Genomic DNA, 72,089 nt, shown 5'->3' on the forward strand with positions numbered 1-72,089 from the left:
ATTACATACAATGTATATAATATTTGTTATGTAACGTTTAGAAAGCAGCATGTATAAAGTCTATTCAAACTCAGTAATTTGGTAAAAAATATTTTTCTGAAGATTTACTTCCTTTAGAAAGGCAAGTTTAAAATAATTATCTAAAATTTCTGGACAGAACTATGATTCTGTAGAAGAAAATAGATTTGTTGGACAGTCTAATCACGTATTAAAATTTTTGACAGAATTAACTCTCTTAAATTTCCTCAAAAACATTAAGAATAAGTACTGAGAATGAATAATGAAAAGAAAAGAGAGAAAAAAGTTAAAGAATGGCGAGGAATTCTTTACAAATATCAATACTTCCCATTAGGGAAAACTGGAAACACTGGGAGATAAACGAAAAAAGCTACATTATTGTTTGAAGAGGGAGTGTATGTTGACTCACCATTGAGGAAATGTTGAAAGGAAGACAGAACAGGGGAAAAGAAGATAGATGATGGCCACCCTCAAAGTACACCGACATAAAAATAGAATTATCGAGAAACATAGTAAAGTACCACGAATGAACTTACCAATAGAAAGAAAAGTGACTGTAATTTTTAGATAAAAGATCAAAAAATAAAATATGTTATCCAAAAATAAATCGCCCTTGTATTAAGTGCCGATCATGCTTGAATTTCATTCATCTTAATTTAGTCGATATCCGTAGGAAGTTGCGTCCTTTGTTCTTCAAGTAACAGCGAACATGTAGCTAATACATATCCTGTATTAGCTAAGTGAAGGTGAATAATTAAATAATCTTAACAACCAATAACGCCCAGGAGATAGAAGCGAGAAACTCATCGCATTAAAATTAAATTTTACTACGACCAGGCTTTCGACCTTCAACACGTAAAGCCAAGCGCTTAACGGCCGCTTTACCTCGGACTCGATTTTCCAAGTTGAAGTGATACAAGTTAGCCGTTAGTGACCGTTAGACAATGAAAGCAAACTCCTATCGTAGATAAATTGCCACATGTAAATCAAAGCGATGAACATCGGCTGAACGAGATTATATCTCTTTCACGCGTCTAGTCAATGTTATTTTTGTATCATTTATTAACCAATGTTTTCGGTATGAAATTTACAACCCCGCTTTCTTAAAGTAAACGTTTACCGAAACTAATCAAAAATCTTTTTCGTTTTACGTCATCCACTGTCCAACCTTAAAGTACTTCATCTTATTTGTTTTATCAATATATATTAGGCCTATAAGATAATTACTAAATTTTCTTCTTCGATTCCTTCATTACGTAACAGAAGAAACCCTGAATATTAAAACTTAAAATTAGTATAATAATTACTTCATACCAAGATAGGGATTTAAATTTTAAATTAAAGCAAAAAATTAACTAGGAAATGAAACTTTATTGTATTGTAAGAAGTAAGAGGGGATGTGTAACTAACTACACGTCTCGATATTCATCGAGGTCGACCTACATTTTCTAGCGTAAACGATCTTCTTATCAGATCTATTTTTAATTTCCTGCAATAATGAAGAAAATATTCGTAATTCTCCGTAGCGAAACGTAACATTCTATAAGTTGCACGTAAATTTGATGGATATTGCGTGAAAACTGTTACGACAAAACCGGTATAAATCAGAAGTAATAAAATATAGACGTGTAGATCTACCATTGTATTATATCTAATTATGAATTCATCTGGCCCCCTCCTTTAAACGAACCGTCACTTTCTCACGAATGTGAAATAATCTTTTATTCATTCAGTTCCATCTTATTGTATTTTAATATTATTTTAATTAACGATTTAAAGAAATTTTTAAATTAATCTCCTATTATTTGTATTTCTGTTATGTATTTCATAGGTTTTTTTTTTTTACGTTTCCTCAAAGATAACCTTATATCTTTATTAAGAAACAAATCTACATCAGAGATGCAATGGTTTATAATACTGTATTCGATATAGCACCGTGTATGGAATATAACGAGTAAACGGTATCTATACTGCTTCCAACGAAATATAGCCCTACATTCAGAATCGTGAACCTCGTCGATGCAAATCCGTAAAAATCTGATAAATAATATACTTCGGAAAACTACCGAAATAACTTCAATGAAAAGTACTATGCACTACTCGGTTTAAAAAAGGGCTTTAAAATAAATCTTGTATCAGATTTTTATTTATTTCTGCTGATGAGATAAGCGGTTGAAAACCACAATATCTGTCTATCGCCTTCATTTTTTGTTATATGCAATTTCAGAAAAAAGATAGAATTTTCTACCCGCAAACGTTTTATAGAGCTTATTCTTTTACTTATTCGTAAAAAGCATAAACTGAACACGCATTCATTTTTATCTGACTAAAATGAAGTGAATACTGTGTTTCGCCGAGATTACAAATACAGGAAACAAAGAATGGATCATCGATCAACGTTATCTACAGTTTTTCACAGGATGGTAGAGTGAACAGACTATTATGGTATTGATAAAGGATGCGACTCATAATTTGGGGACTGATTTAAAATTAAAACAAATTGCATACGCATCATGACACCTATCTACTTAGTTTTGTATATAGGTTTATTCATACCGTGTCGGAATTCGCTTGGAGATCCCTGCTTATCACGCCGTAAATTCCATGCTTATTTTTAATAAATGCACGTTGTATGCAAGCAAATACAATATTTTTTTTTTTTTGAGGGTCAGTTTTTTTTTAATCTGAGAAATATCAGGATGAAAAGATTTCATTTATCTCAGAATATTTCATATCCATTACCATCAGACATGAAGGATTCCTTCATAGGTTTTCCGAGTTGTTCACTAGAAAACCTGGAACCTAATCGCAGACTCGAATTAGGACGAAACCAAGAGAATATCACTGCAGTTTGGATTACAACATTTTTGTACCAATCGGTACAAAAAAGTCAATACTTTTACGAATTTGTCACAGATACAAAGAAGGGTGTGCATTGAACTCTCTATAAAACTAGGGCCCAATCAGGCTCATTCCTGCTAGACCGAAAGGCCTTTGGCGGACGGAATGAAGGGGAATTGCGTCGACGCAAATATTTTACTAATCTCCTAAGGAATAACCCCAGTAATGTATTGTCACACCTGCAATCTACAACGGATAGGAACGCATTCCAAATTCCAACCATCTTAAAAACAGATTAAAAAAATAATAAAACCGCCATTAAAACTAAATACCTGCCAGTTAAATAGAAAGACCCAGCAGCAGCGGCCTGATGTTCAGGTTCTGCAATAAATAGTGGAGATAAAACATTCACTGACACACTGCGTTCCTCGCTGACTTGTTTGAAAAGTATCGAAATATATTGATAAAGAACGATGGATTGAAGTCTTGAATTTTTTATTAGACATCACACTTCATATGGGATGCAGAGTTAACATTGGTCGGCGTGCTCTTTCAATTAATTACCCAAGCCTGCGATGGTTGTGTTTTTAGATTTTGATAATTGATTCTAATGTATTTTTTAGCGCTGAATCCGAAAATAACCTTCATTTTTTCCATCACTTTGATACATTATACAAAATTGAATACATTATAATAATTTATTTTTAAAAAACCGTTTTAGATCTGTTTTATGGTATCACATTTTCGCAATTTTTCAACGTTTTACAAATTTGGAAATTTACAACTTGCGAAAAATGGTTCTGCGCTAAAAAGTACATAGGAATCAATTATCAAAAGTTAAAAAACATTCCAACAACCAAATTTTGCAGGCTTGTGTTACCAACATCAGTTGATTTTGTTTTTCGAGAACGGTACTCGTAGAGCAGTTCCGATGATTTCAAATCGATATAAATGCCAAAAACCCTCTCATCGAGGACGATTTCAATACATCTGCTACACTGAGGTAATCGGTGACTTGAAGGATTCGGAAATTAATTTTTCTTAAGATTTCTTTTCGGAAAGATTTTTCAAAAAGAATAATGAAAATAAGTTTATCTGTAAACAATGCCGTCCTAGCTTAATTTTAATGAAATTATTATCCCCTGCTCAGTTAACGATAATACCGCGCCAAACTCCCGTCCATAAAAGTGATAAATATTTGACAACCGTAAACCCTTAAGCAAAAATTAATTGTTCTAGTATATTTTGTTTTAATCTAGAGTAATTCAAAGCTGATGCTTTCTTGAATGATTTTTAAGGCTTTTTTGTTTGTGGTATCCGGTTTAGAGGAATTTTATATACGATAGGACAACTTTGATTCCAAATTTTTTTTGTGTGAGAACGCTTCCTTAAAGGTTATTGTTTTTGTTTTGTGTATAGGCCAATTTAGAAAATTCGCAATTCTATCTACGCAATTGGAAGTAAAATATATGTATGTAAACACATACATATGTAAATACGTAGCTCATAGATGGGTAACACCGAGTTAAATATATTTTTATTCAAATTATTATCACATGTGCATTACCAACATTTTTCAATCGTTAGCCTCAGAATCTGAAGTTTGAACAACCTAGATATTTTATCGATCTAATCACTGCAGATCAAGAGCGCAAGCCTTTAAATTGCTATTTTTGTAGAATTCAAGAAGCTAGTCTTGAAAAGCAAAGCTTGTGCTCTTTTGATGAACGTCTATAATAGTAACAAATTAGAATAGACATAAATTTGTAACGAAGTCAGGCTTTTATTATTATGAAATTCAGTATAAAAATAATAAGGAAGTTTTATTTTCTCTCCTGGTTATTTATTTATTTTTAATGTGGCTTTAAAAGTAAAAATATTTACAACCTTTCAAGTTACTTCGAAAAACCCCCAACGTCTCAGAAGGCCAGCTGGTAATTTGTTAAAAATATCTTGTTACCAAGGTTTTGTTTTACACATCGCCTATTATTCAACAGATGGACACAACTTGTTTTTATCTTATGAAAATAAATTTGTTCCTGAGAAACATAATTACGAATTAATTTAACCGCCTAGCTACAAAACGATTTGTTAACTGGGTCTTTAGGTCGATTATACCCAAGTATAATCGACCTTTACAAGTCGACATCAGTTACAAATGACATTCGTACATCTCCCTGCGTAGCGTGTTTGTCATTTTGAACGCTTTGTTGTTTAGAGTTGGTAAATAAAGTTCTTTTAATTTAATGTTAAATCTTCGCTTATCGGTTGTATGTTGTGTATGCTTATGCAACTTTTATTTTATCAGCAATAATTGTCTAATATTTATTATACGGTGAAAGTGAATAATTCTGTTGATTGTGCAGGTGCTTATTTAAATTTTTTTATAAATTGAAATAATTGTTGAAAAAATATATTCAGGTTACTTATTATGCGTGAAGAATGGAGGGAAATGACATTTTGGATTGTGGTAAGGTTGATTTTGATTGTACTTGCTTCTTAATAATATAGCAAAAATGTTTAAGACAATAATATTTTATTTACTTATATTCAATTAGTATAATAGTTCTGCTAAAGTTTACAGTACATGTTAATGATATACTACTGCTAGTTGATAATCTACAAATGTTTTCCTGTTAAAGATTATTAAGGTTTATCCTGATTAATTGTTAACAATATGTTTTTAGCTTTTCATACTTGTATAACATTGTCTGCTGTTAATACATTGTATAAATTCACCAATGTTAAGTACTTACAAATTCTGTAATTTTGTGTGACTCATCTTTTTATAGTAAAGGACTTTATAATAATGTATTTGTACACTGCTCTTTTGCTTTCATAAGAGAATTCATTAATAATTATAATCACCATTAATATAAGTTGGTCAGTCAAGGATTGCTCTAAAATTTGGTACCTTGCTATTAACACTCTTTTCAGATTTAAACTCTCAGATGTGGTGTGCTGTTTATCCCCATGCTGCCCCTTTTCTTTCTAAATAAAACCATTCATAAATAAAAGGATACACTGCATTACTTCCCAATCTGGGAAGCATGTATTAGGGTATTTTATTCTGTATAAAAGAAATTGTTTTTCTACTGTACTAAATTATTTGATACCACTTTTTCTCACCTCGGCCTCGCCTTTACAATAAAGTTAGTCAAAAACCTTCCTTGGTACTGTTGCAGCAACATGGATTAGGTATAGGTGTGTTGTAAATATTCAAATCAGTGGGAATTAAAGATGTAAAATTAGCCATCTGCAGATGTAGTTATGTCAATTGATGTAATATATAGTGACGACAAAGTACCAGTTATATTATGGGTTAATGCTGATGACTGTTGGGGAAATCTAAATTCTGTTTTGAATTTGGTTTTTCTGGAAAACAGAATTATTTTAAGGTCATTTGAAATACCGTTTTTTATATGAAATCAAAAGTTTTGCATTTTTCTTGAATCTACTTTTTTTAAGAACATTCACTTGTAATGTGAAATAAAACAGCCAAGTTAGGTTAAATCAGTTAGTATTTTTTTGAAATTTATATTTAAAAACCAACTTATTACAGCTGTAATTAGACCATTGTTATTGGTTTAGAATTATGTAATTTCTTATTTCAAAATTATAATTTTCAAACATTAATGTATGTTGTTTTTTTTATCAAATAGATTTAGCCCCTGTAAAAATGAGAAAAATGAGATATGTAAAACAGCGGTACAGCTGGGATTGTGGAGTTACTTGTATTATGATGATTTTACCATTAAATCATTATTCTAATTTTCTAAAGAATTTTCATCAGATTTGTAAAGAAGAAAGTTTCAATAAAAGGTAAATATTGTGATTTATTTTCTTAAATTTAATGCTTATTAATTCGTATTTGTATATAATTTTGAATTATATACATAATAAATAATTATTTCTTAATTACATACTTTTTAACTCTTTTGCTGCATAGTACTAAGTGAATTATGAAGTATGTCTACCGTTGAGACTGCTAATCAACAAGTCATTCATTCATTTGTATAATCGATCAGCTGAATTATGTAAGTTGTTATTCAACTTAGTTACAGTACTTATTCGTTTTTTGAAATATCTAGCGTATTTATTGTCATAGAATAAAATCTCAATCGGCCATTAAATTGATGGTTTGTTTATGTTAAATCTAAAGTTTTTGATTCGCGTAGTTTTTTCTTGTTTCTCCATATTTTTTCACTTGGCATAATGCATGGTCTGAATAAAGTATGTACTTATTTTTCATTATTAGATAGACATTCATTATGTTTTTCAACTCGCTGACTTTCAGCAATATATATAATCTCTATTTCTTCAGTTCATATTATATTAGTCTGTTGTAAAACAAAAATTAGTGTTTGTGAAATTATCTGCTAGTGTATGTTAAGATCTACATCTCATTAAGTTGTACAACATTTGATACAATAAACTGTAGTGTATATATTTTATCAGTTATATTCAGTCAGAGTGGTTCATAGCCATAGCCGTAACGTAAGATTATAAAGCTATATATACTACTGCAATTTTGTTGAAAGTCTTAAATGCAAATCACTTATTATCAACAGATTTACTAAAATTAATCTCTGTGATATGTAAATTAAAAAGTAAACTGAAACTGTAGCCACAAGCAAGTGTAAAATCACTGTTGAATCACCAAGACTTTAAAGATTTTTTTTTTTAAAGGATTGTAAATATGAGAATGTGCGCCATACAACTACTGTAATGAATTTCTCATCCGAACAAAGTATGTGCAGCCAACTTTATTGTTACATAATTATAACTGAACAGCTACTGGAATTTTAAAAGAAACAATAAATGTGTAAAAATACAACTGAGAAATTCTATTGAATTATTTATTTTCATTGAGAAAAATAAAAGATTAAAATTAATTTTCTCCCATTTGTATTAAGAGTTCATGTTTTTATTTCAAATACAAAACTATAATTCAGTGATAAGAAATTATATTACTTAACATTTCGTGGAGTTTGACTAATTTTTTTATTTCCAAAACTGATGCATTCGTGCATGCGTAAATATACACACATAATTTGGTTTATCATGCCTGTGTATGTGTTTGTAAATGGAAATGCTTGTTATTATTTTTAGAGAATTCTTTGTTTTTATTGAAACTTTTAACTCATTACTGGTGTAAATATTTTTCAATATAATGAATGAATCTTCAAATGAAAGCCCTTGCAGTAATTTAGTTAATTTTTTCCCCAACAATACAAGTATATGAAATCTGTTCTAAAATTTTATTTTAATTGATGGTAAAGAAAAGAGTGGAAAAATTTTATACACATTACATATCTACATTACTTCTACTTATAATCAACACTCATAATATTATTACCCTAAACATAACACAATCCTTGATATGTCTGAGCTGCGCTACATTCTTCCACTTGCAAAATATTCCTAACATTCAGCAGGAGAGAGAGTGACAGACAAGTCCTTGTTTTATTGATTGCTTCTTTTTATCCACACCAAATAAAATGAATAGCAGTTATTCATGTAACTTACATATTACTGTAGATAATACACATGCGCCTTCTTGCTGTAGAAACCAGTCTATTTTCAATAGCTAATCAGATGTTGCTTTTGGAATAACCATCATATTTTTCATCCTAGAAAAAAGACCCACTTGGAGAGGTACATTCAGCTTGAACTGACTGCTCAGACTGTTAGAACCACTGCTGTAAATATCACAGCTTAATTATCTGTATAAATATTTATTTTATTTGTTTACAGCACATGGACTATAGATCTGTGCTATCTGCTTAGAAGATATGATGTGAAACATGTTTACTGCACTTTGACTATCGGCATTAATCCACATTATAAAGATCAGGCATTCTATACTAAAATTCTTAACAAAGTAAGTAGTGTAGACAGTTAGGGAGTGAATTTTTGCTCATATATTTCTTTTTACTTAAATTACAATTTTATACCTGTACTGAAGTGTCATTTCATACTTGCTTAACAGTTAGGCTGTTTAAAAAGCCCTGTTGCTGTTTTTTTTTTAACAAATTTAAGTGGTCTTTAATTAAAGAATAAGTTCAAGACAGAGTTTTACATAATTCTTGTTTTTTTTAAGATCTGATTCTAAACTTACAACTATTTATAGTGCTTCTTATTGGAGCGGGAAAGGAATTTTTTAATGAGGTAAAAATATTTTTTAATTAAAATTTCCTTCAGTGTTTTTTTATAAACTGTTTTGTTTTATCATAGATGTCATACAGTTGTATGTTATAATTTATAGAGAAATATAAAGTTTGGCAGCATGTTTATTGGAGCTATTGAGAGTATGATCCTGCATGCCTGTGGAATGCTACAAGGACTTTGAATCCTTTTCATGGGTTGCAAAACAAAAGGCCAAACTAGTAGTTAAGGTGTTTACTAGGTAAAGCAAACCTTGTAATCCATTTTTCTACCTAAGGTTCCAGATTTTCACAATTTTGTAGAACCACCTTCAAGGACTCCACCATCTACAAACTATGCACCTAACCTTAAAAGAAATTATCTAATTCTGCGCTTAGTTTTGTAAATAAACCAATAACATAGTTTAAAAAACAAAACGACACAATAACTAGTGTTTATTTTAAAGTATGTTAGTTGTGATCTATATAGGAGTATTGGTTAGAATGTGATTGTGCTGTTATACAAGTACCCTTAATGATTGATATTTTTTTGTCTTCAGTCATTTGACTGGTTTGATGCAGCTCTCCAAGTTTCCCTATGTACTGCCAATCATTTCATTTCGGTATACCCCCTACATCCTATATCCCTAACAATTTGTTTTACGTATTCCAAACATTGCCTGCCCGTACAATTTTTCCCATCTACCTGTCCCTCTAATATCAAAGCGACTATTCCAGGATGCCGTAATATGTGGCCTATAAGTCTGTCTCTTCTTTTAATTATATTTTTCCAAATGCTTCTTTCTTCATCATCTTGCTGCAACACCTTTCACTTGTCACTTTATCCATCCATTTGATTTTTAACATTCTCCTATAACACCACATTTCAAAAGCTTCTAATCTTTTCTTCTCAGGTACTCCAATTGTCCAAGTTTCACTTCCATATAAAGCTACACCCCAAACATATACTTTCAAAAATGTTTTCCTGACGTTTAAATTTATTTTTGATGTAAGCAAATTATATTTCTTACTGAAAACTTGTTTCGCTTGGGCTATTCAGCATTTTATATTGCTCCTGCTTCATTCAAATTTAGTAATTCTACTTTCCAAGTAACAGAATTCTTCTACCTCCATAATCCGTATTTTTATAATTAGTGGTCCATCTACATTATTTCTGCTACATTTCATTACTTTTGTTTTATTCGTGTTTATTTTCATGAGGTAGTTCTTGCATAGGACTTCATGCATGCCATTCACTGTTTCTTCAAATCTTTTTTACTCTCAACAAGAATTACTATATCATCAACATATCGTAGCATCATTATCTTTTCACCTTGCACTGTTACTCCGAATCTAAGTTGTTCTTTGTTTAACACATTATTATATTTTAATTTATGTACCCCAAAATTTTCCTTAACTTTCCAGTATGCTCTGTCTATTTTACCAGTGTTCATTTCTCTTTCCACTTCTGAACACTTTTCTTTAATCCACTCTTCTTTTGCTAGTTTGCACTTCCTGTTTATAGTATTTCTTAATCGTCGATAGTTCCTTTTACTTTTTTCATCACTAGCATTCTTATAACTTCTACGTTCATCCATCAGCTGCAATATATCGCATGAAATCCAAGGTTTTCTACCAGTTCTCTTTGTTCCACCTAAGTTCGCTTCTGCTGATTTAAGAATTTCCTTTTTAACATTCTCCCATTCTTCTTCTACATTTTTACCTTATCTTTTTTACCCAGACTTCTTGTGATGTCCTCTTCAAAATTTTTCTTTACCTCCTCTTCCTCAAACTTCTCTAAATTCAACCGATTCATCTGACACCTTTTCTTCAGGTTTTTAAACCCCCGATCTGCATTTCATTATCTCTAAATTATGGTTGCTATCAATGTCTGCTCCAGGATGTGCTTTACAGTCGAGGAATTGTTTCTAAATCTTTTTTTAACGATGATATAATCTATCTGATACCTTGCAGTGTCACCAGGCCTTTACCATGTGTATATTCTTCTATTATGATTTTTAGACTAGGTGTTGGCAATTAATAAATTACACTTTGTGCAATACTCAATAAGTCGGTCCCCTCTTTTATTCCTGTCCAGCCCATATTCACCCACAATATTTCCTTCCTTGCCTTTTTAAATGCTTGCATTCCAATCTCCAACTATTATTAAATTTTCATCCGCTTTTGTGTTTAATTGCTTCATCAATTTCTTTGTATACACACTCTACTTCATGATCATCATCATGATCATCATGAATACCTTTAGACAAATAGATGGTAACAATTGTTGTCAGCTAAGGTTTTGCTTTTATCCTTATTACAATGATTCTATCACTATGCTTTTTGAAATACTCTACTCTCTTCACTATCTTCTTGTTCATTACAAAACCTTCTCCTGCCTACCCTTTATTTGACACTGAGTTAATTATTCTAAAATCAAAAAGAGGAATAGTCGTTTTCCTCTTCTCACCAAACCTCGCTAATTCCTATTACATCTACATTTAACCTATCCATTTCCCTCTTTAGATTTTCTAACCTACCAGTCTTTTATAGACTTCTCACATTCCATGCTCCGACTCGTACAATGTTATTTTTTAATTTTCTGGTGACCCCTTCCTTAGTAGTTCCACCCGGAGATCTGATCAGGGGACAAGTTTACCTCAGGAATATTTAACCATGGAAGGTGTCTCCATCTTTGTTACATGAAAATGCAGAGAGCCACATTTTCTTGGAAAAAAAACAGCTGTAGTGTTCCATTGCTTTTAGCTGCACAGTACTCAGAAGATTGAGTGATATTGATATGGCCATTTAGGTCCTCCTGACCTACACTCTTTACTCCATTCCTTATCTGGCTCTCAACAGATACCTCTCTGATATGGTTTTTTATCATTAACCCTTCCACACCAGCTTCTATAACAAGAAGTGCCACCCACCTTATGGAAAATTATTAGAAGCAGTATAATAGGTTTAGATGAGATTGGATAAATATATGCCTCATGTGCAGTTTTCGTTCAAAAGATTTGGAAAATTTATTATTTTTCATATATACAAATTTGATGGTAATATTAAAAAATTTTACATTAGTAATCAAAATATTATTTATTACAAATTTTGTATTATATATTTTGTTTTTGCAATAAATCTTATAACATAAATGTTGTTTTTAATAGGTTTTTTTGTATGAGGATAAAGTAAGCATACCAACGAGTCAGTCATTTGATGTAATTTAAAATAAAATTCTAACAAATATTAGCAGTTATAAAAAATTGAATAATGTACATGATTGAACTTTTGCTTAAACAATATGCATATTTAGTGTTATAACATAGTAATACTATTATTTTTAGAAAATAAAAAATTAAGTTTATGTAAAGTAATGTAAACTAGGTTTATGTTATTGATTAGTAAATTGTTTTCACTGTGAAATCTCATAAGACTGCTATATAAATTGCATGAGAGAAATTGATGTATTTTACATCCTTTATGTATTTTTACATAATTCAGTTTTATCATTTTTTCAGTTTTGTTCAGGTTGTTTTTAAATAATATTAAAAAAATGTATTTATGTCTGTATAGCTGTAAATATGCCAAATACAAATTGTTATTTTATTTTTCACCATAATTCATAATAATTTCATAAAAATCTGTTTGTACTTGTATTCCTTTTACATATAGTGTTTAAAAACTGAATCCCATAAAACAATATCTTTAGAAATTTCAGAATAATTTTTGTGATAGGATATTTAATAAATTTGTTTCATTTTGTTACTTTTTCTTATCTTCTTTTTTATTTCAATGAAGGTTTGTGTATGTGTTTTAGTTACATTACATTCATAAAAAATAATTTAGTGTGTCATTATAGAATTGCATCATTTAAAATTTTTTTTTTTTTGCCAGATAAAACATATGAAATTCATGTATACAAAATTAATACTTATCTATATGTTCTCTAACATGAAATAAAAATTTACGTTTATTAACTGCTGGTCATCAGTACTAACAATATAAATTCTTATTAATGGATTTTTAAAAATAATTTAATCTATTCAAATTGATTTTGATAAAGTAAATTTTATATCATAATGTACTAATATATGATACATTAATTACTGTAATGTGTACTGATTATTTTTATTTTACTGCTAATTTCTGTATCACAAATTCAGTGACTCAAACTTAATTTAAAAGAATGACAAAATGTTAAAAGTAAAATAAATAAATGAAATTTTTTATTTCAAGTTTAATTTGTTTAATGTTTTTCCATCTGTTTCTACTTTTAGTTGTAGCAATATGTAAAGTGAGTTTATGTATTTCATTAAAATTATCAAATTTAATCAGAATTGAGTATTTGAACAAAAAACAAGAACAATAAACTGTCTTAATTACTGAACAAACTTCTAAGCAGATTTAACACAGACAAAGGAATGAAAGAGGGGACCTACTTAGAGTTTTGCACGAAGTATAATTTAGTAATTGCCAACACCCAGTTTAAAAATCATAATAGAAGAATATACACATGGAAAAAGCTAGGTGATACTGCAAGGTATCAGATAGATTATATCATTGTTAAAAAAAGATTTAGAAACGATTCCTCGACTGCAAAGCACATCCTGGAGCAGACATTGATAGCAACCATAATTTAGAGATAATGAAATGTAAATTGGGGTGTAAAAACCTGAAGAAAAGGTGTCAGATGAATCAGTTGAATTTAGAGAAGCTTGAGGAAGAGGAGGTAAAGAGGATTTTTGAGGAGGACATTGCAAGAGGTCTGAGTAAAAAAGATAAGGTAGAAAATGTAGAAGAAGAATGGAAGAATGTTAAAAAGGAAATTCTTAAATCAGCAGAAGCGAACTTAGGCGGAACAAAGAGAACTGGTAGAAAACCTTGGATATCATGCGATATATTGCAGCTGATGGATGAACGTAGAAATTATAAGAATCCCAGTGATGAAGAAAGTAAAAGGAACTATCGGCGATTAAGAAATACTATAAACAGGAAGTGAAAACTAGCGAAAGAAGAGTGGAATAGAGAAAAGTGTTCAGAAGTGGAAAGAGAAATGAACATTGGTAAAATAGACGGAGCATACAGTAAAGTTAAGAAACATTTTTGGGTACATAAATTAAAATCTAATAATGTGTTAAACAAAGATGGTACACCAATTTATAATATGAAAGGCAAAGTCGATAGGTGGGTGGAATATATTGAAGAGTTATATGGAGGAAATGAATTAGAAAATGGTGTTATGGAGAACATTGGATGAACTACTGCATGAAAATAAACAAGAACAAAACAAAAGTAATGAAATGTAGTAGAAATAATGAAGATGGACCACTGAATGTAAAAATAGGAAGAGAAAAGATTATGGAGGTAGAAAAATTTTGTTATTTGGGAAGTAGAATTACTATAGATGGATGAAGCAGAAGCAATATAAAATGCTGAATAGCACAGGCGAAACGAGCCTTCAGTCAGAAATATAATTTGTTTACATCAAAAATTAATTTAAATGTCAGGAAAAGATTTTTGAAAGTATATGTTTGGAGCATAGCTTTATATGGAAGTGAAACTTGGACGATCAGAGTACCTGAGAAGAAAAGATTTGAAGCTTTTGAAATGTGGTGCTATAGGAGAATGTTAAAAATCAGATGAGTAGATAAAGTGAGAAATGAAGAGGTGTTGCTGCAGCAAATCAATGAAGAAAGAAACATTTGGAAAAATATAGTTAAAAGAAGAGACAGACTTATAGGCCACATATTAAAGCATCCTGGAATAGTCGCTTTAATATTGGAGGGACAGGTAGAAGGAAAACATTGTGCAGGCAGGCAAAGTTTGGTATATGTAAGACAAATTGTTAGGGATGTAGGATGTAGGGGTATACCGAAATGAAATGACTAGCACTAGATAAGGAATCTTGGAGAGCTGCATCAAACCAGTCAAATGACTGAAGACAAAAAAAAACCAGATCCTTCCAAATAATATAGATGTGCAAAAATCAAAGGTCACAGGTGTTAACCACTAACCAAACAAAACTTTTAATTGTGAAAAATCACTAAGTACCAGTCTAATTGACTTTGCTATGCACTAATTTTGAAACCTTCCACTGCAGATTTTTCTTACAATGTAGATTATTTTAAGATCTCTTTTCATGTTTCCATTATGTTCTTGGCTGAAATTCATGATGACTAGATTAACCTCCTTTGTAACTATTGTAAGACATATATTTATTTATGTATTTTAAAGATCTTGAAATTTTCAAAAGATTAATTTTTCCTAATTTTTTCAGTGTCAATAATTGTGTGAAAGAAATCTATGTTTTTTGATTCATTACATTATGCTGCTTATTGAAAATTAAGTTTCATATTTAATGTTAATAAATGTTTCTGACTGTTTACATATTAGTCTATTTATGAGGACATTTTTTGAAAGGTTGTAAATAAAGGTTTCCTTGGTTGTTAAATATAAAAACTGGAATTGAGGGATAGTAGCTGTTTTCAAATTTTTTCCTTTATTATTATTTATAATGTATTGAATGTATTTCATTTTTTTTTTATTCACTGATGTTAAAAAAATGTATATTTATATATGTTATTGATATGATAATATCAACAACTTAAAATTTCATTGGGTGTTTATTTTACTAACATAATTATATCCTTGATTTACATAACTATTTCTTCAGACTATCACAAAACAAGTAAATGTAGGCCTTTATCTTAAAGGCTTGTTTATTATTTATCTGTTTTTTCTTTTATAAATTCTTGTTTGTTTCACTTTTACTTCCCTGGCACCATATCTCTAGAGCTGTGCTGCAAGAAGGAAAGTTTGGTAACAGTTAAAAAATGGGGTATGGGTTTTTTGCCATTTCTCAGTGTTTTGTGGTCCAGGGACCCCAATAAACAAAAGCAAAGTGTGGAATAAAGAGTGGACATATGTATTTACATGTGTTGGTGTATTTGAAGCTTAATAACTTTTGACAGGATAAACTGACTTTGATGAAATTTTGTACAGACTTGTGTATTTGGGATAAGTTGTTGGTAAAATTTTTGGGTCAATATCTCCAATGAGTGAGGTATCTTGGGATAATTTTTTTCAGAATTTGCAAACAGCCCCACTTTATATTTAGCTCAGTGTATGCTTGCATACTTACCATTTTTAAAAAAAAAATTGCCCCAAAATTCCTCCCTTGCCAAAAATTAAAAAAAGCTATCTTTTTATTTATTGCATATTTTTTCAACTGATTTTTTTTAAATTTCTTTCTAGGCATAGTAGTAGTTCAAGTGACTCAAAAAAATACATTGGGGGCAATATTGGAGAGCTTAAAAAGTTGGGGAAAAAAATCAATTTTTAGTATTTTTTAAAACTGTTTTTGGTTTATTTAAACTTATTTAACGTTTTTTCATGTATCATTATTTTTCCACTATATAAGAATAAATAACCAATGCCAAGAAAGTGTTACAACATTGTTGTCAACTTTTTATAAATTATACTCAGAAACTTTTTTTAATTTTATTTATAAGTTGTTTTAATTAGATTTTGTTAATAAAGCATTCTTACTGGTACAGAAATACATTTCCCAATGTGTCATAAATAAAATAACATAATAGTTAAAAATTCATTTGATCTCAAAACATAAGCTGCTACTATAAAATTTAATGTATAGTTGTATAAGATTTAAAATTGTAAACAATTGTAATTAATTATAAACAAGTTTTAAGATTATAAATACATCCATGATGACCTGTGAACAAATGTATTCTAATCCAAACTGGCATCCAACTAAGGAAAGTGAGCTCAGCCAGTTGTTTTAGATGGATTAAAAGAAAGGTAGGCTAAAGAGACAAGTGGCAAACTTTTTTCAGGAGGTAATTTAGTTTATAGCTTGGACTAACAACAAAACAGTATGGAAAAAATTTCTTGAAGCAGTAATATTGATCTGCATGTTTTCTGTTAGCGTCGTCACATCTTGAAGGTCCAGCATCTGAATTTGACGGACTTGACATTTTTTTATGCATATAAAAGTTTTATATCATATTCCCATCTCTAAACTTCAAGCATGTGTGGTTAATTAATCGTAACGTATGGTGTTCTTGATCCAGTATTTTCTTATTAGAGTACTGTATTTTGACTTAATTTTTTTTATCAGTTAAGCCTTTGTTTTTCATTTGATATCAAATATCTGACTTAACTGTGTATCTTTTCATTGTTTTTGCATAAGGATGAAGAACGTGTAACAAGAAGGTTTAGTGAGGCAGAAAACTGTGGAATTACTGTGATAAAGAAATCACTTCAAATCAGTGATCTTATAAATCATCTTCATTCTTATGGCCCAATTATTCTGCTTACAAATGCTAATCTGCTTCGGTAAGATCATATCTTAAATTCTTTGTGTTCTTTTCTATTTATGTCTTGAAAAATGTAAGGAATACAGCTCTAAAAATTTGTATTTCCTAAATATTGTAAAGATTTACCAGGAAATTTTGGTTGTTCTTGGTTGTATACCAGATTAATTCGGTCATTAACATAAAATTGGATGATATACTAAGATTTAAGACAGTCACTTTGTATGATTAAAACCTGTGAAAATGGAACTTCTTTTGGTCTCAACAAATTTCATATGTATCCATGTACAGTGTGTAAAAAAATTGCTGGAAATTTAAGTAACTTTTAAACAAACATAGATAAAAAATAAAAATTTTACACTTGTTTACTTGCATAAAAAACTAACTTAATTTTGACATACAAGGTAAATCTATCCCTTACCCCTAAATTTCCATGTAGAGCAACAGTTTAAAATTGTTTAATTTAAGTCATGATTGATTAATACCACATTCTAAAGATCTACCATGGTGACGGAAAAATGCAAAAATTAAAGGCTCAAATCATGCTCATACACAAATTGGAAACTAATCAAATTTTCAGAAAATCTAGTTTATCTTATTAGATACGAGGGTCATTCAAATATAAACCTGAATTTTGCTGTACAAACTGACAAAGAGCAATGAATATAATGGGGCGCTGCAGGTAGTTAGTTGGATATGTGTAGAGGGGAGCAACCAGACAGCCACATCCATAGGTCATGTTCCCTTGTCAATAGCAGAATGTCTGAACGGAGGTATCATTGTCCATTACACAATGAATTATAATTCGATTTCTCACCAATGAAGATCCTCTGAAATTTTGACTCAACTCCAAACAAAATTCGGAGATGCTACCATGTCAAAGACTCGAAGTGTTTGATTGGGCCAAAAAATTTTGAAGTGGTCATGATGTAGTGGAGAATGAAAGTCACAAACATCATCTGTGGACCAGCGTCAATGATAATATCAGGCCATTTGTATGACCTTGTGGAAGATGACTGCCATATAACCGTTGCTGAAATTGCATCAGAGGTGGGCATAACATTTTGCAGTGTGCATACAATGTTGTCAGACGCTCTTGAATACAGCAAAGTTTTGGGAAAGGTTGATTCCACATCTTCTCACTGACGCACAGAGAAATGTCCAGAAAAACATATGTCAGCGGCTTCTGAATCGCTTTAAGGAAGAAGGAGAGGCATTTTTGGACCGTATTGTGACCTGTGATGAAATGTAGATCCACCACTACACCCTGGAAAGCAAAAGAGCAAGTATGGAATGGTGGAAAAGTGGTGAGGGGGCCCCAATTAAAGCCAAGAAACACTAGTCAGCTGGAAAAGTTCTGGGACACAGAAGGTGTATTGCTGATTGATTTCCTGCACAAATGAAGGACAGTAAATGCAGCATATAACTGTCAGTTTTTGGTTGAGGCCAGGGCTGCTTATCGCAATAAACAATGCCAGCAACTGATTCACAATGTCCTCCTTCTCCATGACAACACATGGCCACATACAGCAGCTCAGACTTGCAATAAACTTGCTAAAATTCATCAGACACATCTTAAACACTCACCCTACAGTCCAGACTTGTCACAGTGTGATTTATACATGTTTAGTTTGCTGAAAGAAACTTTAGAAGGGAAAAGATTTAAAGATGATGCCGCAGTCAAGCATTATGTGTGTAATTGGTTTTTGGGGCGGCCATCTTGGTTTTTTATGATATCATAAAAAAAAGCTTTAGGAAGCTACCTGTCCAGTGGAGAAAATGTATTTCTGTTGAAGGAAACTATGTAGAAATATAAGGTAATTTATTTGTAATTTTATCTAATATCAATAGAGCTCATTAAATTCCAGTTTATATTTGAAAGACCCTCGTATTTTCCATGTAATTTATAATGTATACTTTTTTCTGTAAATTATCATTAAAAGGTTTTTATACAATTATGAAAAGATTTGATGAATAATCTGGATTGAAATTGATGTAAAATATCTGGTTGAATTTTTTGTAGATAGCATTACAGCATAGGCAGGATCACTGTAAAGGTACTTTCATAGAAAGTACCTAATAAAGTATGTTACACTTTTTGGAAATTTGACTGTATTAGTTTTAATTTTTCACACTTAAAATTAACTTATTTTGATTTTTTTTTTTATGAAAGATTATTTTTACAGTAATGATTAAGATAATGTGAATTAGGTATTTCAGAAAAATGAGTTGGATAGTGTTGCAAAAACAAAGTTTATTTGCATAAATGATTAATTATTTTTACCATTTGATGAAATGTAAGTGACCTTCAATAAAATTCTGAACCTAATATTCTTAATCTTAAACATTTGAACAGAATGGTTAAGGTAGTCTAAAACAGTTCAAATTTTTATTTGATCCGGCATGCAGTTGTATTAAGTCTAAACACAATCTTAACATAACCTTACAAATGACTGTGTAAAATAAAACAAGATATGTAGAGCATATTGCTTAGGTTCTGATAATTACGTACTGTTCAAACTAAAACAGTTAATTGTTTTGATTAAAATCTGTTTGGCAGTGAATAGAAATGTATTTGCTTGTTTAGTTTATTACTAAAACTTGCATGTGCACGTTGAACTTTATATATTACTTGTGCAGTTTTATTGCTTAAAATGATATATAAGTTAAATACTATTTACTAAATAAATAATTTTGTGTATATTTCAGTTGTGACACATGTAGAGTCAACAGATTTACATCAGGATTACAAACTTGTCTTCATTTGCCACTACCATATCATGGGCATTATATTTTAGTGTTTGGTTATAATTTACCTAATGAAAAAGTGTATTATCGCAACCCATCATACAGAGATAGTAAGTTTTTTCAATACATAATATTTGTATATAAATAAGCATAATACTCATGTATAAATTAACAAACTAGTATGTTAATAAATCAAATTGAAAAAAAATTTGATAAAATACTCTTACTAAAGAGCTAAAGAGTAATGTCTCACTGGCTAAAAGATTTCCAAGAGCTTATATCCGTAAATATAGCATATCTAAAAATGTAGATACTTCAAGCACTATAGCCCCTATGTCAGTATTTATTAATGAAACTAATATTGTTACACAGAAAGTAGATTTCTTTTGGTCAGGTCTATCTGTTTTTAAAAATATCTATTAAAGGAACAATTTGAAAATTTGTCCATTATGATAAAAAAAGCTGTAGATCCACTGAGTTAGAGCTTTGTATATTTATGTTTATATGTTAAAAGTTTTAGTTTTATATGTAAAATAAAGTATTTAAAAGAAAAGCACTGATACAAAGGCTTAAAACTGTCTTAATGTGATCATTTTCCAGATCTTGTTTGCTACAGTTATTATATATTTTGTGTATTATATATAATACTCTCTTTCTCTATGCTTATCTCTATCCTTTCACTTTAGCATCCTTTCAAAACGCATGCATTTGGTATCCATTAGAAAGAATGAAATGCATTAGTTTTTACAAGAGTATGTGTAAATTTTCAAGAACTGTGATCGATTTACCACTTCAGATTTTTGGATTTTTTCGTGAAACAAATAAGTCTTCTATTTACTATTTTTCCAAACTTCAATTAAATTTAAGTCATCAAGAATATTAGGTATAATTCAGTGGCCCTTACTTTACACTTTTGTATAAAACTTTGCTAAAGTTGCATCCCACAGCTTTTCTAGAATTATCAGTTTTATAATTTACTTCCTCACCATTTATTTAGAACTGCTGCTGCGTTTAATCTGCACTTGCACATAAAACTTTGTTATTATAAGTCCACCTTATACCAGTAAATAGCATAATCAAGTTCTGACACCAGTGTACTGAGTTTTCTACTATTACCTACTGCAAGTCGATATTTATGGCCTAAATAATTTTTATCACTGAACCAATATTTTTAAAAAGTGTTGCAATTATAGACATTTTTTAGTAAAAAAAAAAAAACAAAAAAAAAACTGCTCGATAAATGTAGTCTATTTGCTAAACAATATTCTACCTTACATTAGTACCTATGTATATAAATAAAAATACTCTATACAGTGTTATTTTAAGAAAGCCAATGTTGGTATCTTAAAAATGACAAGAACTACAACAAATTTTAAATGGGGAGCCATCCCTACTTTTAAAATATGTTGTCTATATGGTACATAAAATATGTACCATAAGTTTTTGTTGTCCCATCTATTTTTTCAATATGGAAGCAAACATAACTTGTTAATTATTGCCGCTTAGAATTTATCATTGTAGAAGTTTACTTTTTTTGCATTGACCAACAGATATTGTTTTCTTTTTTAAACATCCTGCAATTTGATTTCATCTCTCCAGATGAATTTGACACAAAATTGGGGTCATTTATAGTCTCTTCAGCTATCCAGCTGCAACTAAAGTCTTCTGTCTTAACTGCTATCATCTTGAGCATGAAGTAAACTAGGCTTGTGTGCATGGTCTTTGTTTATCTGGAGCACTTTTGCTACTATGCAGATTGAGATAGTAGACATTTGATTGACTTCTCTTATAGATGACTTTGAAATATGCTAATGTGTTAAGTTTCAGCTTGTTTTGTTTGAACTGTATTACTGTAAATTCTACAAAGTTGTTTTTATCAAACAACATGTAAACACCCAAATCATCAATTATGTTTTTTTAAAACCCTTTCAATTAGGTGTACGTTTATGGATATCTTTCTTTGTAAGTAGAAGCTGCTGAAGTACATTTTCTGTTACTGAGGAAATACATTTTTAACTATGCAGTTTTACAGTATTTAAAAAATTTACCATTGGAAAATTTTAACACATGTGCCACCACTGCTCAATATTAGGGGGTAGGTTTTCCCGCAGTTGTGGAAGAGAAAGCTTGTTTGTTTTGCCTTTAAAACGTCCTGAAAAGATCACTGCGATATCTTTATTCAGTAGAGAGTGGCATCCTGGTGAGTGAAGACGTGTTTTCAGTTCTGGGTAGATTATTGATTTTGCAAAATGGATGAAAAAATCATGAATCAGTTGAAGATGACCCCCAGTCTGACCGGCCTTCCACTTCAAAAACCAATGAAAACATTGCAAAAGTTTATGATTTATTACGCCCTGACCGTTGAGTTACAATTAAGGAGATGACAAACTAAATTTAAGTTTCTACATGGTTTAATCAATTTTAACTGAAGATACCAAGTGCTTATATCCGTAAATATAGCATATGTAAAAATTTAGATACTTCAAGCACTATAGCTCCTTGTCAATATTTATTAATGAAACTGATATTATTACACAGAAATTAGACATGTGCCAAGTGTCTGCGAAATTCTTTCCAAAATTATTGTCAGACCAGCAGAAACAACAGTGACTTGAAGTGTCCTAAGAACTAAACTAATCAGGCCGAAACTGACACAGATTAGTTACATTGGGTAATTGCAGGCAACAAACCATCTTGACTTTATTGGTATGACTTTACTAAGATTTAATTGATGTGACCCAGAAACAAAGGCACAATCATCGCAGTGGAAGACAATGTTGCTGGTTCTCTTCAATTCTACAGGTATTGTTCATATCAAATTAGCTCCTAGGAGCCAGACAGTCAACCAGGATTACTTTAAAAGTGTCCTTCAGCATTTGCACGAATACATGCAGAAGAAAAGACCTGCACTCTGGCAAGACAAGAATTGGGCCCTCCACCATGACAACATACTGGCTCATTGTGTGTTCTCAATCGATTTTTTTGCCCAAATTCCTGTGCTTCTGCAACCCCTCCTCTGATTTAGCCCCTGCCAACTTTTACCTGTTTCCTAAATTGAAATTTTCACTGAAAGGAAACTGATTTGACTCAATTGAAGATATCCAAGCAAATACAGAGAGGTTTCTTAACACCCTTAAGAAAGAAAATTTCCAGGAATACTTCCAAAAGAAACACCTCTGGAGTTGGTGTGTTCAGTCAGAAGGGGGTCTACTTTGAAGAAGATCCATCACAATAGCCTGTAAGTACTGCCATTTTGAAATTACAAGCCCGGTCTTAAAAATTTCCAATCACACCTTGTAAAAATAACAAATCTCCCGGTGGGAACACAATGACAATACCTTGAATTCTTAGAATATATTTTGCTGAAGTCTATTGAGGGTTGCCTTTAAACATGAAGATACAATCAAAATTTTCAGCCAGCAGCGCATAATATGCAGAAGTAACACAATTTTTAAATACTTCGCAGTCAAATAGATTGCCACAATGGAGTTACATGTATCCAGAAAATTCCCAGATTCATCATTCCTTGACTTCAGTGATATTTAAAAGACAATTTGTACCAAACTGGTTTACTTCAATAAAAAAATGATAGCTGGAATAATGTAAATATTGAAAAAATTCACCATTATACAATGAGTAAGGTCATGAATGATATTTACAGAACATATGCTTTTATTTAAAATAATGGTGATATTTTGAGAAATTTGTTGCGAGTCATATGAATCAAAAGAATTCTATCTTCTGATTCGATTTTGCTTTTGGTTTATTTTTTTATTTTATAGTACTTTGAATTTTTTTTTTTTTGTTACTAAAATAAATGTATGTACCAGCTCTGCCCAGGATGTGGTTTTTGTCCTAATTTTTACTTCGTGGAGCATTGTTATTTTTTCTTTATTTATTAATAAAATTTGTTATGACAATTTTGGATAAAACAGTATTTGGAAAAAGTATAATATTCCATGTTGTTTCATTGTAAAAATTGAGAAATTCAATATACTTTCCAAGTTTCAATTTATCAAGATCTCCTTGAAATGAATATTCTGTATAAACAAAACAAAGTTAAACTACATTTGCTGTTAAAACTATCTTAATAAGTAAACAATTTATTCCAGTTTCTTGATGAAATACAAAATGCTCATAAGTTTAAATTTTTTAGGAATATGAATGGTGTATATTTATATATATATATATATATATATAATTTATTTGTTATATGCATATGATTTTTATTTTCATATGCCTCCATAGAATTAAATGTTAAAACCTATCCATAATTGAATTTAGAAATTTATCAAAAAATAAATATTTTGGAAAAGCATCATAAAGTTTTGTAAGTTCCAAATAGGTTTTTTCAAAAGTGAAGGAATTTGTGTCAAATTCTCCAAAATATATTTGCTAATAAAACAATGTCTTAAGAGGTAATTTTATACATCAGAGGTTATTAAAAAATTAATTTTCTTCAAAAAAAAATTACTATGCCTTTTCTTACTCCTTTATGGCAGAAACGCTTATTAAAAATATGAAATTATTACTAGTTAGAATTTTAATCAGATAATTTCTTTTTGAGATATTATATCTTACTGATTAGTTGTACACTGCTGTGAAGTGTTGCTCTCTATTGATGGATTTATTTTAAAGCATTTAAGTTACTTCATGGATTGGCAGTAAACAAGTACATAAACGGAAAGAATACTCAGTTTAATCTCCTGAACTATTTAACATCAATTTATTTACAAGAACTCTTGTGGCAAGCCGTAACTATTCTTGAATTTTAATACAATTTTGATAATGAACAACTTTTAGGGTTGATGACCTGTGTAACAAATTTCTGTTCTGAATTCATGCCCTAAGAGCACTTTCCATTTATTTAAAATAATTAGCTTCTGACAGTGGTTCAAAACATGCATATGTGCATGTCATTTGTAAGATAAATAAATGAGGTATTTAGTTTCATGATAACTGACACCCTTCAGTTTTGTCAGGACATCTGCAGAAGGACAGACTGATTTTCAAATATCAGATTGCATGCTGCAATCTGATATTTCAAAAATATTTTCAATTCTCTACTTTCTTTAATTCTTTTTTTATGAAACCAGTCTACTGTTATCAGATACTGGCATGAAAAGAACAGCTTCATGTTATACTATGTTGGCAAAGGATGCACATTACATTAGCAATATTTCAACAAAAAAAAAAATATATATATATATATATATACACAGTAATCCCTCGCTATTCATGGGGTTCCATTCTACATTAATACCGTGAGTAACAAAACCAAACTTATATGGCAAAAAGGGGTTACATTCTTAACTAACCTGAATGTCAATTTTGTATACTACAGTGCTTATTAAAAAACTACATACTAACTACTACCATTTAATAATAACTACTATATGCTTACGAATGAGTGTAGCCATAAAAAATATGTTTACTTACATACTTGTACAGTATGGTATTTTTATTCATGTCATGTCATTTTGAACAATGAAAAACATATATACAGTATGTATAAAATCGTAAACACTAGAACAGAATGTTTCAACCACATAATGTAGGCCTATGTTAACTTTATTCTTTTAAAAAAAACTTGCAATTTTTTTTTTTTATTGCTTTTAGTTCTTTACATAATTTACTGTATTGCACTAATGCTGCTTCAAGCTATCGTTTAAAATTTATTGACCACTCTAGAAAAGGGTCAGTTTCAGAAGCCTTCATTATTAGCTGTCTGGCTAGACAAAAAAATTCATTTACAGATTTTAAGTTTAGTGATTCACTTGTAACTTCTTCATCTTCCAGAATAGGTAAAGGCTATGTTATCAGCTCTTCTTCCGTGAGCTCTTCCTTGTCACAGTACATCAGCTCCTGATGAACTGCTTCAATGACAGCTCCAATGAAGCGTCAGTTTCATTGAAACCTTCACCTTAAATTTTATGTGCTATTTGCACATTATTATAATTTTTCACAATTTTATCAGTTTTGTTTTCTTCATTTTTTTCTTAGCAATGTTGGGCCACAGATTCCGCCCACATGCATTGATTGCTGATGGTTTAATTTCATCAACTGGCTCCTTAATGTTTGCATTGAAATCTGCAGTGGTGTAATTTTCCGTCACTGACTCACAGTCAATGAATTATCCATGTCTGTTTCACTTAACAATCCACTGCAGATAATAGGCTTTGAAAGCAGCGATGATTCCTTGATTCAAAGGTTGAATCAGAACTGACATGTTTGGTGGCAGAAATGGCACTAGGATCCAAACATTTTACTTCTTCTGGATGTCCTGGAGCATTATCAATTAAAAGAAGAACTTTAAAGACTTAATCTACTAAATATAGCCTTTTGTTCATATGACATGAAGTTGTTCTGGAAATGAACGTGCTTCTTTGTGGTCAGCTGATGCTGCTTCTCTAGTTATGCTAACATTGTGTAGGGTAAACCATTTCTTGATATTATGAAACCAGTCTTTACTAACAGAAAATGTAAATGCACTGGTCTCACTTTCATTATGAGATTTAACAAAGTGGTCGTACAAACATCATGCTTTTTCTCATATAAGAAGTGAACTGAGAGGTACCCTTTTTTGCATTTGATCTTTGATCCATAAATTCAAGGTTTTTTCAGTTTTTTCAATGTTTGTGTCATGACATACAGATGTAATCTTAATCTTAGCTGATTGAGAAGAACCTACCATTACACTTGTTCTTTTCTTCATTTTTCTTTATGTAGTGAACAGTTGATTATCCTGCTATGCTGAAACCTCATTCCAAATATGGATGAAAATATTGTTTTAAATTATAAAAATAGTACAATAATAACAAAACATTTGTTAAGTACTGTACTAAATGTTAATTTTTTAAATTTATTTGCATTTATACTAGTAAAATTCGCTAGAAGATTGGATGAGGTAGCCGCAAATGCCAAACCCACAAATAGTGAGGGACTAATGTGTGTATACGTATATATGGAAGAATATACATAAATCAATAGTGGTGCAATTTTGCACCACTGTAAGATTAATTTTCCATGATGTGATCCTAGTGTCCACACAGGTTTAAATATTAGCTTCTGTAATGTTAATTATTTTTATGAAATCGTATTTGATCATTATTTAATCTCTTATTTACAAAAAATCAAGTGTATGTAATATTTAAGATTTGAAAATTGTCGTTTTTATAAGTGATTATAATTCAGCATCTGTATACTAGACACTGAATTATACCTGCTTGTGAGATGTAAATTGCATTGATTCAGATGTTCAAATGATAGCAATTTATGTGCATGTATTTTTGATATATATATATATATATATATATATATATATATATATATATATAACAAAATTGAAGTATAGTTATTTAATATGTAAGATTATTATGTTTTACCTCCAAAGTAAGTAAAGTTTTGTTAACGAAAATTTAGATAAGTGGTGTATTTCATTTGTAAACTTAGTTATTTTTATTATCAAAATTACTGCTAACTAGTCTACTTCTTCAGTTGCTTATTTAATCATTTATTCTTCTTTTGCTTAAATTAGCACTAAATCCCATGTTTCCAGTTTCTTGCTACCTATTTTTTTTTTCATTACTTTTTTATTTATTATCAAACTGCAAAATTTGTTAATACACTAAGATGTGACTTAGCATACATTTTTCTTTCAACTTATCTGTGTATTTTAAAAACTTCACAAAATTGAACATTTTTTAAAACTCAGATTGTTTTGTTTGTTAATGTTCAATTTATCTACCTGTCCATAAATGATTTGCAAAGCAATATTCTAGATTAAAATAGATTAGAAGTAATCGATAATAAATTTGAAGTAGTGTATGAAATCAGTCAAGTTTCTGATGGTAAAAAACTAGAAAATTCGTTAAGATTGCTTTCTAATAATAGTTTGGCAATCATTAATTTTTTCCTGTTATAATTGTTACAATTTTTTTCATTTTTTTTTTTTTTTTAGCTTATAATTTCTCAATATGATTTCTTTACAGGGGTCTGCACAATGTCATTCAATTCACTTGTTTCTGCCTGGAAAAGTGTAGGGACTGATCAAGATACAATTTTAATATATTATTACAGTTAGTAGTGGCATATAATATAATCTAGGTGCAGACACAGGTTCTAATTGCATTAAAATTATGAAATTATATTTCTGAAAATAACAAATATAACTTACATCAGGTAAAAACATAAGAGTTCACTTAAAATAACATCACCAGTTCTTTTGGTGTTGTCTTAGTTTGTTAATTATTTATTATTTCTGATTTTGAAATTTTATTACTTAATCTTTTTTTTTTTTATATTTAATCCAACATTTTCATATTTTTGATGCTGTAGAAAAAATAGAGACTGGGTAGTTGATATTCAGGTTAGTGTTTTTAATTTTTCAAGATTGTAATTTTAAGAATTTTTTGTCAGTTTTTAGTTTTATGAAAGATATTAAGTATATTATTTTAATCACACAAAATAGCAAATAGGCTAAGCATTATTAACTAGTGAGATTAAAAGAATGTAAATTATAATTGTTAAATGGTAGTTAGCAATGAGTGATTAATATGTGGCTCTGTTTTATTTACACACTTGACCTTTCAATACAAAAAACCATTTAAAATAATCAATTCCACTGTTAAATTAAGATGGAGTTTTTTAGGTTATTTATAATAAAAATTGTTTTAATATTTCATGAAGTAGTATTTTTATAATAATTATTTTATTATAGAGTCTTTAATTGAAAATTGCAGAGATTGTGGCATAGGCTTTATTGAAAGGAGATAGTATTTGAAGAGATTGATGACAGAATTGTAAGGGTTAATTTATTGTTGGTAAAGATATCAAAGTGCACCACAAACAGAAAATAAGGAAAAGAAAATTGGCAGATTTCTGGTGATTGAGATTATTGTAGAGAAGAAGCATATAACTACAATTGATGACTTAAGTGCACGAGTTGGGGAAAAAAGGAATGGAATAAAAGATATATTAGGGCCGCATGTATTTGAAAAAGAAAGTATTATAATTGTATAAACTGAGTGGATTGGTAGTTTACAGTTTAGCAAAATTTCAAGGTTTTCATCATAGCAGCAGAAGAAAGCAGAAATTTTGTAGGCTTTTTAGAAGTCTATGACATAAAAAATTGTTGCAGAATATGATAATGAAAGGTATTGTACCAATATTTCAAAAGAGAGAATGAACTGTAAAAATTATTAAGGATTACTACCTAATAAAGTACTGTTATATGAGTGAATATTAGAGAAAAAGTTTAGGGGAAAAGTAGAAAAGAAACTGGAAAAAAACAAATGTGATTCAGATGTTGAAGATTTGTAGTTGATGCTATTTTTTTCATTAAGGCAGGTGTCCCAAGAATAAATGAGAGCAAGCTAAAAAGCTGGTCAAGATATTCCTCTGTATAGTGACAGCATACATAGAAAAGTACGAAAGGAGATGAGGAAGAGATGTGTTGAAGAAGTTGTCAAAATAGTCAAGCAGTGTACGAGACATGCAAAAATTGTGCAAATTCAGAGTTACGTTGATATAAAAAATTGTATACACCAACTACAACTGCTTTTTATAATTACTCTGTATGGGATCTAGGAAAAGATGAAACAAAGAAGAAAGATGAGAAGGCATTAGTTTATTTTTGCAAATGATTAATTATCTTGGATGATAAGAGAATGATATATAGGAAATGGTTAACAAGTTTATAAAATTGGATTTCACAATGGAAAAGATAAGTTGTTAGTAATAAATAGAGAATGAATGATCTAAGAATATACCATTAAATGGAAAGATAGAGAAAATAAAATTTCAGCTACTTGGTGCAGTTTTCTTAGACAACATAAAACTTAGATAAAGAAATATAAATAAACAAGCCAAATAGATCTTACCAGAGATATGAAGTGATAAAAGAGTATTGTGTACTTACTTTAACATAAACTGTAGCACATGAGTGTTGGGACCTAGCAAAAGAAACAGAATTCAGTTTGAAAACTTTAAATTTAAAAGCAGTATCTTAATAAGAATGAAGAATGTTGCGATATGATAAGACTTGGAAATTTCCAAGTCTTACTCAAAGACTTCTTTCACTTAATTTGCAAGATAAATGGCCTGGAATATAAATATTCCAGCAATACTGTGCGACCTTTATAAAAACGTGTAACACTACCACCCGCATTACACTATCTCTGATGGTTAGCCATATGAATTAATTTTTTGAAAACAGATGCCCATTACACTGGAAGTGACAAACAAAAATTTATACAATTAACAATAAAACATTAATTTAACATAAAATTAAAAAAAAAAAAATTAGACTAGTTCTACATCCATAAAGTTCTACATGGACAATAAACTACAAGAAGCAAATCCTCTTTTTTAGAACACTTTATTATAATAAAAAAATTCTGTATGTGTGTGTTTGTGTATATATATATATATATATATATATATATATATATATATATATATATATCTCACGTACACAGCGTAATAAATTAACTTCCAGTTCCAGTATTAAGTGAAAGAAGTTACAAATTGACAGGCACTTTTCATCCTTCAGTCTTGATTTTTTTTCTTTATATTTTATTATATTTACTTTATTATACAATAAATAAATATCTTTAAATGTGAGTGCTACGCAATTTATATGAAAACATAAGTGATAAACATTTTAAAATTCAATATTACAAAAAAATAAGGAAAAAAGAAAAACCATACATCTCTATATTTCTAAACTGACACACATTTTGACATAAAGGTGTCAAAATTCATGTTTTATCTGAGCCATTCATAAAATTATTAGCTGTTAAATAATAATTAAAATAACTTCATCTTTGAACAGAACAAAGATAAAAATATTTCATTACATTTTAAATGAAGAAGCTAAGTCTCTAATTTATCTGGGATGTTGTAGCTTATGGTACTCTGCAGTATTGTACATTTGAATGTAGATGCTATGATGTTCAGAGAAAGCCCTTATTGAATGCACTAGTGCATAGTAACATATATCCTCTATATTATCTACATAGTTTTCTTAGGTAAAAATTTTGGAAAATTTTAACATCATTTTTTACATCTGAAATACTAATATAGCTAACACATTATAATAATTTGGACCTCTCTTTCCTGGTGTAAATTCTTTGTTTTCCAGGGCCTTGTCATATGGTGTTCAAGTCGCTATCAAGTTTATTATCCTTCCTACATTCTGTGACCTTCATGAAAGAACATGAATTATTATTGTGTCTGTTCATGTTGTAGTTTTATTGGTAATCAGTCAGTATATTAGTTTGTATGTTAATTATTGCTTTGTGTATGTATCATTATTTAAACATTTTTTCACTCCAATTGATTATTATTAGCCATTAATATGTTGTTTTAGGAATATATCTGACTAACAACAAAAATAACAGGCTTGTGATGAAACTAGCCTCATGCAAACAATAGAGTTTTAAGAAAATAAGTAATTATAAAAGTAATTACCATACCTTTTAATAAATTACATTTAGAAATGACCATGTAATGAGCCTTGGTCAGCCAAATGTGAAGAATTTATTTACTCTTAATTCAGTTCAGATGCATAAATTATTTTACTTGTATTTACTGCAAATCTATCAGTAAAAATACTTTTAAAAATCAAGACTGAAGATAAAAAGGCGTCTCCTTTCAATAGGTGAGTTCTGATCTCATAATACATTATTTGATGGTTCACTTATTATTTTTATTGATAATAAAAAAATGCATTGGCATCATATTTAAATAATATTTTTGAACCATTTAATTTATAATATACTGTATATATATATATATATATTCACAACAGCACATCTCATCACCAATATACGAGTATTAAATTTACTTTTAATTTATCTATATTGTTTTGATTTATATTCTTTTTCAATATTACTTTTAGGTTGCAGAATGAATTTCTTATCACACAACATTTTAATTTTCTTTTTTCCTGTTGCTGATTTCCCTTCATTCCCAACTCACTTTGTTTCATATTATTTGAAACTGTTATTTCAGTTTCTTCAGTGACAATCATTATACATTTTGTTTAACAGTTTTACCAAACAAATGAGGGACAAGGATAGTAATGAGGCACAATTGGGAATGATCAGTTTTCCTGTTTATTTCTTATCTTCATAAATGAATTCTTTTAATGTCAAATAAATTATCAACTTCACTGAACAGGTACTTAAAAATAAACAAACAAAAAGTTAATGTTAATTAATTTTTAGGGAATTTTTACGCAATAAAAAAAATCTACTTACATGATCTAAAGGCAGTAGTAAAAAGGAAGAGAAAATATTTATCACCTGAAAGCACATTAATTACTGGTCATAACTTATCGGGGGTAAGTGTTTGTAATTTACTTATTTTAATTAATGTTTGTTGTTACTCGTAACTTAATATTTTAAGTAAAAGTGCCACTTAAGTGGTGTTATTTATTTGTGTCAGAATTTTATTAAAAACTGGATCTTTTTAACCTGAAGTGTAGAAATAATAAAGTACAACATGCACATTTGATGTGTGCTAAACTTGAAATACAGGTTGAATTTTTTTTCTGTATATATTCATGAATTTGTAACTTTATAATAAATGTATTAAGTTTGTATTCAAATGCTGTTATATCATTTATTCCTTGCTTACATCAAGGAACACTCTTCTGAACTAGAATAAGATCTGTCATTTGACCATCAAACTTTAGTGATAAAAGGTGTCTCTTATTTCAGTGAAGATGAGTTTTAGTAATCTGAATCAGATAAAACCAATTGTAATTTATATTTCCACTCAGAAAATCTACTTGTTAAACTCTTTTGTTCAATAAATTGAATGTAGCATTTCCTAACAAACTGCAATATCAAGTTAACAAGCATTTTGATGTACATTTCTGAGCAGATAATTTGTGAAGTTGTAAAGAAATTAGAAACAATCCAACTGTGAGGTATTGTGCTTCCAGAATATGTTTCAGTTATTTTTCTGCTCTTTCTTAAATTGTGGTATAAATGATATTGTTAATTGCATACATCTTAAAGTGTTTAGGAAACCCTGCAGTATGTAGTCAAATATTATTAATTTGTATCATATTTATTAACATTCTAGTATGTTATTTTTGACAAATTTAGTGTGTTTCTTAAAAGCTTATTGATTTAATATGGCTTTTAAAAGCTTTTTGTAAAATTTAAATGTTTGGGATTAAAAACACGTTTGTATCCTGTTGTTTCCAAGTGGTTTGCAAAGGTTGATTCCAATGTTGTGTGTAGTGCTTGTGTTTACCTTATATCTGTGAGTGAATATGCATCCATTCTGCTAAACATAATATTTAGTATTAAAGTTTAATTTGTATCCACATGGGATGCTGTTTATTAGTATGTTTTAGTAATCATTGTGTGATCCTATATATTTTGTTTCTTGTTCTCAAAGTGACAGTAACTTTCTTTCTTGAAGATGTTGGCAATTTTATTTTAATGAGCATTATACTTTTCCTGCCATTGAGCATGATCCTAATTTTGTTGAGTTCTGTGTAGCATGTATGAATGTAAGTGAGTTGCCATTAATTTGTGCTGGATATTTTGCTGTATTGGATCTTTAATTGTAGTTGTTAGGTGTGCAACATGTGAGAAAAAGCGACATGATTCCACCTCTTAAGGTGATCAGATATATTATGGATAAGTGTCTATGCTACGGTAGGTGTTTATATATATTTCTAAAGTGTGCTGTTGTCTAATTTAGATATCCAGTGTACCACATTTTATATCCAGTATGAGGCCTGGCTTTACCCAATATGGCTACTTAACTGCTAGTTTTGAACAGAAAACAGAGTCTCTGAACATTCTCACCGTTAATATCACCACTGTAAAAACCTGGGTGGCAGCTGATACAATTCCCATATTACACATCCTAGGAAGAAGGATAAGAAAAGGGAGGATAGGAAAAAGGAAAGATTAAATAAACCACAGAGGCTAGATCAAGGTAATTGTAGTCTAGCCTATGTTCAGTTATGAAGTAAAAGTACTGCAGTGCTGTTTATCAAAACATGGATATTTAAATGAAGTTAATATAAAAAGTTAAATTATGTTTAAATATAAATAAATATTTAACGAACAAACAGTTGGTTATTGGATTCAATATATATATATATGTGTGTGTGTGTGCGTGTGAAGACTTTTTGTCTTGGATTTTGATTTCAAATTCAGATTACACATCATCGGAGGATTGCAAAAATACACGAATGACCACAGTCAGCTGTCGGGGTCACCTCAGAATTGCCACAAAATTAAACATTTTGTAATCATTACTCAATAAAAATGTAAGCTATCAAGTTGGTTCAAATGCACTAAGGTAAGGTTTACTAAAATCCATAAAATAAATATCAGTTTTGTAAATCAAATGTTAGACCCTCAGAATGGCAAAATAACTAACTTTTTAATAATTGAAGAAAAAAAGTATGCCATAAAACCACCAAAACACAAGATAAATTTATATTAACTTAGTGAATGTAGGACCCCAATAAAGATTTATTAAAACAATAGCAAACTCATTTGCACCACCTACAAATTTTTAAAAAATGTTAAATTAGGAAACTGTAAATTTTTAATTGTAAAAGATACTGAAAAGGAACCAATATCATTTAAGACTGTAAATTATAATTAACATAATATATAAAATCAAACAATATACTTGAATATACAGTATTATACAAACATGTAATATGTAATAATCTGACTAACTAGAAGTTAGAGATAATAACTTTGTTAGAAATTAATTTATGATTGAGAGAACAGTAATAATAATAAGAATGTTCAGTCACAAAAATTCTACTAGACTCTTCATTGATCTTTGGTTAGCAACCCACAGGTAGGTTTTCAGCAGTTCTCCAGAGTTCTTGATCTAGTGCTAGTCCTTTAAGTTGTTTATATGACTGATAACCAAAATCTAGAATTATTTGACCAGTATATTCCAGCCGAGGTCTTCTCTACTATTTGTACCCTCCACAGAACCTTCCATACTTAGTAACAAGTAGTAGTGCTTAAACACATGTCCAGTCCAGTTATTTCTTCTCTTCCTCATGTGATCCATCAAGCATTGTGGTTCTCTGATTTTTGGTTGCTTACTTTCTCTGCCCATAATATCTTCAATATTCTTAGGTAGCACCATAACTCAAAGGCTTCAAGCCTCCCTCTTTCCATCTTCTCAAGTGTCCAAGACTCACTTCTGTATAATATTACACACCACATGCAAGTTTTTAGCAACTGTTTCCCTAATTTCAGGTAAATATTATTTGATGTGAACAATTTCCCTTTCATATTCAAAGCTCCTTTTCCTTGGTTTATCCTATTTATTGCACCCATCCTGCTAAGGCCATCAGTTGTAATTTTGCTACCAAAGTATGTAAAATTCATATCACTTCCTAGTTGCCTTTCATTTAACATTACACGATATGTCACATCTTGTTTATTCTAACAAATATTTTTGTCTTACCATAATTAATTTTCATGTTAAGAGTGACAAGGGTGTTATATATTTCTCATAGAACTTCTGTCAAGTCAGCTATTTCTCACCTTCTACTGAAACTGCAAATCTAAGCATATCTACTTTCTCACCTTGAATCTTAAAACCATCTCTTGTGTGCAACCTCTCACATCTCATCTAGAGCCCTTTGGATGTATCCATTGAAAAGTACAGGTGACAGTGAGCAAGTTTGTCTAATGCCCTGTCCAATATTTGCCTCTTGCTTATGCTCTCCACATTGTACAATGATCCTTTCCTCTTTATAGAGACTCCTAATAATCCTCCTGTCTCTGTATTTTACTCCAATTTCCCTTAACATCAAAAGACTCCATTTAACCCTATGGAGGGCTAGTAACTCTTTTTTAACAAAAGACTCCATTTGACCCTTTCAAAAACTTGTGTCTTACACCCGCACTATTCCTATAATCAAACTGGTCTTCAGTAAGTGTAAAATCTTGGCTTCTACTGTTTTAAGAATGATCATTGTTAATATTTTTTATGCATATTATATTAAACTCAAGGTCCAATAATGTTTGCACTTTTTAGCAAAGGCTTTTTCAGCAAAGATATAATTACACATTTTTTTAAATCTGTTGGAACATTTCCAGTTTCATAAATATCACTTGCTAATCTATAAAGTGTATTTAGTGTTTGTTTACCTCCTGATTTCATTAGCTCAGCTGGAACATCATTTGCACCTGGGGATTTTTTTATCTTTCAGTGCTAAGTCAAACTCATCTCTCAATATTCTGTCCCACTCTGTTTTCCTTATCAACTTCTTCCAAAGGTTCCAGGATGTCTGTTACATTCCTGCCTTCATAATTCTCTTCAAGATATAATTTTCACCGTATTGCCATTTCTTTTTGTTCATATACCAGTTTGCTATCTTTATCCTCTATACAATTTCCCTTTATTCTACATTTATCAAACAAAATATTTACAATTTTGTTTGCAGTCTCTATGTTACCATGTGACTGACATCTATTCTCCTACTGACTTACATATTCCTGCAAATAGTTTTCCTTCGTTTGTTTACACTTTGTTTATTTCATTTCTTACTGCCTTATACCTTCTTTAGATTTGTCTTGCTTGAGATATCTCTGCTGTTTAATTAATTACCTCAACTGTGATCCATTCTTTTTTTGGTTTCTCTTTCCCAAACACTTTCTGTAGCCATAATTAGTCCGTTCTTTATTGATATCAATTTTGCCTTGTAGAACTATTCTTGCCGTATTTTGGTCTGTTTTTTTCTCTAAATTCTCTTCTCAGTTTCATAACTTTTAATTTTAAGGTTCCATCTAATTTTTTCAGTTTTTTAAATCTTAACAAGCATTTACCGATAAGTATATTATGATCACTGCTATTGTCTGGAGTAAAATACAGTCTTCTACTTGGTTTTTATACTTTTCTCTAAGTAGGATGTAATCAATCTGGTACCTATTTCTACCCCCTCATACCTCCCAAGTGTATTCTCTACAAGGCTGGTGTTAAAACCATGTATTTGCAACTGTCAGATGGTTGTGCGTGCTGAACTCTATCAAGGAGTCTTCTTGATCATTTCTCACTTCTAGGCCAAAAGCTCCTGCAGCTGTTCTCTCTCTTCCTTCATCAGTTATGGCAATCCAGTCTTCCATGATGGTAGGTTCTGCTTATGCCTTAATTCCTTTCACTATTTAATTCAAAGTGTTTTACAATTCATTTACCTCATTATCTTGGTTAGTTGTAGGCATATATACCTGAACAATTTCTGTATCTACTGGTTCAGTGTCTAGTTTGACTAGAATAATTTTGCCATTGTGTTGGGCATATCCTTTGACCTTATTTCCTAATATAATTCCAACTCTGCCATGGCCCAGATTTCCTTCAATCGTACCTGTTTGAATTACTCTGTAGTTACCACTCCAAAAGTCACCATTATTGGCCCATCTCATCTAAGTTATGTCCAGTACGTTGATCTGCATTATCTCCATTTCTATTTTGAGGTTCTCCAACTTATCACTTTGTAATAGTATGTACATTGCATGTTGCTATACATTTGTACCGGTTGTATTAGAGGTATTTTTCTTAGCTGAATCACATGCTTGAGTTGATCCTAACTGGAGATCCAAAGATGGGCCTATTTTACCCCCAGAACATTTCACTGAAGTATGATTTATATATCATAAGGAACTGCAGTTCCTTGGGATATCCTATGGATATTTAATGAGGTGGTGTCCCCTTGTCTTCCACATCCTCTGCCATTAACCTAATTAATTGGGCTCAACCACCTTCAAAGAGGCTGTTGGCACTTTGTAAAGGGGAACCATTTATATCATTGGTCACTTGGTCATCAGTGCCTCGTTTATGATAACAGGGTGTGCCATATAGCAAGTCTTAGCTACAGATTGTGAACGAAAGCTTGACAATTGCATGGGAGAGGCTATTTGATACACATCCACACACCTACATCCCTTTCATTGATAACTGGTTTTATATTAATTTATAAAAATTTGGTAATTACTGAAGTGTTGAATTAGGTGATAACATTTTTTTAACAGATAAACAGATACATGTTTATATATGAATGGTACATGTGTAAAAAATATTATCACCAAAAATATTATCAAAAATCAATCTAGATCAATCTAAATATCATCAAAAATATTATCTAGATATTAAATATCTAGACTTTAAAAGAAGCTGGTTTCTTTGCAGATGAGTACATTTACCAAAATGTATGCTATTATAGATTTGAAGGCTATATGCAGTGCCAATGAAAAATTTGGTACAATAGTGCTGAGTAGCTCACAAGCGTTTCAATGCCAGAATTTAAAGAAGCAGCCCAGTAAAAGGTATAATTTCATGTTATGACGGCTTTCCTGCTATGAAATTCAGGCTATGGAATTTCACCCTTGGTCAATCACCCCAATCAAACATCCAACAGGATTTTTTTTTTGTTGCAGTTTATTGAAATAAATCTGCTGTAACGGAACTATTCTTTCAAGCAGATGAATCATTAAATCTTTCATTTCATCACTTTCAAAGAATGAAATTTTTTATACTTTTACTTGGCTCCTCGGTGTTAATTTGTTACAACCACATCAGTCTCCTCTGTCAGAATATTAATGTTCTGTTGCTTGAACTCTTCAATATCAGCAGCCACACTACTGAGGGATTTGCAAAAAAATAGGTTCTTCTTATAATGTTAAACCACTTTCATTAATTAAGTAGTGCTTGTCTTCCCGAAGGCATGAGAGTACTCTAATTTTTTTACAAGTGCTTTTTGTTTAAATTACCAGGTATTCTGTGAAATTACAATGCTCACAAATAATCTGTACAAACAGGATTCCTGTCAAATTTTCTTTCAGTTTTGTCCTCTTCCTTGTTTGATGATGACCAACACAAAATTTTTGAGTCTGCAATCAATATGACGAGAATACATTATCAAAGCATGTGTGGTAAAGAACTTTTGTGCAGGAAACATCTGAAATAAATTATTCTTTCACACAAATAACTATTGCACCAAGTAATTACTTTACTATTCCAGAATTCAGATGTCCCTTGACATCTAGTAGTACTTCACACAAGAAAGACCCTTTTATTCAACTGGTTTAGATGAAGCACTTTAATACTTAATCATTACTCAAATGAAGTTACTTCATTTTATTTATTTCACCTATGCATTCACAAAAATGGTCACTAAATAGTGAAGACCAGACAATATTATAACACAGTATGTTATATGTATTGAAAGAAATGCTGTACTTAAAAATTTTCATTGAAAACTACAATACAATGTATGTAACAGCATGGGGAGTCCCACTGCAAGACTTTCATTTTTAGCCCATAAAGAAAATATCAGGAAATAAGCTGGCAATAACAATAAATGTGATGGAATTGAGGCTACTGTCACTCTGTAAGTAAAGTAACTTATTTTAAAGTAAGTAAAGTAACTTACTTAGTTTAAAGTAAGTAAGTAAAGTAACATATAGAATGGATAAATCTGGCTGCTATGTACAAGGCAGTAAAACTTTTTACTATACCAAAAGTTTGAATACCTTAGTTACAACTGTAACTATGTAAGTGATACAATCAGCTTGAAGATACTAGTGGGAAAAAAATACTTCTTTTTCTACCATTATAAGGAAATTCAATTTTTTTTTTTGCATAACAGAGAGCCTAAATTAATTGATAGGTACAGAAATTATGAGGGATAACCCAGCTTTATTGTTACAGGAAAATTCTTACTATTTAGAGCTTTGTTATTGAGAAAGTATGCAAATCTATAATGGCTATTAATGCACTCTTGTGAAGTTTATGACAACAAGCCTTGGCGAGTATCGTAACTTACTTCACAATCGTGCATTAATGGCTATCATTACAGGCTCATAGCATAATGTATTATATTAATTTTACCAACTTATTATTATTGTGTTTGATCTCACATAGGCAGCTTTTTAATCACTTTAGTTCCAAATTTACACATATACATATGTATGAAATTACTATGCGTGTAAAATCTTTAACTAGAAAAAAAAATGGCACTATCCATAGACATAATACAAAGTATACAGGCAATACCACTTTGAACAACATATTTTAATGTCATTTCAAAGGATTCCATCATGCATTTGAACCAAATAACAAATCATATATATATATATAAATGAATTTTTGTCCCATATGTGTTCCTACACCATTCATCCAACTGTGATGAAACTTTGGTGAGTTGTTGTGCGCACACCCATGAAAGTTTCTGAATTAGTTTCGGCCTGCTAGGTGGCACTGGGGTCGAGATATTTTTAAAAAATTGTATTTATGGTCCAATTTGGCTCGTATTCAGAATATATATTAGTTACGTGAAAAGAAATATTTGTGCAAAAACTGGACCCGTTAGGTGGCTTAGGGTTGAGATATTTACAAAACAAATATACAAACAGACTTTCTTTTTCTGTATATATAAAAGGTAATGTTCATATGTGTATCCACTGTAGACTGAAAAACTACTGGACCGATTTACGTGCAGGGAAAAAAGAGGAAAACTGAGAAAGGGGAAGGGGAAAGAGAGAAAGGAAAAGGGGAAATAGGGAAAAGTGAAAGGTTAAATTTTATGAACTTCTGTAATGTCCAGTTTTTTAATGTTTTATCAGACTTTCAGTTGTGTTCATTTAATATATACATATATCAAATCTAACAATAGTGAAGTATTGCCAGGTCTGCTAGTTGACAATAACATATTATACAGATAAAAAATTATTCAAAAGATCATTTAAGATATTTTTAAGTGATGATTTATTCTATTCAACTAGTGAATTCCTTTCTTCATAAGACTAGATTTTCTGTATGACAAACAGAATATTAAGCAAGTCATATAAGAAAAGGAATTCATCAGTTGAACAGAATGGACATAAATTAAAAATATTTTTATGATACTTTAAAAACACCTTTTCATTTTTCTTATAACTGATACTGCTTGAAGTTTATTAGTCACCATATGATTAGCACATTTTAGGGTATTTTTCTATTAAAAAGAAAATTAGTTAAAGTAAAATAAGTTAGTTAACACACTTATCCATAATTTTGGTCATGTATTCATTAAATTTTATTGAATTCATTTTAGGAACAATTAAGACTAAAATTTAGTATTTTTGATAAATTAAAAAGAAAATACCAATGAAATTCTCATACTGCATTTAAATTACCTTTTTAACTATATGGAATTGTTTTAACACATCTACTCACCCCAGACAGCATAATCGTAAGCTTTTTCCAAATGTAGCAAAAGCTAATACACCCAACCAAAGAGAAAAGTCAAAATAATGAAATAAAAAGTATGGATTAAGTGTTACTATCTCACACCCAAAAAATACACATTAGGTAGAATATTCAGTTAAGTCAAAATACATATATTGTCAGGAAATGCATTAGTGCTAATGTAATTTGCCAAAATCAATAAAAAATAGGCAACATTTTCAGTAGAGGTTAACTACCATGATTTCCAAACTATTAACAAAATACAGATTATACAACTTAAAAAAAAACTTGATTATAAACAAAGTAATCAAAAAGTACATCTAATATCAAATTGCAATCGCTTTACTATATTATATTAAGACTAGAAAAGTAGGTTAATGACCCACATTCATTCATAAATGTAAAGATATGTACAAACACTACAAATATCCATAATCAACCTTTGAAGATCACCTCATTGAAACGCAAATGCACATATAATAAAACTGATTATGTTAGCCATGCAAATAAAAAGCAATAATCATAGCATACTTTATATTATGATGTTTACAAACTGTAATAAAAAAATTTAAGTGGCAAATACACTATTTTTTACCAAATACAGAGTTTCTATACCACTTCAAGATGAGTGCAATTAACAGCATCACCTGCATACCACTGAAGAATGAACTACACTTTTAAAACATCTTCCAAAGGCACAATTCTACAGGTTTTTATTGCTTTAATGATTTACTGTTTCCACTCTCCCTATAGGGAAATATTGTTAGATAGATTTTTAAGTTTTGGACTGGTTTACATTAAGTACAAAATGAAGTGCTGAAGTTTTGTTTTAGCCAAATACACATACAGTAGACTTTGTAAATAACATTTAGAAAAATTATACTGAATAAATAAAAACTGCATACAAAACAAACATAGATTTATTCAACAAGTATGTAATTATCTCACAATGACACATTTTACTGAAAATTTAGTTAGAAATTAAAACTAAAATATACATTATAAAAAAAGTCAAACTAAATTTAATAAGAACTTAATGATAAAGTTACACTTATGTCTCGCTTAAAATAAATAGAAAAGTTTATAATGAAAAATGTCACTAATGCAACTGAAATTTTGAAGAAAAGACATTACACACACATAAAAGAGAATTTATAACAAAAATGTAATTATCCTAGAATTAGTCAGTCAAATAAGAACTTTAATTTACATATCAATTGACATGTCTTCAATATCATCAGAAGAATTATCAAAAGAACTTAGGCCGCATATTCTGTAATAAGATAAAGAAAAAAGATAAATGAAAATAGAATGTTTTAAACAAATCTGTTATACATACACTCACACATACATATCCGCCACATTAATAAAAGAATAACTGTGACCGAATTCAAAATGAAATTTATTTTTTCACAGTTAAACTTGTACTCAACCAGTGAGTGCAGACAAAGAAAATTTGATTATCATAAATGAGCACTCTTTTTTTCAAGTTAGATCTCCATAGAACTAAAAATTACTTCAGTAACAAATAATAGACTTACGAATAGAAAAATTAAAGTAATATATTTCTTAAAATTGGTTCCTGTAATAAATTATTACCATGTGGTTAGGTAGAAATATAAAGGAAAAGTATGAGCAAAAAAAATCTGTTTGAACATTCCTCTTTGCTAACTTTGAAGAATTAATCTGTTCATGGCATATCAAAGACAACAATTTTACTAAAGAGATTTTAAGGGATATCCATTTTTGCAAATATATCAAAAAGTAGGATTTATATAGAAAAATAATTTCAGTTTCATGATGTACATAAATGTTTTGTCTCTTTTAACTCTGTTCATTTAACTCCTGTTAAATGAAAAAAACTTCTCTGTTAAGGAGTCCTTTTCTTACAGTAGTATTACTGTAAGAAAAGGTCTCCAAATTATAATAAACAAACTACAAAACCGTTTAATGACAATAAATTTGCATTAAAACATACACTTTCATTATATAGGTATAGTTGAAGTGTATATTCACTAGATACTTTCATATACACTATTCTGTGCATGAACAAGGGTTTTCCTTAGAGAATCAAGATCCTGTTCTCGTATGCTTCATTAGTATGTTAAGAAAAACAGTTTACTGAAACACATATTTAAGATGTTCAACACAAAAATGTTGATAAGTAATGTGTTAATAGGTAGACACCCCATAATAGGTAGACACCCCATTTTCCTAAGAAGTTGTAGGTAGGCTGGACACCTGGAGAGGCCTTGAAGCGCTCATTTGGGAGGATTTGTTCATTTCCATAATTCTTGATCCCTTCTGTCAAGATTGTTCAGTGTGCTTTAGTTAAAAAAAAAAAAAAAAACCATTAGATTCGATCTAATGGCTTGGTGTTGTGCTTTGATGAGGTTGACTATGCCTATGAATTTCTTTCCTTTATTACGGCTACACAAAGGCCCAACTGAGAGGCTGAACGCTTATAAACTCAGGCCTACACATAAACTAGAAACCTAATCCTGAACTGGCAATAATTTATATAAAAAATTAAAGTTTCAAGTCAGTCAGCTGAAATGGTATAAAATTAGAATGAATGTCAATGAGTGAAGTGGAAAGAGTTATTGAAGAATGGGAAAGCACCTGGTGAAGCTAACAGAATTTCTCATTAAACCAACATGCCCAGAAATGGTAAGAGATTTATTGGTTACTCTGAAGGTATAGTAAGAAGAAATAAGTTGGAATGAGGGCCTCATAGTGTCATCTGGAGGAAAGGTTACAAGATGAACTGTGAAAATTACAGTTACAGAGTGATATATTGCTGGATGTTGGATATAGTTATCTCCAACATACTGTGCAGAAAATTACTGTCTTATGCTGGGAATACAATGGGAGAGTACTGATGTGGTTTCCACCCAGGTAGAGCTACAACAGACCACATTTTTATTCTGAGACAAACCGCAGAAAAATTTTACAAACATAACATTGATCTCCAGATTCTATTTGACAATTTTACTAGGCATTTAACAGCATTCATAGAAAAGAAGAAGAGACAAAGGATTATAATGCCAACAGAAAGAGAAAATATCTGACTATGTTGTTCTCCAATTCCAAATCAGCACATTTTTGCAATCAATGTCTTGTTTTTATTTCAATCCAATACAATAAAAGTGACTCGCTGACATACCAACCAACCAATTTATCTGTAGAGTTGACCAAATGAAGGAACTAAAATTTTCCATTGGAGACTTTCAGTTTTGTTAAAAAAATACGATGGTAGCTCTCCCATTTAACTCTGCAGATAAGTTGGTCGGTCTGTAGCTTAGAGGAATTTCATCCAAGATCTGTAACGTTTCATGTTAAACCAACAGCCATGCGCTCCTACGCAGCTCACCCAATTTTTTTTAATACCTACATTATTTTGCCAATAAAGTTTTTTTTTCTCCAACTTGCTCCTGCTCCACATTACTGATATGTTTTTGAAGGATCTCAACTAAAGAAGCACATTTCATTCATACTGATTTTTAAAAATAGCACACACATAGATTATAAAACAATATTAAAGATAAAAATAAAATAAAAATATAACAAACACCACTGACATTTTTGGAAACTTACACAATGAGTACACCCATGGTAATATTTATATGTCTAAAATAATAGATCAAACCATCTGCTTCTATGTCCATACTCCTGAAATAAGTAAGTGTACTTTACCAGTAGTGTAAATATGAAACCAGAATTTTTGTATAGAAAATAAATGTTTATTGTTTGAAAATGATAAAAAATATTTTATTTGAAATATTGTCCATTGTTAACTACACATCTTTCCCATCTATCTGACAATTTATGAATGCCACACCCAAAAAACCGTTGCTGTTTGGAGGCAAACCAGTCATTGAGCCATTTTCGTATATTTTCATAAGTAGTGAAGCGCTGCTAAGCAAGTGCGTGTCCCATCGATGCAAATAAATAGTATTCGGATGGAGCAAAGTCTGGTGAGTAAGCCGCATGCGAAAGTATTTCTCAACTGAGCACCTCAATCATTCCCTTGACCGGTTTTGCTGTGTGTGATGGTGCATTATCATGAAGCAAAATCACTTTGTGTTGCCTTTTTTGATATTCTGATCATTTTTTACACAATGCTTGATTCAAATCAATTATTTTTTAAGTAGTATTAACGGTTTCGCCAGGTTTTAGCAGCTCATAATAGATCAGACCCATCTAATCCCACCAAACACAGAGCATTGTCTTCTTTCCATAGTGATTTGGCCTTGAAATCAATGTCGATGGTTTGCCTGGAGTTACCATTGATCTTTTCCGTTTAGGATTCTCGAAATATATCCACTTTTCATCACTTGTCACAATTTGATGGAGAGATGACTTTCTTTTGTACCTGGCGAGTTGCATTTTGGAAGTGGTTTTTTGGCTTTCTTGCTGTCTTTCATTAAGATCATGTGGAATCTTCATTTTCAATCAGTTCATTTTCCCATCTTCTGGATCTTTCCCATGGCTTTCAAACAGATGGAGACGGCTTCTCGTGTTACATTTGATTGATTCATGAGTTGTTGTTGCATTTGAGCGTCATCCTCATCCAAAAATGCTTGCAATTCACTGTCTTCAAACTTTTTCAGTGGTCTTCCAAGTTCTTAGTTTCTCACATCAAAATTGCCACTTCTGAATTTTTTTTTAAACCACTCGATGCACTGTGATTTACCAAGAGCATGTTTGTAAGCTTCAACAAGAATTCGATGCAATTCTGCAACAGTTTTCTTTAAATGGTAACAAAAAATCAATGCTGTCTGCAAATCGCAGTTTGTAGGTACAAAACTCAACATGTTCAAAAATAATTAAAACTGCTGTTCTATGAAATTTGTATTGTTGAGAGTTGAAAATTTTTATCAGCTGTCAAAGAAAGAAAATGACACCAATGATGCGGTTTGACGGTAACTACATTGACAGCTAGGGCCATCTATGGGCAAATTCCTGTTTCATATTTACACATCTGGTATAGTACAATAATTTAAACTCAAAACATACAGCAGATCACTCATTAGTCATCTAAAATCACCATCAAAATAAAATTTCACTTACATGTCAAGTTGACTTATAAAATTGAATTTAAAGAAAACAATATTAATAAAATCTCTACACCTAAATTTCATTAGCTTTAATCTTTAAAGCTTTTTCAAATAACTAACTACAGTTCAAGTACATTTATTACACAAAATTGCAGCTGTTTTAACCATATTTACCTCAATGTTGAAGATGGATAAATTCATATTAAATTACTTTATTATTCAATAAATAATGTCTGTAATTCTATTACAGCAAATTAATTTATTTACTATTATGGATTTTCTTAATTTGAAGAATGTGTTAAATAAAATTTACTTACACAGAACAGGGACTCATTTCACTTCCTTGCTGTACAGAACTATGACCAGCGATTTGATGACCACTATTAGATTCTGATGCCAACTCATCATTATTATTATTTTTTTTATCATGAATTTGTTTTTCAGAATCTTTCTTCGATTCACTATTGTTCTGGAGAAGAATCTCTGAAGGGGGTTTCCACAAAACTAATGCCTTTGATGGATTGTCCCTGTTTCAACAAATATTGACAAAAAAATTAATCTTAAGTCATAGTATGTTCAATGTGAATGAAAAGGTTACAATGCAGATAATAAAAATGGTAAAAATATCTTACTATAATTAATGGATAATATTATCTAAAATCTGAATACCTGCACAAATGGTTTGAATTTTGTTCATGGAAGACTAGAATGTGAGTTAAGGAACATACATCATACACTTATCAACATACAAAGCTCATCAACTAACTAGCTTATTTACTCTTGATTAAACTCATAATACTTATGCATAGAAAAATAGATAAGGAAAGGGGGAGCGTGGATAATCTACACCAACCTGCTACAACTAGGGCTTGTCGGTTTTTAAAAGAAAATTATGCAATTCAACCGTTTTTTTCCCAGAAAAAAAACTGGTTTTAAATTTATACATAACAGTTAAATATTAATCTGCTATAATGATTTTAATGTAAGAAAAATGTGCAAAGCAAGTTGTATATATTGGAGAAAAGTCTGGCAACACTATTGCCTGAGTGGAGTGCAACTGCACAAGAACACATGATATGCTGACTAGATATTTATGTGCATTATGCACTGTCCGATCAGTGTGTGCAGAGGGCCAGTCTTTATCAGACTGTAGGATTGTGTAATTGAGTTTTTTTCAGTGTCTACATAAAAAAATAAGTGTCGAGATTATTTAGATGAAATTCAGAACCAATTTCCATGTTTATTATTTAATGCTACAGACTGCAGTGTTCACTCATCTGATATTATTGTAATTTTTATACTGTTAAAAATATCAATTTGTAAGTATTTTCATTTATTTATTTTTTTTTAGTCCAAAATATTAGATGTTTGGAATTATTTCAAAAAGGTTGAAAAAGATAAGGCACATTGTAATTACTGTAATAAAATGTTAATTTGCAAAGGGTCATCCACGAGAAGCCTCCACAATCATTTAAATACACTCCATGAAAAAATGAACAAAAACATCTCATCTGCTGAGATGTTCGCAAAAACGCCAGAGTTCAGAAAAACAACCCGGCATCTTTAACTTCTTGAAAAGGAATAGTTTAGCAAAAACTGTATCAAGACTTGCTGTCTTGGATGGATTATCCATTAATAGCATTACAACAAGCTCATTCATACTAGTCATTACAACAACGAGACTATTACTTACCCCAAAACAACTCTCAAGTAATGAATCTCATTTACTCATTTTATGAAACTATCAAATATGAATTAATTATTTGAAGAATGATGGAAAAAGATTTTCTATAACTCTAGATGAATGGACTAGCAAGAGAAATCGCAATGTTTGAATATCAACGTACATCATCTTGAAAAAGATTTTAATTTAAGATTAGCTCTAATAGCAAGTTCTTGTGATGCTAAAACAATGTTAAAACTGGTTTCCGAGAAGCTAAAAATTTGTTAATTGGATCTTCTAACTGATATACTTGCATTAACAAATGATAGTGTTGCTGTAATGAAAAGGTTTGGCCAAATATCAATAATTAATCAACTGTGCTATGTAATATATATATAATCAATGTTCCCTGAACCTAACAATACAGATATACTAGTGGCCCCTTGCTGCTCCACAGCGTTATTGCAAAATAATTTTAAAATATTGGCTTAAGACCTAGTGGACCCTTGCTGCTCAACAGTACTATTATTACAAAGTAAATATGCTTTTTTTAAAATCTGCTAAAAACCTATTCCATTTACAACACGTCTCATCCCTAACCCCCTTGTTTTTCTCTTTCCTTCCCTACCAAAGGGAAAACACTTGCTCAAAACCTACCTCCAGTCTGTCCAGACTGGGTCCCAGTTAAATAGGGCTGGTTTTTTTATTCTGTTCAGAATGGCCTGCAAGATATGTCATCAAGCACTGACATAGTGATTTTCCAGAAAATAATGACCTCAGAAAGTTTTATAGTTAAGTAATAAATGAGGAATTCTCAGAGGAGACTCAAGTTTGAGATCCGATAATGCTTGACGACATATCTGTGGGTCATTCCAAGCAGAATAAAAAAATTGGAGGGGCTGTGTCGGGGCCCACAGCTGTTCGTTTAATGAAAAGCATTACAGACCATGGATGAAGTTCCTCCGAGCTACAGACTGACCAACATCTGTAGAGTTAAATGGGAGAGCCACTTCCTATTTTTTGAACAAAACTGGAAGTCTCCAATGGAAAATTTTAGTTCCTTCGTATAGCCAACTCTACAGATAAATTGGTCAGTCTATATGTCACCGAGTCACTTTTAGTTTATTGGATTGAGATAAAAAAGACTGCATACTAAATTTAATTTTAACATAAAATAGACACTAAATGGTAGATGATATTTATTTCAACTAATATTTGACAACAATTTTGTTCATCATTGGTCTGTGATATGAGAAGTAAGAGTCATAAAGCATAATATCAACATCAATGTGCCTGGTGAACGTACAATCGATAGTGGTGTTGCCCGGTGTTGTTGGTTCTGTGGGCAAGTAGTTGAGGCCAAATTCATTCTTCATGAAGTCAACGAGGGAGCTGCTGTAGCATGGATCATTACTGAAATCACCACAGAGAATGATTGGAATCTCCATGTCTGGTCAAGAGATTGGTAATAATCTCAAGTTTGCTGAATATAGCAGGAGTGATTGATAAAGACATAGCTTAACATCTTCGACTGATGCTTTGTGATGTATATATACAGCACCAAGGATAAACAGCAGATGATCTTCTACTTTCACGTCCACCAGGCATATGTCACCAACATTATGTTTTCTCAAGATGGAGTTGCCACATAAACTGACTGCATTGACGATGAATTTTCTGCAGTTTGTGAAGCTTTGTAAGTTTCTGTAGATCGCAGAAACTTGTGCCATAGGTGAATTGGACGAGGCAGACGGTTTATGATATTCAAGAGCAGTGTTATTGCTTGCTTTTAGTTTGAAGCTGTTAAGCTTCACAGTGTTTGTGTAATACATCCAAGTCTCTAACTGCCATGTAGTCGGAATGTATGAGTATGCTGCCGTTTTCAATATCCCGCATGAGCCACAAACTTTGTGCATTGAAAGCAGAGACAATTCAAAACTAGTTGCCGTCATCGAGGTCGTCCTCATCTTCATCAACTTCGGCTACATCTTCTTTTTTTTTTTTACCTCCAGGTCCGCACTCAAGCAATTCATTCCGCAGAGGATGACATGAATGTTTTTGTAGCGTGTGTGAAAAATGCCATTGGCTACATCTTGCTTGCAGAAATTTTTTGCTGGCATCATCAGCGTGGACAGCCGATGTTTAGCCATCCACTCATACTTGTCACGTATTTCTTTCACCATTGGCACCACACTGCCCTGCCTGTGATAAAATTTAAAATTGTCTGTATTGTTGATGAGATACAGACCATCAATCGATGTGACACTACTGAGTGCAACATACACAAGCTGGGTCTGTTGCAACTTGTAGTTGCAGCTGAATTCATTGAACGGACTTCGGTATTGACTTCAAGAAGGTGAGGTTCTTGTCGATGCAATCATCCATAAAGTTTCGGTTCTCGAGCATCTTGCATGTGATCGACTTGGTTTGTCTTGCACAACGAAACATGTTGTAGATACCTTCGACAACACGAATGCAAAGCAACTTCATGGCCACATGGAGAACTTGGTCCAGACTTGCAATACGTCGAATCTCGCTGGTTGATATCATGTATGGAATGACACATGTTGAGGTCGAATTGGCGGGCTACACCACAGTATATTTGTGGGAAGGATAGTTCCTCACCATTAACATCGTAGATTATGTTAATCGGAGACGAGTTCTGCTCTGGGTCAATGTCCTAGCATTGCTCCTCATTCCATAGCATCATATGTTATCTCGCAAGCAGGATCTCTGATTTGACAGCAGAGTCAGTGTCGATAAATGCAATACTCAAGCTCGATATTGTCATTGTCAAATGAACTCCAGTCTACCTGTATGTTATAGTGTTTGTACAGCGGCTGGTTTTCCAAGTAGTGCAGCCACGCCTTGATTCACTGACTTGAATACGAAACCACTCAGATAATTAAATTTGTGGATGAGGTTCTTCTTTATGTTGACATTAAAGGCAAAGTCATCATCTATCCGCCTTGGTAGTTGCTGCACCATGTTGTTCACATCAACGAGTACATTGATTACCTGGCTGACAATACCATAATTACCTTTGTAGCATAGACAATGAATTTTTATAAAGGGTAAGCGTGGCAATATCAATTGAACACAGATCGCATCAAGCAGTGGCAGGCCGTCTGGCTTCAGGGATATCAAAATCCATTTGAGCGCAACAACATCAGGATTTTATTGGCATCTATCGACTTGCTACAGGTAGTGCATAAATGAAATGCTGCTACATTTTCGCCAGGGAATTTAATCTGAAGAAGAGGAATGTTGCGAGCTTTCGCCTGCTTTAAATCTCTGTTGAACCAAAGTTGATCACAAACTTTGCAAGAAGACCACACGGATCGTTTTCAAACACCATTTTGAAGCGTTTGTCCGTTGGACGCCAATGGTCCTGCATTGCATCAATTCGACTGATGATATCCATAAGCCCAGGAAGGTCTTCAACAGATGTATGGGTGTTATCTTCACTCGTTATGTCCATTAGTTCCGGTACAGCAGCGGTAGAGGTGCTCGTGCTGTCAGCATCATTCACTGAGCACGCTGTGACAGCTTTGTGACTCCCGAAACAGTCTCGCTCACTCAATGGGCATTAGGGTACCTGTGCGTGGCCCATAACCTCCCCATTCCAATGATATGCATAATTTATATTTCCAACTGGCTTTTGCATGGTCTGAAGCTGAGATATTTAATTTTTATACTTTTTTTACGTTTACTTTAATTTTTTACACAAATATTGTCCAAAATACACTTATTATTATTTAAATCAATCTATCTCGACAAACTCTAAATATGAACAAATGAACCACTGCACTATCACATCTAAGTCATGAGCTACACTAATGGAAATGAGTGAGAGAACCAGTTTTGGCCAATCTCCCAGTGAGATCGACCATTTGCCCCCTCCCTTCCAGTGATGCAAACTCAAATTCATATCGGCGAGCTGACCATATAAGTTATAAAATTAACCTCCACATTTATATCTCTGAGACTAATAGTTAGGGAGTTATTAAGGCAGAACAATATAGACCTTGCTACAAATTTATTTTCTGGTACCCGTATGTTTCGGTGTGATTTTAAAGGTGTTTCATGTCAAAAAAACCAACCTATCTGTCCAGTAGAATGCCCAAATGGAGTTTGGAGATAGGGTTTCAACCCAATTTTTTTAATATAAAAATGAAACTAGTTAATTTCACAAAAACTTCCTCAAGATTTTATTCCTAAAAAAAAATAGAGCTAGCTGAATTTCCAGATACTAGACTGTTCAAACTCAAATGTATATTCAATCAATTTATGAAGCAAAAGGCAATAAGTACAGGTTTGTACTACCTTGCTTTCAAAATTTACCACTATATGACCAACTTTTAGGTCTTGCTTAAGGTCTACAAGATAACCCAAGAATACAGGAGGAATTAAAACAATACACAATAAGAGAATGCCAGCTTTTTACAATGGCTAAACTGATGAATGTTCCTGAACATTCCTCAGTGAATGCAACCATGCATTGTAGCTGGTAATGGACAATTTCAATATACACTTTGAATTGGATTATAATAATAAGAATTAAGTGGAAGACTTATATCGATATATATTGATATTAAGATTTATATCATTAAAATAGATTTTGTTTAGCACAGAATTTTAGATAATGTTATCAGGTATACAAATATAAAGAACATTATCTTTTTAGTAGTACAACTACAAGCATTTATTTCACTACTTTTAATGTAGGTTAAAAAGTTTACCTCACTTGCAATTATTATTACCAAGACAATCTGCTCCATTCCACACTCCTTTTATTATTTTTCACGTAGTACAAAATTTCTAGTGGAATACTTGATATACGAAATCTGGTCAGGTAGAAGGGTTGGAAAAGAGGTTTTAAAACCACTATTATCAACCGAAAACGCTGTTCTTAAGGTAAAACAACAGATTAAATGTTTAAAGTTGTGTTTTTGTAATGGAATAAAATTAAGATCTGCAGCTATGTAATGAAAAAGGCCTTTCTCAATTAAAAAAGATTTAATAATATCTTTTACAACTCTTTTAACTTACAAATTTGCCACAAGTGATGGTGGAAGAATATTCGGTGTTTGCAATCGTCGTAGTTCATCACACATCACAAGAGAAGGAAAAACTAAATCAGATCGATCACTAGTACTGATGAATGTGTCACTGTAATTATTTTGACCTAAATCACGTATCCTCTGTATTAAAAAAAACCATGTTATTAGAAGTTTGTGATCAGACATTGCTGATATGAATTCTTACTAAAGAGAAATTAATTATAAATATCAATCATAAATATAAATAATCCACTAACATAACACATAAACATAAACTACTATTTTATTAATAAAAATAATGAATAAATTTTTAAGAAACATTTTCACCTTTTATTGACACCTTTTGCAGAAACACATTTTCAATTTAAAAAAATAAAAAAGCTAACTACTTTTCACTGTTAGCACAATTATTAGTTTTTTTTTTAATTTGTTATTTAATCAATAATTAAAACTTGTTGGTTATATGTATATATAGAATTAAATAATACTATTATTAAATAAAATTATATATATCAATGTAAGTCTACCAAATGTCATTCAACAAAATAAATGAAAATTTCTCTTTAAATTTTATAACAGTCATATTATGTTTAATAACAGCTATTAAAATAACTTATGATTAAACAGTATAATAAATTAATACATACACTAGGTGTAGCAAAAGAATGAGATGGTTTTCAAAAAGCAGCAAGAACTAACCCTGAAGACTGGTTGGGGGAAATGAGGTGCTACACAGAACTGCATGCACTTTGTACCTAGTGCATACAATAAGCAACATGGACAAATGGTCTGTGTGAGAACCTATATTCACTTTGAATGCAAATCAACCTAAGTGTAAAGAAAATTTTGATATAGATTTAATGTAAGTAGACATGGAGGAATTCCATTAAAAAATGCTATTTCGAAGTGGGATGAAAAATGAAATAACAAGGATAATGTATTATAAATGTTGATAGTACATAAACAGTATAAATATTGGCATGTAAGTTGTCACAAAAAACTACTAGCATTCAGCAAATATTTGGCACAGTACTAGGCCGACTGAAAACATTGTCAGTTTAATATAGATGATATTTATAACCACAAATATATATGATGCGACTTAATTAAAACTAGTTTAGTATCCCAATTAATATTATTATTTTAAATTACTTTAAATAATTATTTTTTCAACTCACTTTATTGCTGTAGCTCGCAAATTCCAAAGTTGCTGTTGTTGGTAGATTCTAAAGAGCTCATTTTCGATTCTGAATTCACATTTATCACAAAATTTTCAATGTGCACATCATATAGATGTTCATCTTCAATGTATTTTATTTTTCACCATTGACAACATGTTCGCAGATATTGTTCCACTCAGCTTCAGACAATTTATGAAATTCCTCTTCAGCTAACTTAAAAACATCTGACATGTTAAAAGTTGTATTTCTTTTAGCTACTTGCCCTTTCACTTGACTACAAATTATTCCAATGACATTTAGGTCAGGGTGATAAGATGGCAACCGTAAAACTGTGTGACCATAATTTTTTTAAATGTTATCTATAAGAAATTGCTTTTGATTTTCTTGTATAATTTTGTATCGCATATTTAAATCTTTGTCATAGCAGGAAAACAGTTAATTTGTTGTTCGGCTAACCATTTTATCATATCACTTTTTAAAGTTAGAATTTGACTGCTTTTGTAGCAGAATATTGATACGATGCATTACCTAGTACAATGATCGATCAAGGTGGCAAGTTGGAAATACACTTCTCCCGTAATCATTTTGTGTACTTTTCGGAATCCATCGATTTCTGATAATCTCCTTTCTTATTTGACTCATACATAAGTAAAGCATTAATAAATCCTTTATTACAGCCGGCATGAAAAATTATTAACGGTGAGCCCTTTGATACTGGTGTTTTCAGTCCCTCATGAAGGTTTGTTGTGTCAAACCACAATTTTGGTGTCACATGACTACTGTGAATGTAGGTTTCATCTGTGTATACAAGGTCTTCCTTCTTCACAAAACAGGGAAATTTGTCATAGAAATTTCATTCTTTGCATTTTAATGTCATGCTATTCTATCAGTATTTTTTGGTTGTCTTCTGTTTTCCCCCCTCTAAATCCCATTTTATGTAATATTCTCCTTAAAGATCTTTCACTCCCTTAGAGATTAATTTCACTTTTGCAGCCTTTTTGTATAATTCTCTTCACAGTAGGAACGCATTTTTCGGTTATATAAATGCCTCAAAGCATCCATGTCAAACGAATCTAAATTGAATAGAGTACTGGGGTGATTTACACATTTTCTCAGCAAAACGAATAAGGATGGCTTTTCAGTTTCATTTGATTTCTCTTCTGCTATAATTCTTTGGACTGTTCGTTTTGCCGCTTGAACAATCGTATTCAGCACTTCAGTTTTCCTCACTATTTCAGTTCCAACGTTGTTTTATAAAAATAGATTGTAAACATTGAATACAATTTCCCTCGCCTGACTATGACACCTTTTCCTCCTAATTTGGGCATTTTAAAAGGAAATAGCTGTATTGAAATATTAAAATTTTACATGAATGAATTTATGACAAAGCCTTAAATGAAAACACAACAAATAGTAAAAATAAATCACAACATTTATTCACAAGTAAAATACACACTGCAATAAATGTTTCTATAATAACCACTTCTACAACACGCGATGTATGACATATGATTCTTCAAAGTACAATGATTAGAGTAGATTAAAAATAAATATATGAAATTCTTAGAATTTCATATACATATTTTTTTATTTCATATATATATATTTTTTAGAATTGTGTTTACAATTTGTAAATAGCAATTAGTCATGTATGATTTATGAACGATTCTACTAGTATTAGTTGCTATACAACAGGAAGAAGGCCTAGATCACAACATTAATATACAATTTAGAATAAAACTCAACAATTACATAAGCTACAGCAAGTTAATGAACCCTGTTTTTTATATATTACCAAACCACAAAAGAAATACAGAAAATGACTATTTTTTTAGTTTGCTTGTAACAGAGGCCAATGCATGCAAAATGCTAGTACATAAGCTTTCATTCCCTGCGCCAATATATGTGCCTGCGAGTCTACATATTGCAGAGAATGTTGTGAGAGTTAGGACCATTGGTTATTCAAAGTCCAACTCATTCTTGTGTGCATCAATCAGCTTCTTTAAACATATCAGACAGGTTTGATATATTCTATACTGTGATCTCAAATTTCACCCATATAAACAAATAAAATAAGTTCCAGTACCATATCTACTGTAGATTTTGAGAAATCTCGGGTGAAAACCAATAAATCTTTGTAAAAATCCCAGTTTTTTATGTTTGACATACAATGACTTTGTTAAATGGGTAAAAATACATAAAACAATTAAACAAAACTTGTAGGGAATTTAATTCTGAACTAAGTGGTATAAGATAAGATCAATAAAACAAAGAAAAGTTACAAAAATTTGATTTTTATTTAGAAACGGTAAATACTCTTGCCGGGGTGGGAAGCCAACTGTAAATATTTTTTGGCAATTTTTATAGACACAGAGGCAGCATTTCCTTCCTTGTGTTAGAATTCTGTTCTCTATGAGTTGCAATGCCGCAATGTTCTCATAGCCCCGCAGGCCATAGTGCGTGACTATTTATTTAATCATACAGCTCTGTTTAGAGATCCACACTTGGCTGTGGAAAAGTCTGTCACCAGGGGAAGTCCGCAGGGTTCCGTTCTTGGTCCCGGATTTCTGGGACTGACATTTCCAGAGGGGGTCACGGCCCAGGCTTTCGCCAATGACTGTCCCCTGTTAGTTCATGCTAATTCATGACCACAGCTAGACCAGGCACAGGCAGCTTTGTCAACTGCGGAGGGCTGGATGGACATGCAAAATTTAAAGATCTCTGTGCCCAAGACGAAGTATATGCATCTCAAGGGTGCAGACAAATTATCATAGTCATAACCTCTGCATTAAGTATAAAGGCTGTGTGATCAGCCGAGCTAAAGTTCATAGGTACCTAGGTGTTCTGTTTGATGAGAAGTTGCTTATCCGCAACCACATTAGACAAGTAGCAGCGGACACCATCTCTGTGATGCACAAGCTCAGAAGGATTACAGGCTGTCGGGTCATCATTTGTACATGGTGTACAGAGGTGTCTTTTAAAAGTATGGCCTCTTATGCAACATCCATTTGGGCACATAAGTTGGATACAAATAAAGCACTTATTCAGAATTTAAGGAGTGCCCAGCACAGAGCCTTAATAATATGCACTGATATTTTTAAAACAATCTCTACCACCGTATTGAGAAAAGCTCTCCCAATCGATTCAGTGGTGAAAGTTCGAGCGGTCATGTAGAAGTTGCGAATAGGCAGGGAGGCCAAGGTATTTGGAATGTGGTTTCGAGCCAGGCCTGTACCGGAGCAAAACGGTGATCGCAATCCACCGGTTCTAAATTTCATTCAGTTGCCCATCTACTACCTGCAGAGGAGGCTTTACAGCCTCGCAATGGATGCATGGCAGCAAGAATGGCACACCACAACTAAGGGAAGGTTCTTGTATAGATTTATACAGGACTTCGGGGAGATGGTATGCCTCTCCTTCATTTTTAAGGGCAACGGGTGCCTAGGTGCTCTCCAACCAAGAGAACTTGAACCAATATTTGTTTCAGTTCCGCCTAACAGTTGATGAGCTGTGCATCTGCGTGAAGGTCCAGTCGAACGAACACAAGATGTTCAACTGCCCAGCTCTTGGGGGGCCAGAACTCAGGCCACCCTGGAACTTAGAGGTCATGGGGAAAATTGGCTACTCATAAGCAGCAAGTCAATGTGGCAAGAGCCGCATTGTCGGACCATGTGGGTGTTCCTTGATGCCATTGCTTTGTTCAACCGGCATCAGTAGTTTATTTAAAGGAAGACTCCTATCTTGCTGGTGTGGGACGCTAGCCAAGAGTTATGGCTGGCCATCAGCCAATTAAAGCTCCAAGCACTTTATTATTGGTGGACAGGTAATTCCTGGCATTCAGCGACCTAGGCGTGGCAGCAAATTGCTGTCTTGACAAGATAAATTTAATTTATTGAGTGTCATATATATTGTAGTAGTTGATGCCTTCCCATTTTAGAAATATATGACAAGTGAGCAGTGGGACACGAAGCAAGTGGTGTGTAGCACCACGCTTAGTTTGCTCACGCAATTAGGTTAGCTCTAGGAGCTAGTTAGGACATTGGTCGCTAAACTGATTCGAGGCTCAGTAGCCGTTTGTGGCACAGACATTTGGTCTTACGCTTTAGGGTGACCAAATGGGGTGGTGGCAGAAGAAATGCCATGCAAACAGAAAAAAGGAAAAAAGTCAATTACAACCACTGGATATCGGGATTAATAAAGCTTTTAAAGATCATATTCGTACGCAATACAATCAGTGGTTGACTGAAAACGATCATCCCCTTACACCAAGCAGCAAACTTTAAACGAGCATTAGCAGCTACGATTGTAAAATGTATTTGGAAAGCTGCCATCAGAAATAGTTAAAAAGTCATTCTTGAAGTGCTGCTTGTCAAATACATTGGATGGTTCTGAAGATGATGTACTTAGGAACCAGTGACGCAAATGAATCCAACTCAGATGAAACTGATGACAACGAATTGTCAACAACATAGAAAGCTAACAAGATGTATTGTTTAGTCACGAAAAATTAGTGTGATTAGTGATAAAATACGATACTTATAAAGCTAAATACATACATTGCTAACTATATTACATTTGATTCTACTATAATACAAAATAACTACTATAATACAAAATTTGGTACTATAATACAAAATATTATGTTATCTTCTGATTTATGTGCTTTACTGCATATTTGGATTATTCAATAAATTGTTGTAAGTAGCTACTACTTAACTTTTTATGTTCATCTTTCAAAATAGGATGAATTTAATGAAAAATACTGATATGTACAAAATACTTACATGACTTACCATAATTTATAATAAATTATACAGTATCTTAATATTTCTATTGTATATTTTTATTTTTTCCAGAGATTATCTACTAAATTTAGGGTGCATCTTAAATTCGAAGAGAAATACAATAAATTGATTGTGTTCATACAGATGCTGGGCAAGGCAGTACTTCTGAGAAATCACATGTTTAATTTTCCTTTTTTTAACAATTTTTTTTAATATTTATTGTTTGCTATTAACTTTTTCAGTCAGTCTTAACAAATAATAGGAAAGCGATTAGGAAAATTTATACAACACAAAATTTCACTCATGCAGAAGGAAGTTCATCCGACTTCCAGACAACATTCAATGTTATTACAATAAAATTACCAAAATTTATGGACTGCATCAAAGTTGGAAATAAATGCAGCTTTAGTTGTGCACTGCTAAAAATATGTTCTACAATTAATGTATTTCAATTTTGTAATGATTCTTTGGTTTTTTTGTCAGGAAATGTTATTGTCATATAAAATAGTTACAATATTCAAAAATAACTAAAATAAACCCAACAGACAGGCTTAAAGAATATTATTACTGCCATCTCCATGGTTAATCTCACTTATGTTATTGCGTATAGCACCTTTGTAAATATTAGTTTTACATGTTTTCACTTTTCATTCAGTAAAAATAATACACCAAATTGCTCGATCTGAATAAAAGATAAAGGTTTTGAATACTCATGCATAGAAATAAGACTTTGTATTCTGTGAAAAACCTTACTGGAATTCAAATTCAAAACTTTCCTTTAATGATTTTATTAAATTCTGACTATTATTAACACTAACCACCTACCTCATTCCTGTTTACTGTATTAAAGCTATCTTCTTTTAAATGAGAAGTATACATTGTGCTTATGTGCATTGACTGTAACTGAGATGCCATGTGTTCTTCAGTGATATGAATTTTAGCAGGGGGTAACCTAAGAAAAGTACAAATTATGAATGAAAAACTGCACTACAGATAAAATAAAAATTATAACTAAAATAAATAAAAAATCAACTGATTAAAAACAAACTTAAATAAACTACTTGTATCAAGTGACTTCTTGAAAATCTGTAATCAATGAATTTTTCAACACAAATTAATCTTAATTAGTTTATCGGCACAACAATACACTCATCACAAACAGTGAAAAATAAATCATAATAAATATGCAAATGCCTTATTTCAAAACGTACATTTGTAAACAAGTAATTTACACTGAATCTATTTTAGATGATAGTAAATATAACTAGCAACTCAGTTTGGAACTAAAAAGTCTAATACAACACTGGTCTTTGTGCTCCAGTACTCAACCAAACAGCAGATTGACACTTCGTTTGTGAATCACACATGTAGCACCAGCTTTCATTCCCAGTTACAATTGTTTGCAAATAATTCAGGTCGCTATTGGCAGTTTCAATAAAGTCTTGGGTGCAAAAAAGATGCACCTGTTTTTGTTCTTCAGTCAAGAAGTGTGGAACAAAAGAACACTTTTACGTGGTCCATTTTTTCTGTTAGAATTGTACGTACTGCATCTTTACCGATGTTTAGCTCTTCTGCTATGGCCCAAAGTGTAAGATGAGGTTGTTTGAGCAAGAAAGTGCGCGCTTTCACAATGTTTTTGTCATGAACAACTGTTGACGACCTCCTGCTTCATTTATTGTCATCCGACTCTCTACTGTCTTCAAACCGCTTCCACCACGTGTATGTTGTAATACAAGGTGCGGATTCATCACTGAATGATTGCTGTATCATAGAATAAGTTTCAACAAAAGATTTTTAAAGTCAAACATAATTTTATTGCGCTTTTCTGTTCCATGTCATGAGCTCGCACAAGGTCACATGAACACAATGTACGTGGCTGAATATAACTCAAGACTGAAGCAACAAAACGTGATGAAATTTTGTACACACACTCATCAGACATTGTACCACATAGTTCGATGGTTGTCCGAGAGATGGCACTACTTGTATTGACTACAGAAATTTAGTTCAGGAACTTTACAGACATACTGTGTAGACAACTCATCAATCAGCAAATGAACCGTATTATAGATATAATGAAAGTAGTGGAAAATCAATTATTGAAATTTCAATCCATGTATTGTCACAAGAACCTAACTTTACGCGCCCTATCTTTAAACCAATGACATGTAACATTAATAAAAATGGCACTCATTAAATAAACAAACACTGACACCTGTTATCAGAACGTTTTTTTCATGATTTAATATTAGCAAAATAATACACCGGTATAGTCATGTCTATGACATGAGATTATATTCCCTCAATAGCAATCAGCAAACACCTCTAGTTTCAAAACATAACAATCTCATTATCCCTAAGTAAAACTCACCCTTAGATTAGAATATAAACAGATTTGTAAACTTAATTAACGTAAAAAAACTACATCACAATGTACAAGAAGGCAAGCCCATCAACATTATTATACATGTAACACACCTAATGTAACATGTAAGAACAGCTTACAAGAAAATAAAAAATTTAAAACAAGGTTCAAAAAATTGCAAAGGTTTAAAATTGACCCGTCATTAGGTCAAACAAGGACTAACAAATCTAAACATTATTAGTTTTCTTTATCATAATTAGAACAATTTTCTTTTGATGGACGGAATTTTATTTTTATTCCACATTCTTTATTTTCCAAATTATTGTAAGATTTCAAGATAATTAATTTTTTTTGGTAATTATTTAGAAAGATGACACACATTCAAAAGTCAATAATCTTGGTATATGTTATGGTCATCGTGTTAATTATCCATAAACAAGAAAAATGTTTTGCTCTACTGTAGGTTTTAAATTTTGCAATTTTTTTTGTTGTAATAATAATGATGGATTTTTTTTACTTTTTCTTAACACTTGAGAAGGGAATAAAAGTCAATTATCACACAAACATTAGTAATCAAATACCTACATTTTTAAATACTCTATTCTAATGGAAATGATTTAGATATAGTATCAAAAAAAACATCAATACAATGCCTTTACCCCGAGTTACTTACCTCATAAGTTACTCTTACCAAAAATCTCTAGTAAAAAAAATCTTACCTCAGTACTCTTACCAAAAATCTTATAATTCAGTACTGTACAATTGTAATATACATTATACTCAGATTAAATATTGTGTACAATTATTGACTCGGCATACCAATTGGTCAATTTAATATTTAAGGATAATTAGATGAAGTTACTGAGCAAAGCGAGGACTAGGTTATGTTTGCTGATACCGTAGAAAGTTCAGAAAATGTTTAATTTAAATTTTGTAATTTAATCATGTAAATGTTTCATTACAATCTATCAACAACTGAAATCAACCAACACAAATTTCAATGAAGTATATTTCAGAGCGAATAATAAACATTAGATATAGAATATATAAAAAGAAAGAATATTATCATAAGAATATTGATACAAATTCTAAACATTACCCTCGCCTGTGGGAATAAATAATTTTTTGATTTTTCAATTAAAATTTTTTCTAAACCAAAAGCTATTAAAAAGCAAAGCTTTTTTGTACATTTACAATCATCACGATGAAAACAACACACATGCCAAGATTATAAATTTTTGAATGCTCATCATTTTTCTAAATAATTGTTTTTTTTTTAATATGAAGAGATTTTCTTTAAATATAGGTTGAAATTAAACTTAAGGGCATAGTTTACCATCTCACACAGGACTTGAAATTCATTGATAAATTTACTTATCATGTCTTAAGAAAAAATTTCTTCCAATTTGTGATTAATTATTACTAATACCCTTTAATACTTACGGATGACTAGTCACACTACTGCCAGTAAAAACCTGCATTTAATGCACGTCTGAAATATTAAACTATACAAAAAGAGTTTATTAGACAAATTTCAACTATAGTAAACAACTGGTAATTTATATATACATATATATATATATATATATATATATATATATATATATATATATACACAGAATATTCAACTTATAAGAGGCCCCATCACTATGCAGTTTATACTAAATGCATATTTTTGTTAAAATCCATATATTGGTGTGAGATGAATAAAATAATGTAGAAGATGTTAGTACAACTAAAGCTGGAATGTGGATGACTGTTTATTGCCTGCATATTTGAGTATTGCCAGTCTGTGTCAAGCACTGGCTTTTGAACAAGGTCGTGTAATCATGTTGTTGTTTGTTAAAATGTAGTTAACTGTTGAAGAATGTGTATTCATGATTGAAACTTATTTAGAGATGAAATCTCATGTTGTGTTGGTGAAAGTTCAGGGAAAATTTTGTAAAGGAAGCACCAATGAAGTGTTATTCAGAAGTTAGTTAAAATGTTTTGTGAAATAGGTTCAATGTTACACCAGGGACATGCCCGACACATGTGAGTTTTAACGACGCAGGTCGTACAGAACATTAAAGCAGCAGTTAGATCTCATAAATCTTTGAAGAGACAGGCTGATAAAGAGCATTTCACTAGGTTCTGCACATACTGCAAAAGAAGGCCGAGATGTTACCTGTGTCAAATGCAGGTTATACAGGTCATTAAAGCGGTAGTTAGAAGATCTCATAAATCTTTGCAGAGACCAGGCCAGGAAAAGAACAATTCACTAGGTTCAGCCCATACAGCAATGAGAAGGCTGAAATGTTATCCGTATCAAATGTAGGTTTTCCATGAGCTAGCTGATGCTGATTATACTAAAAGGTTCACTACTGTCAATGGTTAAAGAACTTCATTAGAGGCAATATTGGCATTTTAGATGAAGTGTTTTTCACAGGTGAAGCATGGTTTCGCCTTGGTGGATATGTTAATAGTCAGAACTACCAGACCTGGTAGTTTTTGAAAAAACTGTGGATGCTGCCGTCTACCAAGAAATTATCCAACAGTTCATAGCCTTACAGCAACAGGATGAGTGTGACTGCTGGTTGCAACAGGACAGCGGCACTTGCAATACAGCTCATTCTACTATGGAGATGCTATAAGATTTTTCAGTAGAAGAATCATTTCTAAAGGATTGTGGCTATCAAGATCTCCTGATCTGACTAGTGCAGACTTCTTTCTATTGGTTTACTTAAAAGAAATTGGTCATAGGATCCACACACCCTGCAGGAATTAAAGACAAACATTGCCAATGCCATCCAGGAAATAGACAGGCTAACAAAAGTAGCTAGGAACAAAGTCAAAAGTTTTGATAAGTGCATAGAAGTGGATGGACATCATTTTCAACACTTGTAAATTAATATGTAATTGTTTGCTGACAATCTATTATTTATAGACTAAACTTAGTGATGGGTCTCTTTTAGGTTGAACACTGTATAATTACAGACTAGGGCTTACAAACTAGTATTTAAAGGCTATCACTAATTAAGAGACAGGATAATTAAACAAAAAAAACCTACATTTCAGTTTCAAAGAAACCTTTTCTTTTTGTAAGCCAACTTTTAATCTTTAAATCAGATTCAGATTTTGATCTATCTGAAGGTGAACCAAATGGAAAGGTGCTGTTATTGTCGCTTCCAGTAAATCTGTAAAATAAAAATAATTAATCAATAGTATTAAAAATGATTAATCTCCTAGTTACAAAAAATGTAGTTTATTAAGGCAAGAGAGTTAGTTTCTTCTTCAATCATTTCTTTATTCAGAAATATGTAGACGTTATTCTGGAAGCTACATGTATTTTATACAGAATAGAATTCATACAAAAAAAAAAGAAAGAAGAGTATTAAACAACAGTTCAAAAGATGGAATGCCTGTTTCATAGTGTTGAAGAAATGGTGCAAGTTTATTGGACAGCTTCAACAAAATAGAAGACAACAAAATGGTCAAAATAGTTTATAAAATTGCAAAAAAAGCAGTTGCATTGAAATTATTTAATTCAGTAGAACAAATAATTTAATTACTCTCAGAATGTTATGGTTATAACAAAAATAAAAATTCACTCATTTACTTTTCTTTTTTTTTTTTAAATAAAATCTGACAAGATTTTATTTTAATTGCTATAAAATTTTAAATATACAACAAAAACTGTGTTTACTGTTACATCAACGCATGTTTTCATGTCATACTTCTAAAAGATTTTAATAAGTAACAAAAAAAGACAAGATTTTAATGACATAACAATATGGTGTAATGTTTAGGATAGGACTTTTTAACTTTTCTCCAAAATAACAACTTTAATAAAAGTCAGATTGAGCCTCCACGAGGTACGCCTGAATATATTTAGAACAAATAGGAAAAATTTATCTGGTGAATTGAATCTAAACAAACTTCAGCTATTATCAAGTCATACACTAGATCACATCCAGTTGTTTAGGACCTAGTTCCACCACAGGTGACCCCTTGACAGTCAACCATGAAAGGTTTTATGGAATACTCCACTAACTGAACCAAGCAACACCAGAGTTCATAGAAGGCAGCACTCAGATATGGTGGGCTGCGACTTAGAAGATAACATGTGATCAAAAGCATTGGAATGCACAAACACTGCACACACAAAAAAGGACAATACAAAATCAAAACGAATGTTTTATGAATTATATGGAAATACATTTCCACATATAATGTAAACTTACTCATGCAGACTGATAAACTAAAAACAATAACCAACCTAATGGACCAACACAAAATTTTCATCATGGAACTGCAGGAAAACTGGAGATTGTTATTTCCAGCAAAATAGGATAACAATGATCTTAGGCTGAGTACATATCTGATACAATGTTTCGAAACAGTTTAAATATAGTTGTGATACAGTTTGTGTCAACATAGTGTATATGAAACCCTTCATATATATTGTTACATATTCAGACTACAGCACTATTTTGTTCAAATTTGTGTTTTCAGAATTATTTTTAAAAAATATAAATATATCTCATAGAAAATGTAGAGTGAAGTTTTATTAGCCAGAATTTGTGCAATCACTATATATATCTTGTACTTAAAGCACAGCAAATGCAGACAAAGGAAATGCTGGTGGATGAGAAAAGTACTTATTGAAGATACAAATTATGGCAACAATCATAAGACAGATTAAAACTGCAGGATGGAGCTGGCTTTAGAAATTTACTAGGATGACACCGAACGATTTCAAAACTCTGCTGTTTATAGGGGCCATATGAATTCTTCTGCTATTTAATAGTAATTTCTGTTTAATAGGGGGTGAAATATCTCGGAAATATATAAAATTTTGGCAATCAGTTCCTGTATCAATTAAGTTAGCTGTTACTTTACATTTTCTAGCCATGGGAAGTTCCTACATAAGCCTTGTGTACACATTTAGAATTTCCAGTCAATTTCAAGAATTGTTCCTGAAATATGTGACGTGATTATAAATTCATAAAAGGATACATTAAGGTATAGTAAAATTAAAATCAAACTTAATATACTTTCATTAATTTTATTTCATTTAATATTAAAGAAAAAGCAAAACAAACATATGAAAATGAAAACTGAAAAACATATATTGATAATGATCACCGAATCACTACCAGAGAAGTCGCTGATGATGTTGGGATACCAACTGGCTCGTTTCATGCAATTTTGTCGGTTGTTTTGGGTATGAAAAATGTGACAGCAAAATCTGGTCCAAAATTGTTGAAGTGGCTTAGGAGTCACTAAATGAAGTCAACAACAATGCAGAACCACTGAAACGTGTCATAACAGGTGATGAAACATTGGTTTACGGATATGATGTCAAAGCTAAGGCACAATTGTCCCAGTGAAGGCATTCTGGATCACCAAGACCGAAAAAAGCTTGACAAGTACAGTCAAATGTGAAAGGTTATGCTAACTGTGTTCTTCGATTTTAATGACAGTGCATCATGAGTTCTTGCCACACAGTCAAACAATCAATAAGAAGTATTATCTACAAGTTCAACACCGTTTGCGTGAAGCAATCCAAAAAAAACACCCAGATTTGTAGTGAAATAATTCACGGCTTTTGCACCACAATAATGCGCCTGCTCAAACTTCAGTACTTGTTCATCAATTTTTAGTCAAAAACAACACTGTAATGATACCCCAGCCGCCATATTCGCCAGACACGGCCTCGTGTAATTTTTTTTCTATTCCCAAAAATAAAGGGAACCTTAAAGGGCCAACGTTTTACAAGCATTGATGAGATTAAAAGTGAATAGCTGAAAGAGCTAAACACTATTCCAAACATCAAGTTCCAGAAGTGTTTCGGAGATTGGAAAAAGTACTGGCATAATTGTATAATATCTAATACTAAAATATGTTGAAGGGCATAACAATAATGTAGACAAATAAATAAAATTCTTTCCAAAAAAACAAAAATTCTCATTACTTTTTGAACACACCTCGTACACTATATAATTTTTGGTCCTTTCTCCAATAATTAAAAAAATTGAATTCTACCTTAAGTCGCATAAAGTCAAAAATTTGAAGAGATATAAAAATGCCATAAAATTAAGGAGCCATCAGAGACTCTCAACAATAAAAAGAGAAAGTTCATTTCAATTTTTATCTTTTCCAAGTAACCTCACACAGCAAAAATATACTTTTGCAATATTATATATACAAATCTAAAGGAAATACTACTAATGACAAGATTAAGAGCAATATCTTACTAACAAAATATAGCTTACAGTGAGAAAACTACATTGTCTCAGCAAATGTTTCTTAAATTATAAGAGGTCAGCTAATGGTTCATTTGATTATGCAATATCATACAGAGTGAAGTTTAACATATTCGTTCTGTCAGATTTACTCTGATCAAAATGATTTTCCATTTGCATTCAGTTTTCATTTAAATTAGCATTTGGTTTGTTTAGTTATGACTTTTATGTATTCAGCATCTATTTATAATACAGATCTTCAATTGTTTATTTTTTAAATAATTTTTCATACTCTGTGAAAAGAGCCGAAAAATTAACTTCTTCAGGTTAAAGCACAAATGTGTTCTGAAGTGCCAGAAAGAAAAAAATTATATACCATATTGTAGGAGGATTAATTATAGATAAAACTGTTGCACTGTTCTTCTTAGGAAGTCATAACATTTCCAATCCTGTGGATAGAATTCCATTCATGATAATACTAGTATTTCCGTTGCCCACAAAGCTATATTTTTATTAAATGACAAGTTCTCATGGTAATATCAAACTGATTTCATTTGTAAAAATATCAATTTGTACTGTTTTGCTCTGACACACCTTAATAAAATAATAAGCTTGTCATCATTATTAAATATTTATTATACTTTCACATATTCTTGTACAAAAATATTCTTGTAATACCATCTCTGCAGCTCACTCAAAAAGTTAAAATGAGTTTTTTAAATATAAAAATGTATATCAGATCATTATCTAGACCTATATTCAGAAAATTAATTTGTTAACTTATCCTTGTGTTTATATTTATGAATTTGCAATCTTAGCTAAAAGGGATGTAACTTATTCTTAAATTTTTTTTAAAAATTCACTTATTCTTAAACAATAACATCCATTCACCTTTACAAAATCAGATAATGTGAATGTTTTCGTATAATTCAACACAACACTTCGGCTTACAAGAAAGGAACTTATTATGCTTCCATTGCCAATTTTTAATAAATTACTAAACAATTTGAAAAATCTTCCCACAAATTCATTTAGAATACAATAAAAAGGTTTTCTTTTACAAAACCAATATTACTCTGGAATTTTTAAAAAATACTTAAATACTATTTAATACATATTAAAAAATGTTTAAAAACACAATTTATATCCAATCTATTCAACATGTACGTAAATGCGCTCAAATAATTTTCAAAACCGGCTTCTGAATTACGAATTACTTTTTAGTAATTTTTTATATTTAATGTATTTATCTTAACATTATTTCATGTATTTAAATAATTAATATAAGTTTATAACATATCTAATCTTTATCTTACAATTTTTGAAAAGCATTTATAATCTATTTTATATAGGCATGATCTACCATATAATTGTATTTTTATGTTCTGATCAGAATAAAGAGTTATTTTATTTAATAAATATCCCTCAACTATTATAGTTAATATTACACATGCACAAGTGCGTGCACACACACACACACACACACAAACACCTCTGTATAGGTACCTAAATATGACTAGTACTTAAGAATCATATGAGCCTGAACACAAAATTCAGACAGTTCCTAATCTAAAGAAAACAAAATAACGGTAGTCTTATTATATCAACTCAGTCAATAGGGTGTCTTCAATTAATTTGATTATTACTAATAATTGAAGTATCCAATTATAATAATTGTTGATTACACACACTATTTTAATCAAAAATCTTATTTTAATATAAGTCTGATTAAATGAAAATAATCCTTACTAATTGGGAGTAACACATTGTAAAATACACTAAAACAGTGAATAATATGATAAAAAATAAATAAATAAAACCACATAATTTTAGTAAACATCCTACACAGGTTTTATCTCAAAATAAAAGCAGAATTGGGCTTACCTCACAACTTGTGGAAAATTTTCATTAGTAATGCCCCAAGGCATACTGGTAGGAGGAATTTGACTCCAAACTGTATTATTTGTAGGATTATTCATTCCAGACATCGTTTCACTTTGTAAATTTTCAACACCCGTACTCAAAATATAAAAATTTCCACGTTTAAATTTCTTCTGTTCTGACTCCATTCAATCTGAAAATATGTATGGAAAATTATACTTGCACAGCATACATGTAATTACATATACATGAATTATTACCATCATAAATGAATGAAGATAAATTCCATAAAGGAAATAAAACCACCAAGAGGCCCAATTTTACCTGAAGTGTCACCTTGGATAGTGACACTTAAGCAAACAGTTAGGCTTTTTGTGCAATCTCCATATAGGGCAGATTCCTTAGATCCTTAGACATAATCATAGCTACTTTACTAATCATAGCTACTTTATGAAACAGTACTTTACTAATGAAATACTAAGCCAACTGCAATCAAATAATATATATTGATGTCAAAAACAAAGCTAGGATGTCAACTGACACTACCTAATCAGGGAAGAAGAGAATAAAGGATGTGAAAAAGGGGAAATGATCAACATTATCTGTGCCTGATATTAACCTATGAGAAAGGGATCCACAACGTCCTCCAAAAACAAGCACATGTGCAGACTAAAGATTTTGGCTACCATAGGAAGATATCTTATACTGTACACTAATTTCTATTCAATGTATACACTGTACTAAATAAAGTAACCAACAGACATTAAAATTTCCATCTTCATTTGTATGGACACTTCCCTTGTAAAATTAAACTGCACAGTAAATGCTTGGGAAAGACAGGTTTTACTGTGTCAATGAAAAAAATTTCTAATCACAATTAATTATACTTATTTTGTAAAAAAAAAAGCTATATCTTCATAGAACATGTAAATAACAGTATAGGAAACAAAGAATTTTTTTTAATTCAGTTTTTTAAATAGATAACTAACAAAAAATGTTTTATACAAAATAAAAAATGAAGGTACAAAAAATTCAAAGCTTATAGCTTTGATGAAAGCTAAAACATAAAAACAAACATTTAAAAATACACTAAAAATTCTGTACTTCTTTAGTCATAAATTACATATGTGAGATTTCAAATGGGCCTCTTATAAACTGCAGTAAATTAAAAATCTCCCTCCCCCCATAAGAGGTTGCTGTGATAATATGAAAAATATTTGGCAGCCAGAAAAAGGTGATTTAATATGATTGATGTTCAGTTACAACCAGTAACACCGAACAGGTTAATAGTATGACGGTAATTTTTTTTATCAACAACAGGGTACTGTTGTTGAAAAGAAACAGGTAAATAATCAAAAATACATTTTTATGATGATTCTGTGAACATGTATAATAATTTTGTAAACTTGTTCCTTTTTTCTCAGATTATTTAAACAGTTTCAACTGTATTTAAAAACGGTTGCATCAATTCAAATTGCGTAGTATTTTTCTGGACATACTGCATTCAGTAGGGATCTAGCAATTCCTAAGGCAATATACATCAGTATTTATTATGTAAATTTAATTTAGAAAAAAAAAATTAATATTAACAACCTTATATTTTCTACAACAGTACATAATAACTGTTATAAAAGTTTTTTTTTTTTTATTTTAATAAGAGGCAGGTGAAATTTTCCATCTCAAAAAAGGATGAAAATGCTTTAAAAGAAAATCATTTCATTTGTTTATTTATTTTATTTCATAGAAATAAAATATTCAGTATGAGGAAAATAAATCTGTAAAATAAGAAAACTGAACTATGCTATTGTCTTTCACAGACTGTGTTTTAAAAATATCACTACATAAGGAAACCCCTACTCAAGAATAATATTTTAAAGAATGATGTTCAGCTATTCTGCAATTGAAGTAACAAAAATGTGAATGTTTAATGCAACAATGACTAAAAAAGTGTTGAAGAAAAATCGCAGGCTTACACAACAAATTTAAATGTCCAATCATAATTTTTAATGAACATTTTATACGATAAATAATAATTTTATTACCTAGCAAATGAAAATTGTCAGAATAGATGAAACATTTAAAAATTATTTAATGAAGAAAGAATTATACAACACACATGTAATATTTTACAATAAAATGTGTTTTTGGAGGTTTGTAGAATTAATATATTTTCTTTCACTTTTTTATTATAAACAATGCACATGATTTGTAAATATATTATGGAAATTGTGTATTTATGATCAAAATTGTTAATTCCAAATGAAAAAGTTTTTTTTAAGTACTCTATGAAATGTCATTTGATTGTTTATATGTGACCATGCTCACTTTTTCTGATGCTTTTTCTTGAACAATAAGCAGATTATTTTTTTAGAATTTGACATTAAAAAATGGATAAAGTTTCTCTCAAAGTATCTAAATAAAAAACTTGCTCTATCAAATAAGCATTGAACTAAGGTTGTTCAGAAACACGTTTCGACAGCCTTCATATTATCATACTACAATATTTTTGTTAAATAATTCAGTTGATTTTTCTAGAATT

General features: G+C 31.0%; 2 protein-coding genes across 6 annotated transcripts in view; one reads left to right on the forward strand and one right to left on the reverse strand.

The window, feature by feature from the left end:
• The first annotated feature begins 5,016 nt into the window (after nt 1-5,016).
• LOC142323313 (protein GUCD1) lies at nt 5,017-34,124 on the forward strand. Of its 5 annotated transcripts, none has more exons than XR_012756078.1 (8): nt 5,017-5,329; nt 6,522-6,681; nt 8,617-8,743; nt 17,218-17,363; nt 20,051-20,199; nt 28,081-28,270; nt 32,143-32,435; nt 33,815-34,124. XR_012756078.1 is itself a non-coding variant. In XM_075362792.1 (6 exons), exons 1-6 carry the CDS (start codon nt 5,302-5,304, stop codon nt 28,170-28,172), a joined length of 702 nt encoding a protein of 233 aa, XP_075218907.1. In that variant the 5' UTR covers nt 5,017-5,301; the 3' UTR covers nt 28,173-30,454. The 5 variants fall into 5 exon arrangements, 1 of the variants encoding a protein (XP_075218907.1); XR_012756080.1 differs by lacking the exon at nt 33,815-34,124 and adding an exon at nt 31,461-31,751 and having other exon boundaries at nt 32,320-32,696; XR_012756077.1 differs by lacking the exon at nt 33,815-34,124 and having other exon boundaries at nt 32,143-32,696.
• Nucleotides 34,125-42,228: 8,104 nt separating this feature from the next.
• LOC142322835 (uncharacterized) overlaps nt 42,229-72,089 on the reverse strand; it is a 30,433-nt gene continuing 572 nt past the window's right edge. Inside the window, exons 2-7 of the mRNA XM_075361906.1 lie at nt 69,554-69,743; nt 64,493-64,618; nt 59,903-60,029; nt 53,102-53,253; nt 46,704-46,913; nt 42,229-42,599 (exon numbers count right to left, since the gene is read on the reverse strand). Of these exons, the coding sequence (XP_075218021.1) occupies nt 42,533-42,599; nt 46,704-46,913; nt 53,102-53,253; nt 59,903-60,029; nt 64,493-64,618; nt 69,554-69,738 (867 nt within the window). The 5' untranslated portion in view covers nt 69,739-69,743 and the 3' untranslated portion in view covers nt 42,229-42,532. The remainder of the gene's footprint in view (nt 42,600-46,703; nt 46,914-53,101; nt 53,254-59,902; nt 60,030-64,492; nt 64,619-69,553; nt 69,744-72,089) is intronic.

Source organism: Lycorma delicatula, chromosome 4 (assembly GCF_047948215.1).
Source record: "Lycorma delicatula isolate Av1 chromosome 4, ASM4794821v1, whole genome shotgun sequence".
Lineage (NCBI taxonomy): Eukaryota > Metazoa > Arthropoda > Insecta > Hemiptera > Fulgoridae > Lycorma > Lycorma delicatula.

Excerpts from the sequence above, each read along its gene's own strand:
- LOC142323313 (XM_075362792.1), top strand. The coding sequence starts at position 5,302 with ATGGAGGGAAATGACATTTTGGATTGTG. Across the intron at positions 8,744-17,217 it reads ATACTAAAATTCTTAACAAA|GATGAAGAACGTGTAACAAG; the intron begins GTAAGTAGTGTA and ends TTTTTGCATAAG. Across the intron at positions 17,364-20,050 it reads ACAAATGCTAATCTGCTTCG|TTGTGACACATGTAGAGTCA; the intron begins GTAAGATCATAT and ends TGTATATTTCAG.